The sequence below is a fragment of the Nicotiana tabacum genome, chromosome 10 (genome assembly GCF_000715075.1).
Source record: "Nicotiana tabacum cultivar K326 chromosome 10, ASM71507v2, whole genome shotgun sequence".
NCBI lineage: Eukaryota > Viridiplantae > Streptophyta > Magnoliopsida > Solanales > Solanaceae > Nicotiana > Nicotiana tabacum.
This window is the reverse complement of record NC_134089.1, coordinates 14,892,695-14,964,783: the sequence shown is the minus strand read 5'-3', so window position 1 is coordinate 14,964,783 and position 72,089 is coordinate 14,892,695. Positions and strand designations below refer to the sequence as shown.

General features: G+C 38.6%; 2 protein-coding genes across 2 annotated transcripts; one reads left to right on the top strand and one right to left on the bottom strand.

Moving 5' to 3' along the window:
* Positions 1–23,504: 23,504 nt before the first annotated feature.
* On the top strand, positions 23,505–26,777 carry LOC142165008 (uncharacterized). Its single transcript, XM_075223660.1, has 5 exons — positions 23,505–23,896; positions 24,331–24,881; positions 24,972–25,573; positions 26,116–26,220; positions 26,334–26,777. The coding sequence occupies exons 1-5, from the start codon at positions 23,505–23,507 to the stop codon at positions 26,775–26,777; spliced, it is 2,094 nt and encodes a 697-aa protein (XP_075079761.1).
* An 856-nt stretch (positions 26,778–27,633) lies between these two features.
* LOC142165007 (uncharacterized) lies at positions 27,634–59,265 on the bottom strand. Its single transcript, XM_075223659.1, has 12 exons — positions 58,954–59,265; positions 31,851–32,109; positions 31,467–31,747; positions 30,733–30,885; positions 30,509–30,574; positions 30,254–30,418; positions 29,590–29,875; positions 29,362–29,503; positions 29,150–29,282; positions 28,053–28,479; positions 27,950–27,977; positions 27,634–27,862 (listed from the first exon to the last, which is right to left on the bottom strand). The coding sequence occupies exons 1-12, from the start codon at positions 59,263–59,265 to the stop codon at positions 27,634–27,636; spliced, it is 2,481 nt and encodes an 826-aa protein (XP_075079760.1).
* Positions 59,266–72,089: the final 12,824 nt, after the last annotated feature.

The window sequence follows — 72,089 nt, the reverse complement described above, 5'->3', positions numbered from 1 at the left end:
CTCTGCTTCAAAGGTTTCCTACATATCCTTGGCTATAAAGGAATCAGGTCAATGTAGTTCGGGAAGTTTTGGGTAGCTGGGACTACCGTGGGACTGTGATGTTACTGCTGCTTCGTGCTGTTTTTACTGCCTGCTGACCTCCTTATTACACCTTACTTCCAAGGTAATACAAAAAGCTAAACTAGACTATGGTACATGAATTATAAAATCTTATCTAGATCATGCCCTTGCGTTTCTTGTTGTCTTGATATCTTGGTGACTCTTGGGCATTTGGCTTTTTTCGTTTTCCTTTTCATTGTGTCCCGTATTTTCTTCATCTGTTTGGGACTCTTGTTGTTTCTTGCTGGGGATTTTGTTGGACTCCTCTGCTTTATTGATTCTAAGTGTGCTCCTTTCTCATATGAGCAGGCTTTTGACTTCAATACTTCAATTGTATTCCCTTGTTCTCCAGGTGGGTGCCTGACTGCTTCTTTTCTTTCTTCATCCTCGTTCTCCAGGTGGACGCCTGACTTCTTTTTAACTTCTTCATCCTCATTCTCCAGGTGGATGCCTGACTTTTTTAATTCTTATCCTCGTTCTCCAGGTGGATGCCTGACTTCTTCAATTCTCTATCCTCATTCTCCAGGTGGACGCCTGATTTCTTCAATTCTTCATCCTCATTCTCCAGGTGGACGCCTGACTTCTTTAATTCTTATCCTCGTTCTCCAGGTGGACGCCTGACTTCTTTAATTCTTATCCTCGTTTTCCAGGTGGACGCTAGACTTCTTTAATTCTCATCCTCATTCTTCAGGTGGACGCCTGACTTCTTCTTTTCTCATCCTCATTCTCCAGGTGGACGCCTGACTTCTTTAATTCTCATCCTCATTCTCCAGGTGGACGCCTGACTTCTTCAATTCTTATCCTCATTCTCCAGGTGGACGCCTGACTTCTTTAATTCTCATCCTCATTCTCCAGGTGGACGCCTGACTTCTTCAATTCTTCATCCTCATTCTCCAGGTGGACGCCTGACTTCTTTAATTCTTATCCTCGTTCTCCAGGTGGACGCCTGACTTCTTCTTTTCTTCTTCATCCTCATTCTCCAGGTGGACGCCTGACTTCTTTAATTCTCATCCTCATTCTCCAGGTGGACGCCTGACTTCTTTAATTCTTATCCTCATTCTCTAGGTGGACGCCTGACTTCTTTAATTCTTTACCAGGTATTTCCTGACACAAATATTGTCTTTGCCCCTGTTTTAAATCAAAGAAAACTTCGTTAGTTTAAAGCGGGGTGGTTAACTGGGGTATTCTTGCCGATGGTGAGGCTTCTCTTCGTCTCTTTTTATTGCCTTGGAATGGTTGAAAAAGACCGTTTTGTCCTTGTAATTGATCCTTGACTATAGGATTTCCCTCTGTATGTTTTCCTTCAAACCCTTTTAGCCGTGATCATATGTCTTTCCTGACATTGTTGATCCACTTTTGATTTCACTTTTCTTTCTCCCATATCTTATTATTTTTATCTCCCGCCTTTCATGGCCTTATTTTGCATCATGTAACCTTGATTCTTGGTAGTATACCTTGACACTCCTTCTTATTTGTTTGGAATAAAACTTATCTCAAAGCTTTAGAAAAGTAAGATTATTAGTGACGAAACGCGCTGATTTCGACAATTATAGAATGAAAAGAAAAATCCAAATTTGGATGACTGTCGAAGAAGGAATAAAACTTATCTGATTGGAGTTACTGACGCCAATGATCAGGATATGCATTTCGGATTAATCAACCCGGTCTTTTAATCAATCTCCTTTCAATTGTCTTATTTTTGTTTTCCCCAAAATTTCCATAATCCAACTTCATTTTTCATTTCACAGACCTGTTGGACTTGCAATATCTCAAAGAGTTTTTACCGATAAACCTTCCTCATTTGTTCATTTCTCACTTCCTTTTCGCCTTATGGTGCCTACAAAGGTTTTCACCAATAAGACTCTCTCATTTTTACTTTTCTCTCAACTTCCGTCGCCTTATGGTGCCCGTGTGGGTTTTCACCTATAAGACTCTCTCATTTTTACTTTCTTTTCTTGTTTGTACCAGAGTGTTATGAACCATCTTCATTTGCTTGTCTCAGCATTTTTCTAAGATTGATCGAAAGGTCTTTTTGGTATGAGGTTAGAAATGGAAAAGGTATTAAAAGCTAAATAGCTTTGGTATGGGTTTAAAATTACAACTCTTGGAATCTTTTCTTATTTCCAATACAATTCCTGCCCCAGTTTCTTGATTGGGGTCTCTTAATGTTTCTTTTCGTGCACATCGTGTATGTTGTGCACCCTATGACCGAGCCGTGAGGCGCCTACGTATCCTTCTTTGAGGAATCAGGTCAAACGTAGTTCACTAAATAATAGTGATTTTCTCTTTTTATTATTATTATTATTATTATTATTATTATTATTATTATTATTATTATTATTATTGTTACTTCAATTTGATTTTCATCGATTCCAAGAGAGGGTAGGAACGAAACAAATATGGCTCAAAAGGGGAAGCAAAGGGTATAGTGTTTGGATAGCAGAATAAATTGCCTTTGTCATTCCAATCTTCGAAATAATGCTAAATACAAACATTCAAAAGTTATGCGTAATATCTCTTTACCGCGTCAGAATTGATCGCCATGTCCATGCATTTGCCTTCAATATCTGTTAAGCATAGTGTACCATTCGACAATACTCTGGTCACAATGAATGGTCCTTGCCAATTCGGGGCAAATTTGCCTTTCGCCTCAACCTGATGTGGAAGAACACGTTTCAGCACATGTTGACCCACTTCAAACTTCCGTGGACGCACCTTTTTGTTGTATGCTCTTTCTATTCTTCTTTGATATAATTGACCATGACATACTACGGCCAATCGTTTTTCATCAATCAAGTTTAACTGTTCCAGACGGGTTTTGACCCATTCATCATCATCAATCTTTGCTTCGGCGATGATCCGAAGGGAAGGAATCTCAACTTCTGTAGGAATTACTGCTTCAGTGCCATATACCAACAAATAAGGAGTTGCTCCTACTGAAGTGCGAACAGTAGTGCGATATCCCAATAATGCAAATGGTAATTTTTCATGCCATTGTTTTGAACCTTCTACCATTTTCCGAAGTATCTTCTTTATGTTTTTGTTGGCTGCCTCTACTGCTCCATTCGCCTTGGGCCGATATGGGGTAGAGTTGCGATGTGTAATCTTAAACTGTTGACATACTTCCTTCATTAAGTTGCTGTTAAGATTAGCACCGTTATCTGTGATGATCACCTTCGGGATTCCGAATCGACATATGATATTTGAGTGGACAAAATCGACCACAGCTTTCTTGGTCACTGATTTAAATGTTTTGGCCTCAACCCATTTGGTAAAATAATCAATGGCTACCAGAATGAACCTGTGCCCATTGGATGTTGCCGGCTCAATTGGTCCAATCACATCCATGCCCCAAGCAACGAAGGGCCATGGTGCCGACATTGTGTGCAATTCGGATGGTGGATAATGAATCAAATCTCCGTGTATTTGGCATTGATGACACTTGCGCACAAAACTAATACAATCTCGCTCCATGGTAAGCCAATAGTAACCAGCACGGAGGATCTTCTTTGCTAATACATATCCACTCATGTGGGGTCCGCAAACTCCCGAATGTATTTCAGACATGACAGCTGTAGCTTGTCTGGCATCTATGCATCTTAATAATCCAAGATCTGGTGTTCTTTTATACAAAACTCCTCCGCTTAAGAAGAATCCATTTGCCAATTGTCTAATGGTCCTCTTTTGATCTCCTGTGGCTTGTGCGGGATATGTCCCCATCCTGATATACTCCTTGATGTCGTGGAACCATGGTTCACCATCAAATTCTTTTTCGACCATATTGCAATAAGCGTGCTGATCGTGGACTTGAATATGTATCGGATCTACATAAATTTTATCCGGATGATGCAACATTGATGCCAGGGTAGCCAATGCATCGGCAACCTCATTATGGATTCTTGGAATATGTTGGAACTCCACTGATTGAAACCGCTGACAAAGATCATGTAGACATTATCGGTATGGTATGAGCTTCAAGTCTCGAGTTTCCCATTCTCCTTGAATTTGATGTACCAAAAGATCCGAATCTCCCATGACTAAGATTTCTCGGATACCCATGTCTGCGGCTAGCCTTAACCCCAAAATGCAAGCTTCATATTCAGCCATATTATTGGTGCAATAAAATCGCAATTGAGCCGTAACAGGATAGTGATGCCCTGTTTCAGAAATGATTACGGCTCCTATCCCGACTCATTTCATGTTAGAGGCTCCATCAAAGAAAAGTTTCCAGCCAGGTTTTTCAATTCGCTCCACCTCGTCGATATGCATTGTTTCTTCATCAGCAAAATAGGTTTTCAATGGCTCGTATTCCTCATCGACCGGGTTTTCGGCTAAATGATCGGCCAGTGCTTGAGCCTTCATTGTAGTTCGAGTCACATAGATGATGTCAAATTCTGTGAGCAATATCTGCCACTTTGCAAGTCTTCCCGTTGGCATAGGCTTTTGAAAAATGTATTTCAATGGATCCAACCGAGAAATGAGGTAAGTAGTGTAGAATGACAAATAGTGTTTCAATTTTTGAGCTACCCATGTTAGGGCGCAACATGTCTTTTCCAGATGAGTATACTTAACCTCATAAGCTGTGAACTTCTTGCTAAGGTAGTAGATGGCCTGTTCTTTTCTGCCAGTGAGGTCATGTTGCCCCAATATGCAACCAAATGAATTTTCCAAAACTGTTAAGTAAAGAATCAAAGGCCTTCCTGGCTCTGGCGGGACCAACACGGGTGGGTTCGACAAATACCCTTTTATTTTATCGAACGCTTCTTGACACTCATCGGTCCATTTGACCGCAGCATCCTTTTTCAACAATTTGAAAATTGGCTCACAAGTTGTTGTGAGCTGAGCAATAAACCTGCTGATATAATTTAACCTTCCCAACAAACTCATTACTTCAGTTTTGTTCCCTAGCAACTTTCCAGATGGAACTCCAAATGCGCATTTGGCAGGGTTAAGCTTGAGGTTGTACCTGCGAAGTCTTAAAAAGAACTTCCTCAAATCCCTAACGTGGTCGGCCTGATGTTTTGATTTTATGATCACATCGTCCACGTATACTTCAATCTCCTTGTGTATCATATCATGAAACACTGTGGTCATTGCTCTCATATAGGTTGCTCCGGCGTTCTTTAAACCGAATGGCATTACCCGGTAGCAATAAGTTCCCCATGGTGTGATGAATGCCGTCTTTTCTGCGTCTTCTTCATCCATTAGAATTTGATGATACCCGGCATAACAATCCACGAAAGATCCTATATCATGCTTGGCACAATTGTCGATCAAAATATGGATATTGGGTAATGGGAAATTATCCTTTGGACTTGCTTTGTTGAGATTGCGGTAGTCGACGCATACTCTAATTTTGCCATCTTTCTTTGGTACAAGGAACGATATTAGCCAACCAAACAGGATATCGAGTGACTCGAATGACCTTTGCTTCCAATTGTTTGGTGATTTCTTCCTTAATTCTCACACTCATGTCAGGCTTGAATTTTCTCAGCCTTTGCTTGACAGGAGGCACCGTTGGATCGGTGGGCAATTTGTGAACCACTAAATCAGTGCTCAGGCCCGGCATGTCGTCATACGACCATGCAAAAACATCTTTGAATTCTATGAGTGCTTTAATTAACTCCTCTCGGATTTTTGGTTCGAGATTGACACTTATTTTAGTTTCCCGGATATTACTCGTGTCCCCTATATTGATGTCCTCGGTATCACTCAAGTTAGGTTTGATTTTTTCCTCAAAGTGAATTAACTCTTTACTAATCTCTTCAAAAACCTCATCTTCATCATATTCTGATTCATAATCACAATATATTTCTTGAATTATTACTTCGGAACCAGATTGATTTTTAAGACTGGGCTGAGGATTCCTCATGCATGCCATATCACTAGAGCCAGCGTAAAAAGAACTGTACAGAAAAAAGAAAAAGAAAAGAAAACTATCAGGAATGACAATAAAAAGGAGACTGCTTTTTATTGGATGATGAAAGATAACAAGGTTTTGCACACTTCAAACAAACTGTAAGATAAGCTTTGGGATTACAACCCTGAAGCAACCCAAACAAACTTGAAAGAAAATCAAAATAAACTACCAAGACTCCTTTCGAATGGGGAGAGGAGTGGCTTTCCAATTATTAAGCTTTGTTTCTGGCCCAACGAATTGAACTTCCGCATTGCTACACCCTTCTCCGCTTTCCAACATATTCACATCATCAAACAACTTCTCGAATCTTTCAATCAACTCCTCCTCAGGATTGACCCGGGATTTAGGAATTGTTGTTATCGGGCGATTTCTAGCACCGGTCTTGACAAAAGATTTTGACAGATGTGGGGCTGGTTTTGGAAGATCCCATGCCTTATGTTTCAACTTTCTGGCCTTTATCATGTCATTTACGGTGGGTATGAACCCCAAACCGAACGTTCCCCAGTTCTTGGGGAGAGATACTGGTTGTATAATTCCTTGCAAAGATAAGCCCAGGCCTTTGCCGGGTATAAAACCATTCTTTAACATTTCATAAGCTATCATGACTGATGTAGAGGATATCTTTGGATTCGGAAGGTATTTCCCCTCTGGAATTTTCTCTACCGACACTGTGTCGGATACTTGGTATACCCATGGTCCCTGGTCATTTTCTGTTCCCTCGACCGGTACAATGGTACTGCTGCGAGCATTTAAACTTTCTTCCCCATGCACAACTATTTCTTGATGATCCCATTCAAACTTGACAACCTGATGTAGTGTTGACGGGACTGCTTTAGCAGCATGGATCCATGGTCGGCCCAACAACAAGTTGTAAGAGACAGTTATGTCCAACACTTGAAATTCCATTGTGAATTCAACTGGCCCTATTGTTAGTTCCAACACTATGTCGCCAAATGAATCTCTGCTTCCACCGTCAAACCCCCGTACGCAGATACTATTCTTCTGGATCCTCTCCTCTTTAATTTTTAATTTGCTTAAAGTGGAGAGAGGGCAGATATTTGCACTTGACCCATTGTCAACCAATACCCAGGTTACTACGGAGTTTTCACATTTCACGGTGAGGTAAAGAGCTCTGTTGTGCTCAGTACCTTCCACAGGTAATTCATCATCAGCAAATGCAATTCTGTTTGTCTCAAAGATTCTGTTGGCTATTCTTCCTAAATGATTTACGGAGATCTTTTTAGGAACATGAGCCTCATTCAGGATTTTCATCAAAGCCAGACGGTGCTTCTCTGAATGAATCAGTAATGACAACAATGAAATTTGAGCGGGCGTCTTCTTTAATTGATCCACAACAGAATAATCATGGAGTTTCATTTTTCTTAAAAAACTCTTCCGCCTCTTCTTCCGTCACAGCTCTCTTTATTGGAGTTGGATTGTTTTTAGTTTTTCTTAACTCTTCGGGCATAAAACATCTTCCCGAACGAGTCAAGCCTTGCACCTCACACACTTCTTTCTTGACTTCTTTTCCTTTGTACATTCCAGTCACCCGTTCATAGTTCCATGGGATGGCTTTGTTGTTGATGACTGGCAGCTGGATTACAGGTTCGATAATAACCCGATCTGTACGGGCTCCTTCCACGAATACAATGGGTTTGTTAGCAACCCTTGGTACTATCACTTTCGGCCTTTCTTGTTTTGCGGCAACTTTGCTCGATGATCCCTCCTCGATTATCATAGATGGTCCATCACCATTTCTGTTCTGCTTAGGTACCGGCTTCTCCTCTGTTAACTGCTTATCTGATTTGGCTTCATGAGACTTGATCATCATGACATTTTGTGACGACTTCTTTGTCTCCCCATCAGCTTGTATGATTTCTATCATATTAGCCTCTTGATGGGCTGGCATTGGATTTCTATTGATATTTGGGGCTTCGGGGGTTTGAACCTCGATTTTATTAGTATCAATCAGCTCTTGTATTGCATTTTTTAAATGCCAGCATTTCTCCGTATCATGGCCTGGTGCACCGGAGCAATATTCACAGCTAATGGTGTAATCCAGATTCTTTGGAGGAGGATTGGGTAGCTTGGATTGTATTGGTCTCAGCATGTCTAGCTGTCTCAGCCTGTGGAACAGACTAGTGTAAGACTCTCCCAATGGAGTGTAAGTTTTCTTTTTCTGTTCTCTTTCCCCCCTGAACGCTGGCCTCGGCCTGAAACCTGGTCCGGGATAGGCTCGTGGGTAAGTACTTGGTGTGGCAGGAGCACGCCAATTGGTGTGAACAGGTGGCTGATTGTATGCTTGAGCATGGTTAATGGAGAAATGAGGCTCCGAAGGGTGATAGTAGTGTTGGGATGAATCATGGTGGTAAGCTGATTGGCGAGGTCATTGTTGATTATAGTAAAGCGGTGAACCTCTGGGTCCCGACCAAATTCCTGAATCAACTACCGCTGCTTCCTCCCTCTTCTTTCTTCCGATTCCTCCTACCCCGCCTTGAATAGCTTGAGTAGTTGCCTTAATTGCTGAATAGCTCATAATTTTATTTGTTTTGAGACCTTCTTCCACCATACCTCCCATCTTCACCACTTCGTTGAATGATTTTCCAACCGCTGAAACCAGATGGGCATAGTAAGTTGGCTCCAAGGCTTGGAGGAAGTAGTCTACCATTTCGCTCTCCTTCATAGGAGGATCCACTCTTGCTGCCTGTTCTCTCCACCGAAAACCATACTCTCTGAAACTTTCATTGTGTTTCTTCTCAAATTTTGTCAAAGATAATCGATCTGGGATGATTTCCAGATTGTATTGGAAATGGTATGCGAATGCCTGTGCCAGGTCATCCCAGGTGTACCATCTCCCATGGTCCTGGCGTGTATACCACTCCAAAGCTGATCCGCTTAAACTTTGACTGAAGTAAGCCATCAATAATTCATCCTTTCCCCCAGCTCCTCGCATCTTGCTACAGAAACCCCTTAAGTGGGCTACTGGGTCGTCGTGCCCGTTGTATAGGTCAAATTTGGGCATCTTGAAGCCAACTGGTAATTGTACATTGAGGAATAAGCACAAATCTTTGTATGTTACACTGACTTGCCCACCTAATCCTCGCATGTCTCTGAACGATTGTTCTAAACTCTTGACCTTCCTGAACATCTCTTCTTGTTCAGCATTTTTGGCTGGCTTGTCAATTTCGGTTGGGAGATCAAAACGAGGAGCAGTTGAATTAATTTCGGAGGCTTTGAGGGTGGGCTCCGGGGGTAATATTGGTTGTCCTGGGCCTGGAATGTAGTCTCACTAGGAGATTTGTGAAATGTAGCAGGGGGAGGTGCTACGAAAACAGGAGTCATAGGTGGAGGAAAGTATGGAACTGGTTTCGGAGGTGGAGACTGTGGTGTCTGAGAGGTGGTGCCTCGGTAGTGCTGGTAAATGGGGAAATTTGGGGATAATTCAGTGGTAATATTATCCTGAGTGTGGGTCATTGATGGAGCAGGGTTATTTGGGTAAGATGGGGGTAACTGTCCTGTAGACCAGGCTTGGTACATCTCAGCCATTTGCTGCTTGAGTTTAAACATCTCTTCTTTCATTTTCCCGACATCCATCTCCTCTAGCTCCATACCTGTGTCAACATCTGGGACAGACATACTTTCGGGTATTGGTCCTTTTGATCTTGTGTGATAGTGATAATATGCCAGTATACTCTTTAGAGAAACTAACTGCTTGAATTCTGGAAATGAACAAACTTGTTAGTTTTGAGAGTTTAACACATATATAATCACACGTTGAGATGCAATGCTCCTAGACAAATAATCCCTTTCTATTATGCATTTGCTCGGCTGCTTGTGTCGTCCCAGCTTTCTTGAAATTTTTATTGTTATTCACTTCTATTTATTATATATATCTTTTATCGTGGTGGTCGAATCTTATAGAGATTGCCTACGTATCATGCCCTTACATGAATTAGACCTTGCGTAGTTCGGAATAAAGGCAATCACTTTTATTCATTATACAAAGATGGAATTACATTTGAAAACTTTAAGAAAATGTCTTGAAACACACACACTTAAATCAAAATAAAAGATACAATTCTTAACATCTCACAACGTGCCCCACTTTCCACTTGTGTTGTATATTATTAGACTATTTGCTCAATGTGCAGCTTGACCTGGATGACCTCCCAGCGTACGATACATCCTTTCCAACTCCATTGCTAGATGACGAGCAAAAGTGGGCGAATTCTCTGTAAACCGTTCATAATCCATTCCTTGGCAGTTTACATAACTTTGAGATGTGAAGACTGCCAGGTCGTGGATTTGTGCCCTGAAACCTTGGAGACGTTGGTCTTGGTCTTGCAATTGCTGCTGATGAGTGGTGGCTATATCTCTGACACGGTTTTCACGATCTAGAGCTGATTCTAACAGAGCTCGGAGTCTGGCCTGCTCTAATCTTGCTTGCGCTCTTTCTCTGTCGAGGTCTGCTTGTTGATGTTCTCTGTTGCATCTTCTTGCCTCTTCTAGTTGTGCACGAAGCTGGTTTTCTGATCGTATCCAATGGTCTTTTTCTTTCTTGAATTGTGCCCTGTCTTTTTCGGATTGCCTATCTTGGCGTTCCTTATTAGACATGGCTTCTTCGTTTAATCGTTGGATCCTTTCTTTTTCTTTGCTCAACGTCCTTTCGTTTTCTGCAAGAATAGAATCATAATCTTGCATTCTTTCAAAAAGATTGGCGATGGTTTTTTGATCCTTCCAGCTCCTCTTTGGTGTTTCAGAAACTCTTTTTATTTTTGGAATCGAGCATGAAGATTTTCATTCTCACAAGCTAGACTCTTCTTCTCGCCTTCGGCTTCTTGTGCTTGCAAATCTTTCTCCAAACTGAGGCTTCTCAGATTTTCTTTTAGGGCATGGATAGTTGCTTTGTACCCTTTTTCCTTTTCTCGCCAGATCAACCGCTCTTGGATTTTATCATTGAAGTTTTGAACATGGGGTCTTTTTGTTGGCCTTCTTAGCTCAGGCTCTGGTACATCATCCACGCGAGACCGTTTTTCAAACCACCTTGCATATCCAGGATTTATCTCACCCTTTGTAGTGTCTGGGACTTGAGTATCACTTTTTAAGTATCGACATCCATTCCACATCTGCTGAAGTAGAGCCTCGGGAATAGTGGCTTCTGGGTGTAATTCGATTACTTGCATACTCAAATCTTCATCATCAGGAACTACTTGATATCTCCCTAGTTGCCTTAAGACTCTTAGTGGCGCATACGGCTGAATGCTTCTCAATCCCAATAGTAGTAGATAACTATTTGAGATTGACATGTGTATTACTTCCCTCATCGGGAGCCATCCCAAAGTCCATTCAATCTGATTTGCCGTTAAAGCCTTTAGATGAGATACCCATGCTTCTATTCCCTCTGGAGCCTGATAATTTTTTGTTCTTTCCTCATAGCTCTCGATGCAATTATCGTTGTTTGACCCATACTGTATGATCTTGGGCTGTTGTTGGAGATGTTCCATCACCCACATTTGCAACAAAATTTTGCATCCTTCGAAGACCTTTGCTCCTGATTTACATAAAGTCAAAGCCCGATAAATGTCTGATAGAATGATGGGGACAAGGGTGTGATTTTCTTTGGTGGTGAGGATTTGCACAATTTTTGCGGTGCGAATATCAATTGTTCTCTCTTTGTTTGGGAAGATCACAATTCCTAGAAAAGCCACCATGAAGGCAAAGCGACGGTGAATCTACTAGATGTCTTTGTTTTGCTTGTTAGTAAGGCCTTTCTCATGAATTTCGAACCCATCTGACTTTCCGAACCTTGAATACAAAAAGTTGAAGGAACAACATCCATTGATGACATTGCTTTTCCTGATTTGACTGCTGATGTTCAGAAGGCCGAAGAATCGAAGTACAGAAGGAGCCTTTGTGAATATCAGGCTTTGATTTCTTAGACTTCCGTCAAAACCAGCATATCCAGCTATTTCCTCTAACGTAGGAGTAAGCTCGAAGTCAGAGAAACGAAAGACATTGTGAGCAGGGTCCCAAAAAGTTACTAATGCCGCAATCAGATCATCACGGGGTTTAACCTTCATAATATCCGTGAGGTTTCCCAAATGCTTGACGACCCATTTTTGACCGTCTTCGCCTAAATCATACCACCATATTTGAAGCTGAAAGAGAAATTCTTCTGTACTCGTGGATGAGGGGCTTTGTGTGGTGCTCATTTTGTATCTGAAGTTTAATTTAATAAAGTTAAGACTCATTTTGAAAATAAAAAAAAACTATTTTCAAAATTTTATATTTTTGAAAATTTACACTAAAAAAATCATTTTATTTATTAAATATCTTTATTTCAAGATTTAAAAAAAACAACTCATTTTATTCCTCTCTTCTCACCATGATTTCGTTTAAGCTGGTCAACAAGCATGTTCGAGGCAAATGAATGCACAAGTAGCAAGTAGGATGCATCAGGATGGTTTTTTTGTTTCGGGTTCACCTGTCCTAGACAGACCCAACCCCTGTGTTGAGTCTCCAAGGCCAAATGTATATGATGCAAATATCCGTTCCTACTAGGAATCCGGTACATGGCTGAGTTATTCTAAGTGTAAAACCTGATGTTGATTGTTCTAAACCTGGCTTACCCAAACGGACAGTTTGAGCCGAAGCGGGGGCAACGTACCGGGAGCATGAAAGTCTGCCCGGCCTAGTTACTTGTCCCAACTCCGTCTTATTTGGTATGACTTTAACAGAAAGGTGGGTCATGCGCACGTGTACACCATAAATTCAGAAGACTCAGAAAGAAGGGGGTTTCGTAGCAGTTGTATATATTCACAATTCAAATAATATTAAAGCGGTAAAAAGCAATATTTAGCTTATTAGCATATGAACAGTTGAAAATTATATAGTAAATAAAGCCAATTAACACAGATATTTTAAGCTCGAATTCTTTAAACCCTGAACCAATGGTTCTGGGTTACAGTTTACACTGTAAAATCCCCAGCAGAGTCGCCAGAGCTGTCGCACCTCTTTTTTACCGTGCCCGCGGGGCGCGTGGGGGAGTTTTCTCCAATTGAAGGACAGTCGAAACGGAATTTATTTAATTATTTCAGAGTCGCCACCTGGGAATTTTAAGGCGTCCCAAGTCACCAATTTTAATCCCTGAATCGAGGAGAATATGACTCTGTTTATTATTCTGCGAACCAGAAATCCTGAGTAAGGAATTTTGTTAATCCGGAATAAGGTGTTAGGCATTTCCGAATTTCGTGGTTCTAGCACGGTCGCTTAACTGTTTTTATTATTGGCTTAATTATCTTGATTTTACTAAATACGTTTTTATTGCATGATTTTACTACCGCTTTTTTACTTATTGTTTACAATTATATGGACGAATTACGTGTAAGTATATTCGTATTATATACTTTTTATAATTACAGGGGATCATGTCACGCGTACGTGTACACAATAAAATTGTCCATGTTATAGTTTTTATAAAAAATATATGTTCGAAATTTAAAATAAAATCAGGAACATCATCACCTTTTTTATTTAAATAATGAACTGCACACCTCGGGTTATATGAAATTATTTTAACATCCTTGGAAAAATCCTTTTCTTAAATATTCGCTCGAAATTGCGCGTACGCATAATACGAATTTGCTTTTTAAAAAATAATCAGGGTACGCAAACACATCCCTAATTGCGTAAAATTTTTGTAATAATATTATGGATTTTCCACAAAATTGTTTATTATATCTACACATTTTTTATATGAAATTCCTGTAAAATTCATATTTTAGGGGATGCCTTTAAATTCTTAAAAGAATTCACAATTTATTAAGTATTGCCCGTTGACTATAATTTCCGAGTATTAATTGTGTTCATCCCAAGACTATTCAAATTCAAAGTAAAATAAGAACATGATTAATACTATTCTTCACAAATACAACATATACATATACCAATGCCATATGAAACTCACAAAAATAATTGATGAAGGGAAGAAGTATTTTTGAACAATTTTTATTTATTTTAATTAGTGCAAATTCTACTTTTATTTACCATTGATATAAAGTGTTGTGATTTGTTCTTATACATATCACCTCATTCTCACATGCTTGTTTTTGATCCAGAATTATAATTGCTCAGTTTATTTATAACGATAAATAATCAAATTGATGAGAAAAGAGTTATTATTCAAATTGATTCAATTCGAATTGTATTACATACAACATAGTTGTACGCCTAAACATTCATAATATTCTTAACATCATGACGAGCTATACCAACTCACTTTACTCATATGATTATATCTGTCATCATACCATATAATAACTTATACCAATCTAAACAAAATCATATTTGTTACAAGATATACTACTAATGTAACTTCTTAATATTTCCATTCTACTTTACATTTAGCTAATGGTATTATGGGATGTAATCAATGGCCCATTTTTATGCCTTACTCCCTGTTTTGACAATTCACATATACCTATACCAATGAGATTTCGGAATGGCTAACATTATTACAAAGCTTTATATGAATTTCAAAAATAAGACAATTAACTCATAGCTATCAAATTGAATTCACTACTAGTTAACTAACATGAAACAAAAAAAAATGAAATTTAAACTAATGAACTTGGACAATTGGAAACAGAATTGCAATTCAAGCTTCATGGATTTGTCATGTTGAATCTCTTTTCAACATAAAATTCAAAAGATAAGTACCTGGAAATGAAGGTAGAAGAAGTAAATTTCAGCAGTAGCAGCAGTAACAAAATACTGGCAGAATATCAGTATTTCCACAGATTTGAGCAATAACAGTACCCGAGAAACCCAGATTCACAAGAGTAAAGCTTCTTAAAGAACTTCAGATTTTAAAACTAAATAGTATCAGTACACAGACCCGGACAGATTCCAAAAAGAACAACAAAGTTTCGGATTTTTTCTTTTCTTTTCTATTTTTTCTGTTTCAGCTTCACTGTGTGTGTGTGTGTGCGAATACTTTCTTTTCTATTTCTTTTTCTAAAAGAGCTCCTAAATCAGATTTCTTCTCCTTTCAAAATCAGATTTTTCTTCTTAAAATCTTTCTGTTTTAAAATCTGCCTCTATCAGATTTTTCTCTTTCAAAATGTGCCCTCAAATCTGATTTTTTTTTCTTTCAAAAAAATCTCTCTTATCAGATTTTTCTCTTTCAAAATCTGCCCTTAAATCAGTCCCAATCCCCCTCTATTTATACAGGGCTGTCCTGTACCCTTCTAGTGCTGCCTGGACCCTTTTCTCCTTTTAAAAATCAGAAAGTTTTCCATTAAAACTGCTTTTGAATACTTTAAATCTAAGTGCTCTTATCCTGATTTTTTAGCATCCCATTACCCTTTGTTTCCCATTAGTATCTTAAATTATAGCCAACCAACATTCCACTTTCAGTCCACTATTCTATCACATTACCCTCACTATTCTGTCCCAAAAAATGTCCCAGATTTCCTACTGTAATTACTGTTATTACTGCCTTAAATTCAGAATCTAACAATACAGATTTTAAAATCTATTTAAGCAGCTATAACCAATCCTAAAGTTTTAGACTGAATCCTAACTAAGAATGTAACCTTCTAACACAATTACATCTAATCAACATTTGTAAAATCACACTGAATTCAGAACTAACATCATAACAACATATTACTGAAATTATTATAACAATTCAGACTGGAACTTAACATTGAACCAAGATCAAACACACACAGGAGCATTGTCAATATACTGACAATGCCCTGTTCAGAAAACAATACATACACATCATACATTTGAATTTACTGATTTGTAAACAAACATGATTTAATTGACGAGTATTAATCAGTTGATTATTTACAACATTTGTCCATAATCAGTTTAAAACAATAGAAGCAGATTGTTTCAATCAGCATCATCATAAATGAGAATTCATAATATAACTAATCGACGAACTTAATCGAGTCGATTACTTACATTGTGAATAATCACAACCAACAGAAACAGTTTCATATTTTGATCATATAGACGGGCATGAGACAAAGATGACAGAATTAATCAAAACAAAAATATGAAAAATTAACAAGTTATTAAAACAAACGAAAATACATACAGAATACACAAACAGAAATAGAAAAGTACCTCTGAATTTTAATCAAACTCGAACTCAACTTGGCTTCGGATTTTGTTTGAAATCAAACAGACCTTAGTCGAAGTATTTTCCACTGAAAATACTTCGACTAAGGTCGATTAAACCTCAATCTTTATTCAATCTGGACAGAATCCAAAAGTCTGGTATTTTTAGGGTTCTTGAAAGTTCGATTTGGGACTTAACCATTTTTGGTCAGATTCGAGGAGAACCAAGTACGACACAAGGGTGAGGGAAGCCTAGGGGTCATTTGGTGTCACTTTGGAACAGGTATGGGTAAGTTCTTGTTTGGTCTGAATCTTCAAAAGAAGATTCGAAGAGTTCTGAGAGGATTCGAACCAAACAAACAATAGATCTATACTTAGGGTGGTTAGTGGAAGCTATGGTGTTATTTTGGAAGCCATTGGAAAGGTTGGAGTTTTCAGACCCACCTTCGATTTAGTATTCGAAGAGTTGGGGTCTGACTCGAAGGAAACTAAGGTCAGATCTGTGTAGAGGATGTTCAGGGGGTTCTAGGGTGTTATTTTGGTGACCGGCGGCGTTGTTGCCGCCGGGTTTCAGGCAGTGGGATCCTAGGGCGGCTAGAGTTAGGGGTGAGTTTCGGAAGGGACGATGAACAGGGAAGCAAGGGGGGTTTGGCTAGGGGGCCGAGGTAAGGTTTTGGGCCTTATATAGGGGTGGGGTGGATTGACATTGTCCGTTGGATTAGGAAGGATAGGCGGCTAAGATCTATTCACTTAACCAAACGATGTCGTTTGGTTTAAGTTAGGGGACGGGTTGAACCGGGTATTAGATCGGGTAAGGGTCTCGGGTTAGGGTGATGAGATCTCGGCCGTTGGATGGATTTAATCCAACGGCCCTTGATGAAGGATGATGAAACGTCGTCGTTTGACGTAGCTGAGTTGGACCGGACAGGCTTGTTTGGATTGGGCTGTGGAGGGTTTTAAATTGTTTGGGCCTGATTTTTTGTTTCAAGATTTTTGGCCCAGATACGTTTTACCCTCTTAATTTCCACTTCTTTTAATTTAATTATTAAAATCCTAATTAAGATTATAAAAACAAGAATTAACTTTACAATACTAATCAGTCTTTAACAATTATTAACACATAAAAAAAAATTAATCACATAGTGAAACATATTTAAAAATAGAACGAATGCATATATTTTTTTTTATTTAAGTTATCTTTCAAATGCATAATTAAATCCTATATGCATGCAACATGTATTTTATTTTAATTTTTATTTTATTATGACAAAGTAACATTTACGGACATAACACAAATATTTAACACCACACAAAAATTCAAAAATTACACAGTAAAAGAAATTTATTTTATTTTTTGATTTATTTTGGAGTAGTTTTCGTAAGGCAAAAATCACGTGCTCACAAGAATGAGGCCATGGGATGAGTTCAAAACTGCTTTTCGGACTCACCATGGACTATTGGAATTCAAAGTAATGCCCTTTGGGCTTACCAACACCTCTGCCACCTTCCAAGCCCTGATGCACGAAGTTTTGAGCCCTTACTTGCACAAATTTGTCCTATTTTTCTTCGACGACATCTTGATCTATAGTGCTAATCTGAATGATCATCTCCAACACCTAGAAGTGGGTTTTAAAGTGCTGAAAGCAAATCAGTTTTTCGCCAAAATATCCAAATGTAGTTTTGCCAAGGCCTAGGTCGAGTACTTAGGGCACATTATCTCAGGGCATGGAGTAAGTACTGATCCAACCAAAATTGAGGCAATTGTTAGTTGGCCCTATCCTGTCACCATTAAGGAGTTGCATGGGTTTCTGGGACTTACTAGATACTACATGAATTTCATCAAAGAATTTGCTATCATTAGCAAGCCACTGACTGAATTGTTAAAGAAAGGGGCATTTAATTGGAACGAAAAGGCTGTGGAGGCCTTTGATGAACTGAAAAATGCCATGGTCCGAGCTCCAGTACTAGCCTTACCTGACTTCTCAATACCATTCATCGTGGAGGTAGATGCAAATGGTATGGGAGTGGGGGCTGTTCTGATGCAAAATAGTAGGGCAATCGCCTTCATGAGTCAAGCCCTTAGTCCAAAGCATTTGGGCCTATCTACATATGAGAAAGAATTGATTGTCTTGTTGCTAGCAGTGGAAAAGTGGCGGCAGTATCTTCAACCTCATCATTTCATCATTCATACTGACCATTTTAGCCTCAAATTCTTGAGAGACCAAAGAATCACCACAGCTTTTCAACACAAGGGAATCACAAAAATAATGGGGCTGAGCTACAAAATATAGTATCGAAAAGGGGCAGATAATGTAATTGTTGATGCTTTGTCACGCAGGTTCGAGTCTACTGAAGAATGCAATGAACTCACAACTGTGCAACCAAAATGGGCTACTGAAATAATGGAAAGCTATGAAGGGGACCCTGAAGCTCAACATATTCTAACACAATTAGCAGTCGATAGCAATGCCCTACCCAACACTACCTTACAAAACGAATTGATTAGAATAGATGGCAAGATATTTGTGGGGAGTAAGGGTCAATTGCGAGAGAAGCTTATTGAACAAATGCATTCCACACCTTGGGGAGGACATTCAGGAATTTTGGGCACCCAACAGAGGTTAAGGGCCTTGTTCTTTTGGCTAGGACTATTGATTGAGGTGAAAGAGAAGGTCAAGAGTTGCGAGGTTTGTCAACGCAACAAGGCAGAACATGTTCTTTATCCTGGACTTTTACAACCTCTTCCAATCCCTTCAAGAGCTTGGGAACACCTAACTATGGATTTCATCGAAGGACTACTAAGGTCATTTGGAATGGATACTATTCTGGTAGTCATTGACAGGTACACCAAGTATGCTCACCTATTCACATTGACTCATCCTTACAACGCAACTCAAGTAGCTCAGTTATTTTTGGATCACATTTGCAAGCTTCATGGAGTCCCTAGCTCAATTCTGTCAGACCGTGATCCCATCTTCACAAGTTTGTTCTGGAAAGAGCTGTTTAAAGGTTTGCGCGTTGAGCAAAGACTCAGCACTGCGTATCATCCGCAGTCTGATGGGCAATCTGAGAGACTAAACCAATGTGTAGAGGCTTACCTGCGTTGTATGACTAGTCATAGAGCCAAAGAATGGAGCAAGTGGATTTCACTCGCTGAGTTTTGGTATAATACCAATTACCAGTCAGCTATTGGTATGACTCCGTTTAAAGCATTGCATGGCTATAAACCACCCTTGCCAACCTTTGAACTAATTTCCCAATCTAAGTTGGACTGAGTAGATCAACTATTAAGGGAGCGGCAAATAATTTACAAAAGCTTGAAAGAGAATTTGACCAAGGCTCAAAACCGTATGAAACAGTACGCAGATTCCAAAAGAAGTGAGAGTGAATTTATGGTAGCAGACATGGTCTTCTTAAAATTACAGCCATATCGTCACACTTCATTAGCAATGAGAAGGAATTTGAAATTGGCAGCCAAATTTTACGGTCCTTGTGAAGTAATTCGTAAGCTGGGCCAGGTAGCTTACGAGTTAAAATTATCCCAAGCTCGAAGATTCACCCAGTATTTCATGTATCTCAATTGAAGAAGAAGATTGGGGACAAAGTCATTCCTTCCCAAGAACCTCCATTTTGCTCTGATAATGGTCAAATCCTTGCTGATCCAGTTGCAATTCTGGACAGGAAAATGGTCAAAAAAAGGAAATAAAGCAGTGGTACATGTACTAGTCCAATGGGCAAACCTTTCGAAGGAAGAAGCGACATGGGAAGATTATGCATTCTTAAAGTCTCAGTTTCCTGAGTTTGATCCTTGATAGAAGAAGTGCTCTGTTCGAAAGGAGGATGGGATGTCACGAATACAATTGTGACATTGGGTCAGCTATTGCTTGAGCTGAGGATCAGCTTATGTTAAGGCCCAGTGTTATTTCTGCAGTATTGAGCCCATTAATTAATTACCTCTCTCTTATTAGCTTATATTCCCTCAAACGGCTATAAGCCCAATCAAGGACAAATGTCCAATTATAGTACTAGTTTGTTAGGAAGACAACTGTAGCTAACTGAATATCCCTATTTATATTGCTATGTATTTTGAGGAATCTATCAATGAAATTAAAATTTGCTTAATTTTCTTCCTTTATATTTTTTTTTCTTTCTCCCAACAATCCAAATTGGTAGCCCAGGTGCTACAGTATCCAAATGGCCGATGAATTGGTAGTATCCTCCGTGGTTGAGAATTTCGACTCCCAATTGAGAACTGTGATATACTGAAACCCAATAAACCAAGGCTCCTGATGAAGAACTTTATGAAAATTTTCTAAGTGTGTAAATCTAATAAGGTAGTAATCGTTGCCTAAATCTATAAGAGTGATTGGTTCAATGGATTGCCAAGGTGTCTGTAGCCCAATTTCCTTCCCAATGGTTTAACAATAACAGATAACTTTCAAGTGTTGTAAAGTCAGGCTCTTGTCATCTGTAGTGATGAGAATAAAGTGAGGATGGCTGGTAGGATTGTCATATTCATTAGAAAGACCAAAGGTTTGGAATGATTGATTTAGATCTTGGAAAGATAAATTAGTGAATGGAGTAGTATCATTTCTGGTGAGTCTATCACGGTAACTGGTGTTAGTGGGTGGAATATCTGATGTATTTTTACTTTGAAGCAAATCAGAGTCTTGGTCATGAATCCAATAGTTTATATACCAAGAACAACTCCAAGAATGAGGCTATGAAACTGAAAAGTGCAACTTACTTTGGGTTTATGAAAAAGAGACAGAAGTTTTCATTCTTTGATTATTTTGAGTATATTTTTATGGAAAAATTTTATTTTGTGTCTCATACAATTGATATTAGTTGTATGAGGTAACTTTTTTGTATCATAATTTTATGGACCCAAATTTAAATTTCTTGGACCCAAAGGTATAAGATTATGATCCACAAATTTACGAGGAGACACCAAATAAAACTTCTCATTTTTTGTGGGGTCTGATGGAAGAGTTAAGAGTGCGAGAATTGGGCGAAGAGTACTCGTAGAAAGACAGAGGAAGCATCACCAAAGTCTGAATCTGTCCCTTTTCGATGTTACCTAATTTTGGTGTAAAGACGTGGAACATGTGAAAAAATGAGCACACGCTTAAGATCCTGTTTGAACATAGATTTTTGTTATTTTTTCTCAAAAATTATTAAAAACATTATTTATTCTTGAAATTTGATCAGTTTTTGAAATATTTCTAATTTTTTTTAAGTTCCAAATATTGGTTTGGATCAGTTTTTGGGTGATTTTTTTTTCAATCATAAAACTTTAACTTTTTTCCAAGTAAATGCATATCCAGACACAATTACAATTTCCAAAAATTAGTTTACAATACAACTTCAAACTTTTTTTTTTTTTTAATTTTCAATCAAATTTATGTCCAAATGCTAGCTAGCTAAAAGTACCTTATTTTACTTCACCTATTTATAATTGGATGTATTACATTAAATTTTTCATGATAGTCAACTATTTTTATCATTGGATGCAATTCATAGACATCGTCTTCCTTATTAGACTTCATAAAAATGTGATTTGCGATCACAAATGTATTTAAATATTCCAAAACATAGACATTACCACTTTCAACTTACAGAATAAATTACAGATGCAACTTTTGCATCTAGACTACAGAGTATAGACTGACAAAGAAACAGAGTGAGAAGTAGAATCTTCAAGATATACCCTTATGTCAAAAAAGAAAAGGGATGAAGAAAAAGTTAACTACTATGCTAATTATTTCAACTTCAGTGAACTCAAGACTCTAGGGAACGATACAAAATTCCTTGTCCCACAAGAGAACTCATAAGAATCAGAGTCCTCGAAATCTTCTTCTTCAAATATAGTCTCTAATTGAGGAGAAATTGAAATCCTATAGGGTGCCATTAGAACTGCTGGAACAGCAACTTCCATCCAAGATTTTTGGTTCTCACTGAACTTGGCCATTTTTGCAATAAAAAAAAAAAAAAAAAAAGCAAGAATGAGGCTATGGAGGCAAATTCTAGAGAGGTGTTCACTGTTCAGTCTTGTAATAGTTTCTTGAAAGAACCCTTTAGCCAATAACAATAAAATGCAAGAATCAAACTATCAAACTGAAATTTGCAACTTATTTTTGGGTTTATAAACGAGAAATTGTGGACCAGAGAGGTATTCACTCTTCGATCTTGATTATGTTGATTGTTGAGTATATATTTTGTGAGGTTTGAGTAAAGAGTGCAAAGTGTGAGGGATTATATAAAGGTGAGGCGAAGCGAGGAAGTATAAAGAATTTGGGGTGAAGTGTCGGTAGAAAACAGTGGAAATATCAGCTGAATCTGAATTTGTCCTTTTCCATGATTGATGGGTTGTACCTAATTTTGGGGTCAAGACGTGCAACATGTGGGAATTGCGCACTCCTTATAGATTTTTGTTGAGAAATTTTATTTAAGTACTCGAGTTTAGAATTTAATTGTTATATGTAATTATAGTTTGCTTAATTACCATTCGTAATTACTATTCAATTATTACTAGCTTATATCATTTGTATTCGGCGACAAATACAATTATACAACCTATTTAATGGTATTCATTTGTATATAAAATAGAGAATTTTCATAAAGCACCATCTTTTAGGTCTAATTAGCAATTTATAAATACCCTTTGTTATATTACGTGTTATAGATATCTTTTATGTTTTTATACAATGTATTTCATGTATTTGAGATGTTGTATTCATTAATACAACCAAAAAAATAGGCGTAAAAACAGGAATTCCAACTAAATCTGATATGTATTTAACTGTATTTAAGCAGCTTTAACGTGAAATACAGTAACGTATCTGTGCAAAATCTGGAAGGTTAAACTTGTTAAAAACGGAAGGAAATCAAATCACATGATATTCTCCTAAATTAACTCAGCGAACTAAAACTAGTACACATTAATCTGTATTCTGCTCAAAGACAGCATCTCAGAAACGTGAATACAGCGAAAAAACAGAGCAACATCTGATCGAACTTCTTCCATTCTTTTCTCTTTTTTTCGATTGATACAAATTATATACAAAATAAGGTATTCATCCTCTATACATATGGCAAGTTTAATAGTTTTGTTGCGTCATTCTGGCAAGTGGAACGATGAGGGCAATTACATCGATTTTTCAGTTGAGGGAATACTGATAAAAGAGTATGCCTCCTTTAATGATCTGGTTGTTTCAATTTCAAATCAACTGGGTATCGATACTATGCCTCCTTTAATGATCTGGTTGTTTCAATTTCAAATCAACTGGGTATCGATTTGAGCTCCAAGACCATTAAAATACAATACAAAGTAGAAGGAAATTGCACACCAATGGAAATACACAATGATATGGGTTACAGAGTTTATGTAGAATTGAAAAAAGAGAACAGAGAATTTGGGATGTATCCTTTGTGCATAACAACTATCGAAAACGATCTTATATCCGGAGGTAGTTTAAATCAAGGCGACATTGTGCAAATAGACGAAGGAGTTCAAAGGTACGATTCCGATACAAATGATACACTGGCTCTAGATTTTGTCAATTCAGGAGAAGCGATTGGAGTGTTCGAACTCCACAAGGATTTGATAATTTCAAAAACTAATCAAAAGGAGGTTATGGCTGGACAAGTTTATGAGGATAAGGCTACATTGAAAGAGGTGATGGAGAATTATGCTATAGCTCAAAGGTTTCAATTCCGGGTTGATAGGTCTAATGCTGTCAGGTTTGCATGTATTTTAATTTTTTTTTCCATTGTATTTTAGATTATTTGTTTGAGCTGTAAGTTTAACGTCGTTGTATTTATGCGTATTTGTATATTTCATCTAGATGATCACAGATGAAGTAAACATATGTTTGTTTATGGTATTTAAATACATGTATTCATATGTATTTTACTGGTATAAATACACAACAGTGGCTCTAATTATTTTCTTATTATGTCTACTGTGGTATTAAGTGTATGCATATACAAACAAGTGTATTCAGTTGTATTCATTGTATTCAAACGCATATAACTATAATGGAATTCAGTAGTATAAAAACTTATATATATAGATGTCAGGATGTATCTATGTCAGATTATATTTGTCTGTATATGAGCTGCATTTTTTGTGAACACTTATGCTAATCAAATGTAAAATAATTAATTCTTTGCAGCTATGCATTATTATGCATTTCAGAAGATTGTGAATGGAGGTTTAAGGCTTCAAGTATTAACAAATCGGAACTATTCAAAGTGAGAGAATTCAATGATAACCATACATGTCCGCTGAAGGACAAGGTGTATGAGCAGCGGCAGGCTAGTAGCAGCCTTATAGGTGGTATGATAAGGCCTAAGCTTACAAACCATAAGAGGAAATACACTCCAAGGGATATTATTGATGATGTGAAATCAGATTTAGGTGTAGATGTTAGCTACATGTTGGCGTGGAGGGCTAAAGAAAAAGCAATGAATTTTCTGAGAGGTGAACTGGCTGATTCATACAAAAATTTACCAGGATATTTATATACAATGGATATGACATATCCAGGTTCCCACATAAGAATGGTAAAATCGCCAAAAAATGAATTCATGTACGTGTATATATCCTTGTATGCCTTTATAAGGGGGTTTAATCATTGTAGACCCATTATTGTTGTGGATGGAAGTCACCTAAAATCTTACTACACCGGGACATTCGTTTCGGCAAGCACGTTGGATGGTGCAGGTGAGTATCTGAATTATAATACAATCTGTTAATATTTTTAAATATTGAAATACATTTTTTAAAAATAATTATACTCAATTGTATTTATAGGTCATATATTGCCACTAGCATATGGTGTTATTGATTCAGAGAACGATGTTGCTTGGACGTGGTTCTTTGAGCAATTCAAGATAGCATACGATGAAAGGGAAAACATGTGCATCGTTTCAGATAGAAATGAGAGTATCATTAAATCTGTATCGAGAGTGTATCCAGATGTACCGCATTTTGCTTGTATATGGCATCTATGGAACAACGTATATAAGAAATTCAAAAAAAGCCATGCCAAGTTGAGCGAGATATACTTCTCTATGTCAAAAGCATACACACAAGCTGAATTTGACAATCTGATGGAGAAGGTAGATATTAGGGTGAAAGAATACTTAGAGTTAGCTGGTTACGAAAAATGGACTAGGTTGTATGCACCTGTTAACAGGGGATGGACAATGACGTCAAATATTGCTGAGTCAATCAATGTCGCACTAGTTTCAACAAGGGAATTGCCAATATACGACTTCCTCGAAGAAGTTAGGAAGATGTTTGGACATTGGAATTTTAGTAACCGCAAAGAAGCTACACAGACATACACGACGTTTGGAAAAAAATACCAAGAGATGCTGACTTTGAATGAGGAAATGTCTACATGTATGACTGTAAGTTATATTTTAACGTCATTGTTGTATATAGCTTAATTGTTACAGAATTAATGGCATGAATACAACTGAATACAATGATTTTTTAAGTAGAACTACCATTAATACATATGAATACAACTATATTCAAACTCATAAAAGATATATTTTTCCGTAGATCTGATATGAATAGAACTGAATATAACTAAAAGCATGCTGCAAAAACTATTGGAATACATCAGAATATAACTAACAAAGCTGTATTATATGTAATTTTAATATTTATTGTCAATACGTATGATTCTAATGCTTTTGTTAGCATCCTATTGCCTAAAGTACAGCAGATTAAAACAGTTGATTAATTGAATACAACTGAATACAACTGAATACATCTTGAATACAAATGCAGTTGAATATATCTGACTACAGCTGATTAAAACAGTTGAATTTAATTGAAATTAGCTGAATAGAACTGAATAAAGATGTTGAATAAAGTTGAATATAACAATTGAATACAACTAACTATAGCTGATTAATACAGTTCAATTCAAATGCTTCTAAAGTATGATTCTAATGCTTATGTTAGCATCCTGTTGCCTAAAGTACAACAGAATTCTGATAAGTTCTGCACTAATAGCAGTTGGTATTGTGCTGGTCTAAATATTGATGTATTCATCTATATGCAAAAATTTCAGTTGTATGTAACTTATTAATTCAGCATTATACATTTGGTAATTCAGATATATGTGGTCAAAACTTATATTTCTATTTTTAAACGTAGGTGGTACCATCAACTGAATACTTACATACGTTTAACGATGGTGGGAGGAATTACACAGTCTGCCTATTAGAGAGAAAATGTGTTTGTGAGAGGTTCCAAGTTGATGAATTGCCATGCCCACATGCTTGGGCTGTATTGAAGATCAAGTTTCTAATGCCAGAAGAATATTGCTCTAACTATTACAAACCAAATAAAATTGTAATGACATATGATTTGCTAGTGTACCCGCTACCGGACAGAAATGACTGGAATATACCAGAACATGTTGCAGAGGAGGTTGTACTACCCCCCAAATGGAAAAGACCTCCTGGAAGGCCAAAGAAGAAGCGCGATAAAACATTAAGTGAATTGTTGCAGCCAAAAAATCAACATTCATGTAGAATATGTGGGCAGAGAGGACATAACAAGCGAACGTGTAGAAATGCTCCACGTAATAATAGTTAACACTCTGACATGTATTAGTGCTTCAACGATTTGTCAATACTTATGTTAACATTGTCAAGTAATAAATTCTCATAGTCAAGTAATATATTCTGAAATGACTTTCGTGAATAGTTTCTGAATACATATAGTTGAAATATTTTTATACAGATAAATACATATGCACTATACAGTTGAGTATAACTCAGTATGGATGAATACTAAAAAATACAACTGGATACAGCTGAAGTATTTTTATGAATAATACAGTTGAGTAGCACTGAATGTAAATGAATACATCAAAATACAATTGAATACAGCTGAATAATACACTTAAATACAACTAACTACTGTTGAATAAAACAAGTTGAATACAACTGAGTACATCTGAATACAACTGATTACTTAAAACCTGTTTAATACATCTGAAATTGTGTTCTTTAATATGTGTTATCTGAACTTGGAAGATACATTTAAGTGGATGTTGCTGAATACAACTGAATACAACTGAACTTGACAGTTAAATACAACTGAATCCAGAAAAAAATACATCTGAATTCTTTTATATAACCTACCATCAGCATACATAATGTTTCTGACTTTGACATTAACATGTTCATTAACTAAAACGTGTTCAAGCAAAGTTGCTTGGTATTAACACATACGTGAATCCTGTAAGATAAATATGTATTCAGATTGAAGAATAAGCATGAATACCTATGAACAATTCAGTGAAACAATGATTGAAAAGTTGCAATTGTCATACACGAACACTGTTGATAAAGTGATAAGTTTTTCAAACTAAATACCATTTACACCAAAAACTACTCAAAATAGTATTCATCTTGAAACTACACTCCAAAACTACAATAACCTAAAGCTACTCTAACACTATCTGCATCCTTGAATCTGACTCCGTGATTTGCCTAGCAATCTTTGAAGGTGATTCATTCTCGCTTATGGCATCAGCGTCTATCTTCCGCATAGCATAGTCCCAGAGGAGAGCACCATATCTTTGACGAAGTAGAGAGGAATCAAATGTTATTTGTGGAATCTCTCCAAGAGTGCTCAGAAATTCTGCGTATGCTGCAACATGCACTCCACAATCCCTAAAAAATAATTGATTGAAACAATTAAAAATAATGCATACAATTAGATTTGTATATAACATGCAATAATGATGCTTGAATACTTACATGCTACCAACTTTCTGTTGAGGCAGATCTGAAATGAAAAAAACTTCAAAGGGATCATTATGTGACTTGTCAGTATATGCTGAGTAAGTAGATCAATCTATGCCTTGACTATCTCTGTAAAAGCCACTGATTGATAGATATAGAGGTACAAGCTTAGCTAGCTTATCAATCTCAGAAACTACATAAGCATCATGACCTGCAGATCTGTACGAGTCATACACTTTGATACATCTCTCCTTGAATGAGACAACAGCCAATACCCAGTGTAGTTTGTCCTTCAAGTTGACTGGTATCATGACATTATCCACAGTATGCCAAGGTACATTTGCATGCAATCTGTAGCCTCTTATATACTCACATACCACATCCTTTTCTTTGGCTACATTATCATTACTATCTGTATTAGCATACCTGTCGAATATTTCAGCAATTCTTGTCTTGAATATACAATCAACAGTTGTATACTTGAAGTTTCTTGTTTGATTGTACTTTCCCTTCTTTCTCAAATAGTAGAATATGACGTCAATATGCTATACACAAAGTTAAGTACATGGTGTGAGTCCAATTAATCAAACTATTAAAGAATATAGCTGAATACAGAGAAATACATATGAAAAATACAGTTGAATACAACAGATTGTATGTGAATAAAACTGTTGACTACAACTGACTATAGCTTACTACATCTGATTAAAATAATTGAAAACAACTGAATATAGCTGAATAATACTGAATAATACAATTGACTACTTATGATTTAAAGACTTCAATATGACTGTCTACAGTTGAATACTGCTGAATACAGAGAAATGCAGTTGAATACATCTGATTAAAACAGTTGAATTTAATTGAAATTAGCTGAATAAAGATGTTGAATAAAGCTGAATATAACAATTGAATATAACTAACTATAGCTAATTAATACAGTTCAATTCAACTAACTATAACTAAATACATCTGAATACACCCAAACACAGCTGAATACAACTAAATGCAAAAGTAGAATAAAGGTGAATATAGCAATTGAATTCAGCTGACTATAGCTGATTAATACAGTTCAATTAAACTGACTATAGCTTGAATACAGTTGAATACAGCTTAATACAACTTAATGCAAATGAATAATACAGCTGAATATAGCTGAATAAAACAGCATGTTGTTATTCAAAAAAAATTAGTCAGTTAGGGGAAAAAACTTACGTTGTCATCCCATAGCTTCCCGTCAAACGATAGAAGGTAAAACCAATTTTTTGAATTAACTTGATCAACTCCGAAATCCAATGGTATATGAAGTGTTGACTTGTTCTTCTTGTAATGATCTTCCAAATTACTTCTAAAAGTATGGTATAAAAAATGTTATATACATTTTTAAAAATATAAAAACTTAATACACATACCGGGGGAAAACTCACCTCTGATCATGTCTAGCGAGAAGACCATCACGAACCCATTTGTCATATTCCTGAATGATTAATGTAGGATGTGGCCTCGTTATTGAATCATCCTCAAAGGGGTGTCTTTTTTCAAAAATGGGGGTCAACTTTACTGAGGTACCTGTTGTTCATTGAATTCGTGATTAGAGACTTTTAAATTTAAAAACCTTGAGGAAAGCTGAATCTTTACTTTACAAAAATACTAACCTGCAGAGTCGAAGTTAGATTCATAAGGCGAAGAGTACCATCTACTTGGTCGCCGATTCCTATGAGATGGTATTGGGGTTGATTCAGTTTTTTTTGCATTGTTGTGAATCACAATTCTAGTTTCTGGAATTTGACTGGGAAGAAACTTGTCGTCCAGCTCAAATTGAGATACATAGAATTCTGTAGATACACCCTGTTGACCAGTAGATGGTATGTTGGACGGCACCTCTGATGTAGTTTTCCCCTCTCCTCTATACTCCAAACATTGATCATTAAGCACTTGTTTCTGTTAGTTGTATGTATCATTGTTAGTGTATTAACTTAATGTTACAATACAGTTAAATACATATAAGTGTAGTAAGAAAATAGATTTTGGTAATGGAAATGGGAGTTTGAAATACATCACACATATTCAAGAAATACAAATCAGAATACATCAAAATATAGTTGAATATGTTTAAATACAGTAGTTAATTCCATTTACATATTAAGGTTAACACATATATGAATACAGCTAAATACATGTGTTGGCCGATGCATTTATCAGTTTAGTGAGGCAGTTAAAGGCTAGTCGAATACATACAACATTTATAAATACAATTATTTAATTATAACAACAAGCAGGAGATATAAACAAATGCTCAATATGTTAAGAATGGTATACCTCAACATTATCTCTGACATCTGTGTCAATGTCATCATCACGTCTCCCTATGGATTCCTTTCTTTGGTGTAAACTTTCAGTTTGCTGATTTTGTTGAAGATGGTCAGAAAGATTCTTGAAGTTATCATTGATCAGTATTCTTAGAGACTTGAACTCTCCCACAACCTTAACAATACAAAAATAATTATAAGATTGCGCCAAAAATATATGAATGCTATTCATTAAAATGTAATGTTTAATTTGTTAAATACTCACGTATTCTTTGAATGAATTTAGGTCTTTCCTCAAAGAAGATACTTCGTCATTTTGGGAATCTTGCAGCTGATTGTCATGCAAAACTTTATGTCCAAATTCGGATACACAAACAGGAGGAATCTTGGGTTGATATTCTGTTTCGTTAGGATGCCTTTCGTGTTCCTTGCGCTTTTTATGGGGCGGTGATGAAGATGGACCAACACTTGCAACATGTTTCTTCTTACATTGAAGCTCGGGGTAGGAGAAAAGTCATCTGAATCATCTCCCGATTTGTCTGAATGAGCAGGGGAAGGTCTCTTCTCAACATCGACGCCTATAGGAGGATTCTGAATAATGGCAAGCTCTATATCGCTTGGACTGATGTCCTTGTAAACAATCTGAAAAACGAAATATAATCAAAGCCTTACTAGAAACATGCAAATGCAGATCTGGAATACAAACTGAAATTTGTATTGAATATAAAATGCAATTGTATACAAATGCAGATCTGGCAGCACTAATGATTTGGAAATAATATGCAATTGTATGAAGAATTAATAATGTAGGCTACAACAGCTATATATTGCCGTATGCATATGAATGCATTTCTATGCATTAGATGTATTCAAATGTATACAGTTTTTGTATGCATTTGTATACAAGTGTATGCAGCTGTTTATTAGTCCTTATGCATTTGTATACATGTATCTTGACTTTGTATGCAAGTATTTATATATGTAAGCATATGTATACAAATGTATATTACTGTATGCATCCCCTGAAAATGAATGCAGTCTCTTGTATGCAAATGTATGAGTAGTCTGGATGCAACATATTTGTGAGAATATGACAGCTGCCTGCAGCAGGTATTACATCACCAAAAATATATATGAATGCAACTGCATACTTCTATATGCAAATGTATGCCTATTAATTATTACTAAAATATAAACTATCAATGATACAATTTGTATATTACCATGTTCCCGGTGTCATTGAACATGCCGTTCATCAGATAAGCAAAGGTTGGCTGATATCCGGTGGTTCTCCAATTGAGTATTCTGGGGACCACGTCATCAACTCGAAGTGCAATTTTGGAATCAACAACTGAACAACACTCATAAAACCACACTTGCATAGCCAGTGGCATCCCAGCTATCCTGTAATACTTCTTCTCAGCATCCATCTTCATGCTAATCGATTTTGTTAGCATTTCAAATGCTTTTAAACCCCAATGATATTCAGAATAGCGCCCACTCTCTACCAGGTCAAAATGTAGCCTTGGTATAGTTGTACTATTCTTCTCGGATGAAAAAAATGAAGGTGTGTATGAAATACAACAAAGATATCTTCAAGGCATCACCATCATTGTCGGGACCCCAGTTCTTGTCAGCAAAGCATTTCATCAATTGTTCCTTCTTGACAAGATTAACACCTCCAAAGTAAGTCTCAATAAGCCGGTTAGGAAACTTTTCACTAAACTCAAAATTTTCATCATTACCAACACATTTGAGGCTAGTCACAATCGCAAGCTCCCTTAATGTGAAATGTAATGAAGTACCATTGACGTGTAATGCAAATACATTGTTAGGAGTGCCTTCTAACTGAGAGCCATGAAGCATCTGAAGAGTTGATGTTGAACTTCACAACGCTTCATTTGAAGAAATGAGCCAAAGCAAGTATTGTCAAGTTGTTGGTACTGATCAGGAGTAAGGTTCTCTTTTAGCTGGGAGACTATATCAGTATTGTGAGCACGTAATTTTTGCTTCACGAGACAATCGCTCCAAAAGAAATAAAAAATAACAACAATTGATCCCGTTGTACAATTTTGGGATTTTTACATGGCACTTCGTTAATTGTTTATGACTTTGGCCCATTTTTACTTTATTAAAACAAAATACAAAAAAATGTACGTGTTATGCATAATCTGAACCGTAACATGGTTGTTAAATAGAAAAGCATAGACAGGCATCTTTGCCCGTGATTTTGTTTTATTTGATTTTTACCTGTTTTGAATTATTTTAATGTGTGTGCAAATAATTGTATTAGGTGTTTATTTTAATTTGATTTTACTTAGTTTTGTATTTTTATAATAAAAGAAAAAAAAAGAAAAAAAGGCCCTTCCTTTTCCGGACTTGGGCCAATTTGTTAAAATTGGCCCAAACAAACAATGCACAAAACCAGGCCTGCCCGGTCCAGTCCAACCTGATACCCAGGGTGTCCAAACGACGCCGTTTTAATCCAGTTTGATCTGGGCCGTTGATCTCAGATTGATCAACGGCCAAGATCACATTTCCCATACCCACGAACAGAACCCGACCCGTTTCCACCCGGACCAACCCAAACCCTTTACCCTTGAAACGACGCCGTTTCCTTCGAGCTGAAGGATCCTGGCCCTTCATCGCATCTCATCCAACGGCCAGGATCCACCCACCCACTAACTATATAACCTTCTAACCTTACCCTACCCCCCCATCTGACACCCCAGCTTCCGTCTTCACCATCTTCCCCATCAAACCCTAGAGCCACCCTTGTATCCTTCACCATGAAAACCGGCGGCACGGACGCCGGTGACCTCGCCCTTAACACCATAGAACCCCCGTGCCGTCCTGAACCCAAATCTACCAACCACACACCTCGAATCCTATCCCACCTTCTCAAATCTTCATTTGAAGATTCGAGTCGGAACCTAATCTACACCGATCTGCTTTAAATTCATACCAGACACTCCCCAGACCCCCCTCGTGACTAAACCATACTTGGTTTGGTCCGAATCTGATCAGGGAAGCATGAATCCTAGATCTGAGTTTTGGAACTTTGTGATTCTTCGTCACTGGTCCATATCCGTTCAACCGAAGAGATTAAGGTCTAATGGACTTTAATCAAAGTGTTTCTCATCTAAGAAACACTTCGATTAAAGTCCGTTCAGCCTTAAGAAAGGCCTGACCAAGTCCGAGTTAAGGTTTTGATGTTTCGGGATTTGAGGTGAGTTCTGTTCTGTTCTCTTTGTTCTTTAGTCCATGTTTGTTCGAAAGGCTGTTATTGTTGTTGTGTAATGTTTGTGTCCTTGACTTTTATCAACTGTGCCTTGACCACTTTGCCTGAACCTCTGTTGTTTGATTGAGTCTTTCCATTTGTTCTGATAATGTGTATGTGAGTGTTGTGCAATTAGCTGATTTTCAAAATTTGGACGGACTAATTGACTCTTCGAGTGCAATTCTGCTTAGTCAATATAGTGCGAACCTTGTGTGATACTGTTAAATGTCTGATTTTTGGCTACAATTGTATGTGTTGTAACTAGTATAGTCGAATCGACATGTGTCGTCAATTAATTTCAACTGCCTGAACAATAACAAATCGATTTGCTTCTGGACACATTTGTTGAATCAATTAGGAACTGAGTTGGTTTACTTATAGTTGTTAATTTGAATCGGAAATGTAAAAGGAATGTTTTGTTTAAGTTCTGAATTGGAGGGCATGTGTACTCGTGCACCTCATGTGCATTGTGCACAACTTGTGGCCTGCATAAAGGTTTTTGTTAAGTTTTAAATAATTTGACAGCATATGCTGTCAGATACATTCTGCTGCCCATACTCTACTTTAACCTCAAAAATAACAAACATTACTTAAAGTGAGTCTGTCAGGGAATATCATGGGTTTTGTTCATACTTAATTAGCCAATTGGAATCTGAAAATGGAAGGCACATGGGAGGGTGTTGTGATATTCTAAACAGGCTGTTAAAAGGGGTAATGAAAGGCTTATAAAAGCAGGATGGAGAGATAGATAGAGGGGGATCGGATAGGAGATAGAGAGAGGAAAAAAGAGGACCTGGGGATAAAGGAAGGAGGGTTGAAATACATACAGATACATACAGACATAGAGAGACACATAGAAAAAAAAGAGGGAGAGAGGGGATACACACTGAGGAGTATACACACACAGACATACATAGACAGAGATATACACAGAAGATAGGAGGAAAGAAAAGAAGAGGTCTGATAGATACACATAGATACAGAAATAGAAAGAGAGCAAGAAAGAGATAAAACATACTAGGAAATCAGAAACTTGGTCTTGTTTGTCTGAAGTTCATCTGTTGTCAATGTGTTAGGCAGTGTTGCTTCTTCTAAGTTTCAATCGAGATTATTGTTAGTGTTTTGTTGCATTTGGTATATCTCGGAATTGGATTGTCTGGAGTTTTGTTTCCATCACACTGGGTGCTGCTTCATTTGGCTGTTTTTCTCTTCAACTATAGCTTCACTTCTTGCAATAGAATCTGTTCTGCTGTGTTTTTTCGATTGCTGCTGTTATTGCTGCTGCACCTGTTGCCATTGTTACTCTGCTGATTTCCCTCTTCTTCGAATTGTCAAATATTTCCAGGTACACAACTCCTGAAACCATGTGTTGTTGAAAGTTTGAAGTTGAGGCAGAAATAAAGAAATGAACATCTGTTTATGTTATAATACTGGTGTTCAAAAATAGGTTGAATGCTAGTTTAGCCTGTATTTGTTTAACTGCAAACTGCAAACATTCTGTATAAACTAACATACATTCTGTTTGAGATGAACTATTCGATAGCATTGTTTAATAGTAATGACAGTATGACTTAGACAGTATGTTTGATTCAGTATACATTCAGTTCAGTATAACATTCTGTTTGATTTAGTTATGACAGTATAACATAGAACCATGGCAAGCACCTGTATGTGTTTTGCCTAGATCACTGAATTGACAAATCTGTGGTACTTGGTCTGGGATAAATGTATCCCAAACAAACTCTCATGCAGTCACATTAAGAGTCTGGCTATGAATACCAGCTCTCTTGTCAGATTATTTGTTCCGATATAGGTTCGATATCGGGTCTCGGTATAGATTCCTTGTTTTCGAAATAATGCGACGACTGTTGAGAAAAACTAACAGGCGTTTTTGAGTTCAATTAGTAGTAATTTTTCTAATAAACAGCCAATTTCATTTATCAAGTTCAAATAGGTCCAATTTCATTTATCAAGTTCAAATAGGTTAGCGTTTAAAAATAAAACTTGGAGGTCGTTAAATATAACTCAGTATATGTTGTTAGTTTGCTTGCAATCTCACTTAGCAAATTAATAAGCGTATTCACTCAATGAAGACAAAGCATGAGGTAATTCTCACCTCATAAACAATCAATCAGGTAATCAAACAAATTTAGGTTCGGCAAATATAACAAAGATTCAGTCTGTATTTGTTCAAACAAGTAAGTTTCGGTATCATCTTTCTTTTTTTTTTAGAGACAAATGCATTAGAAATGTAGCCACTTCAGGATATCCTTTCTAAAATAGAGACGAGCCTCGCCAAATAAAAATGCAAATTGCGGGGCCCTCAATAATTAACCATAATAAATATTTAGAATTCGGGATAGGCCGTTTTAGCGAATTTCATGGCTTCCTACAAAAATAATAATGCGCTAGACTCTCTAGGCGCGACTTAATTAAATTACATTCTTAAACCCGGGTGCACATTGATGTGACCCGATTCCAAATCTCAACGGAGTCGAAGTGTGTTTAACAATTACGGGTGCATTGATTGCAACGTAGTTCGAGATACATTTTCACGACGTTGCAATTCTATAAAAATAAATGGTAATAATCAAAGCGGTTTAAACTTAATAAGAGCACATAAGTCATAACATGTATTTAAATCAGACATTTAGCCACTATAACAATTTAAGCGACCGTGCTAGAACCACGGGATTCGAGGGTGCCTAACACCTTCCCTCGGGTCAACAGAATTCCTTACTTAGAATTTCTGGTTCGCAGACTTCATTTGGAAAAGTCGAAAATTTCCTCGATTTGGGATTCAAGATAAACCGGTGACTTGGGACACCAAAAGCCAAACCTTTCCCAAGTGGCGACTCTGAATTAAATAAATAATCCCATTTCGAATATTGTCACTTAAATTGGAAAAACTCCCCTCGCGCATTTACCCTTCGGGGTCGGGCGCGCAAAAAGGAGGTGTGACAGCTCTGGCGACTCCGCTGGGGATGGCGAACCCAGAACCACTGGTTCAGGGTTCAAGAATTCGAGCTTAGAATAATTGTTATATTTGGCTTTATTATCTGATCTTTATTACATGTTTTTGCATAACGTGCTAAATGTTGTCTTTTACCGCTTTGATATTATCTGAACTGTATATAAACTGTGCCGAAACCCTTCTCTTCTTACCTCCGGGGAGAAGCTCGCTGGTGTAGACTCCCTATTCTGTTAGTGTCTATACCTGAAATAAGAAAGAGGTCGGACAAGTTACAAAGCCGGACGATCTCGCGGGTCCCTGGTACGTAGCCCCCTCCTCGACTCGAGTTGTCCGCTCGGGTACACAGTCTAGAACAAATACCCAGGGTATAAACCTAGTATAACGAAGCTTCATGCCGGATCCCTAGTAGGAACGTTTATTTGCATCATGTTGCATTTGACTTAGGGGGCTTAACACAGGGGTTGGGCCCGTCTAGGACAGACAACCTGAAATGAAAAGACCCTCCTGCTGCATCCTATTTGTTTCGTGCATTTATTTGCTTCGGTTCCGCATGTCGACCGGTTCCTAAAAAGAAAAATAGCAGTGTAGGGGAGATAATTACTTATTTTGGAAAATAAATGTCCAAGTATTGTCAAAACCTCGCCGGAATTTTTCTAAAAAAAAAAAGAATAAAAAACAAAATTTGTCTTCTTAGTTTGAATTATCAAAAAAAAAATACAAAAATTTTCTTTTTTTATCATTTCCAAAATCAAAAAAAAAAAGAAAAAAAAAGAAGGTATTTATTTAAAAGTAAAAAAAAAACGGAAAATTCATAATTCAAAAAATGTTGTTTCTTTCATATTACCCCTTTTATAAATTCAGACTAATAGTCCAAATATTGCCTAAAAAATAATAAATATTTTCTTTAGTCTTTATCTTTTTTTTCAAAAATAATAATAAAAAATACTTATTCTTGATTTCTAGGTTTATTTGATTTTCTCTATTCCTGATATGCCCGAACTACGCCGGTTTGATTCTCACCGGATGTGAGATACGTAGGCAACCCTCGTCGGGTTCAACCCCCATTTTTACTAAAATAGCCAAAATCAATAAATAAATAAAAAATGCGTTTCAAACTTAAAAAAAAAAGAGTCGTAAATAAATCGGGTGACGCTGTCTTGTCATAAATAGCCGAATGTTCCCGAAAGGGACGCCGGAAGGCTGACTTTGCATATATAGCCACCTTTGGGTCTTGTTTAGCATTTTTATCCAGTAGACCCACACAGCCTTAAAATCTTCGTCCCCGAAGTGTTTAAAGGCCATGTTCAAAACTTGATCCCCCTGTAAAAAAATTTTGAGTCAGTTCGTTTTGTTAAAATCACCTTAATAAATGTGCAGGATGAGCACGATGCAAAATGAACATTTTTCAATAATGACCAAAATCCCTGTCAAGTTACGGCTATGGTGGAATGATCTAGGTGTTGAAGGACAAAATGAGGTTAAGAAATATCTGAAAGGTCTTGTGGGTTTATTAGAAATCCAGCCTCGGGGAGATATCATAAGAGCTTTGGTTACCTATTGGGACTCGGCGCACAATTTTCCATTTCTCTGATTTTGAACTCACCCCGACTTTGGAAGAAATGGCCGGATACATCGGGAATACTGAACTTCCTTTGAAGGAAAAATACTTGGTCGCCCCAAGAGTCGTCACGGTACATCGGTTCCTAGATTCATTGAAGATACCTAGAACAGTCCACAACACGGATTTGGCAGCCGGATTTTGTACTCCATGCTTCATATATGATAGGTACGGTCATGAGGGGGGATTCAATAATCCAATCAACAAACTGTGCAGCAAAGGAGTTCGTCAGAAGTGGGACAAGCACAGACGGGTAGCTTTCATGGTGATGTTCCTAGGCCTTCTGGTATTTCCAAGGAAAGACGGAAACATTGATCTGAAGATATCCGGGGTCGTCAGCACTTTACTCACGCAAAGTGACAGTACTCTCGCACCTATGGTGGTATCTGACATCTTTCGAGCTCTTACAGTTTGTAAAGCTGGGGGAAATTTCTTCGAAGGTTGTAACTTGCTCCTACAAATATGGATGACCGAGCACCTCTGCCATCATTCCGAGATTTTGAGCCATGGTTCCCCGGAAAAGACCCGCATAGAAGAATCTTACACGAGAACCAAAGAGATCATTTTGCCCAAAGGAGTCCTGGCATGGACCTCGTTCTTTCAAGCTCTTACTGCCAGCCAAATACAATGGACGTTGGGATGGTTTCCTGTTGATGGGATCTTATATATGTCGGCAGCTAAAACTCATTTCTTGCTGATGGGGCTTAAGAGCATTCAACCTTACGCACCCTGCCGAGTTTTAAGACAGTTTGGAAGATGCCAGACAGTACCTCATGAGGAAGATCTTAGCGCTCAAGCAGTTGAGATAAGTCCTAACGGACAATTCCCAGAAGCAAAGATTCGCCAAATCTGGAGTGAGTGTCAATATTTGAAATCAGATACTCGTGTACGGGATCGAGCCAAAGGAGAGATGGCACCAGGTTACCTTGCATGGTATAGAAGGGAATTCGAGCATGAAAGGCCGGCTAAGAGACCCCACATCTGGAATTTTACCGAATCATCACAAAGGCAGTGGGATTGGTTAGCAAAGGAAAGAGGCTATTGCGCCGAAATCAGCAGGTTAAAGCAACAAGTGGAAAGCTTGAAATAGGAACACAACGTGCAAGTTGCTACCGATCTAGGAAAGCGGAATAGGTTACTTCAAGAAAATGAAATGCTCAGAGCCCAGATCAAACAGATAAGGGTGGATGCGGATAAACAACCAAGGCGTCGATCAGACGAGCAGCTGATAAAAAGGCTAAAAGGTGAAATCAGGGAATGGCAAGATGGTTTGGAGGAATCTGAAAACATCATAGCAGAGCTCAGGGCACAGTGGGATGCAAGAGCAGATGAGCATCGCCGGTACCTGAATCAATTGGAAGGCAACCACGAGAAGACTGTGGCTAAAGTAAAGAGAGAGATGGCTGCACTTGAGATCAAAGCAGCTAGTCAGGCCGAGGACTTCCAAATGGAGAGCAGATACTGGTACGACTCAATAGCCCAGATGAAGTTGGAAGTACGGCGACTGAAGCATCAGCATATACAAGATGCTCAAGTATTTAAGACATGCAGCGATCAGATAAAACGCCTACTCGTGGAGAAGAAGCAAACCAGAGATAGGATCAAGGCCATTGCCCATGCTATCACCAGACGATGTCTACGATGTGAGAACATGTCCAGCGTTACCGTCCTCTCAGCAGTAATGGGTTATGTCAAGCAGACTATGCACGAGCTGGAGCAACTTGAGAGGGATCTCACGCCTAGGACCGCGGCAAGGCCGAACGATGCCCCGCGGACACCAATTTTCAAAACCATAATGCATTCATAGGTCAAATCTGTATCTTAGCATCTTCCGCTTGTTTTTCCCATCCGGGTGATTTTTAGTCTATTTTTGAATCTAGGTTTATTTTCAAAGTTCGTTTTTCTTTTGCAAATGTAGTTTGTAATAGAACATTTTCAACAATAAAGAGGTTGTTTCCTTTACGATCATTTGTGTTTTTCGAACTACGTAATGATCTGATTCACGTAGGCATCGTGATACGTAGGCAATCCTCATCGGATCCGGTCGCATTTCTTTTACTGCAAAATAAAAAAATAATAGAATAAAAAAAAGAGAAAAAAAGGGGAAAACTAATAAGAGGAAAAATGCCGGAATGACGCATGCTCTCGTAGCAAACATATAGTAATCCACTTAACTGTATAGGTGCATCATGCCCAACGTGAGATTAACTATCTGTTTATTTGCTACAAATTAACCGTGCGTTTGTCATTGAGTATTTCCAGGGTTTTTTGAAAAGACGGTTGGTTTGGTGAAAGTCTGGCCTCGCACTCATATTTCACGAGGTCAAGGAGAAGCGTTCAACTACCTGTTGTTAAGGCCAGAAGCGGTACTCACACTTACTTCACCAGGTCAAAAGGAAGTGTGGAAATGTCTTCAGAAATTCCATTGCAAACGATCCCTGTTTCTGAGGAGAGCTCGATCTCAGCCGTCCTCACACCTGAATCCGCAACTGCAGAGGAAAATAGAATCCTACGGCTCCGCATGTTGGAAATGCTGGACGATTGGAATAATGGGAAAGAGCCGCCAAGTGTCGTCCCCGGATTCCCTGAATTATTCTCCAGGTCAAGTGGGACGTCTAATGTCCCCATAAATTATCCTGCTACCCCATTCGGGTACCCAGCCACCTCAGCTTTCTCTGCTTGATCGCCTTCTGAGCCTCATCCCCGAATGTCAGCCACCGATGCAAGCATGAACATCTTTACTGCATCGCCTTGCCCGATTACGGCACAGCCTACCACATACAAGCCAAGCTTTGACTCATCCTCCTTTACATTCCAAGCACCATCGTTCTCAATGGAACCAACCAGGTTCGCTACCAGCACTAATCCTCTACCGCCTCAGTGCGAGCTTGCACCGGGACAGGATCAGAACCCTAGAATTGCAGAACAAAATGAGATTGCCAAGAGAATGAGAAGCCTTGAACAAAGTTTGAAGAATATGCAAGGATTGAGCGGACAAAAGAGCGTCTCTTACGCCGACCTGTGCATGTTCCCTCACGTGCACCTGCCAACGGGTTTCAAGACCCCCAAGTTCGAGAAATACGATGGGCACGGTGACCCCATTGCACATCTTAAGAAATACTGCAACCAATTGCTGGGAGCCGGCGGAAAAGAAGAACTGCTAATGGCATATTTTGGGGAAAGTCTAGTAGGGATAGCTTTGGAATGGTATATGGATCAGGAAATGTCCCAATGGCATATATGGGATGATCTCGCCAGAGATTTTGTAAAACAATTCCAGTATAACATCGACATTGCGCCAGACCAAAACTCTCTGTCGAATTTAAAGAAGAAGCCTTCGGAAAGCTTCAGAGAGTATGCTATTAAGTGGCGTGAACAGGCGTCGAGAGTGAAACCTCCCATGGATGAAGTGGAAATGGTCACTACCTTTCTCCAGGCTCAAGAGTCTGACTATTTCCAAAACATGATGTCAGCCATGGGTAAGCCATTCGCGGAAGCGATCAAGATTGGAGAGATGGTGGAAAATGGTTTGAAAACAGGTAGGATTCTGAGTCAAGCAGCCATAAGGGCGACCTCCCAGGCCGTCCAAAGCGGGTCCGGAGGAACGACAAGGGGGAAGAAGAAGGAAGAAACGACTATGGCAGCCTCTGAAGCAAGGGAGTATCGTCATCACAGGCCCCATTTTCCGGAAAGAGCCCCACAACACTACTACCCCCACTCAAATTTGGCATATGCTCATCAACCTTATATGGTCATGAATGCCCAACCTTATAACCATCCACCACAACAAGCCAACCGAGGCCCAGCTCCACCTCCCAGAAATCAGCCTCCTTACCGCAACCACTATAACCCACAACCCCTGCAGAATAACTTTCGCCCTCAGGAGCCACCTCGAAGGCGAACTTTCATGCCCATCGGTGAACAATACTCTACTTTGTTCCCGAAGCTAGTCCAGTTGGGTTTCTTACAACCAATCCCTCAAACGAGGCAAAACCCAACATCACCTTCTTACAAAGCCGGAGTCAGATGCGCCTATCATTCAGGGGCCGAGGGACATGATACAAATGACTGCTGGTCATTGAAAAGAGTGGTCGAAAATTTGATAGAGCAAGGGAAAATAGTGCTAAGGGACGAGGAAATCCCGAACGTAACTAACAATCCATTACCTGCTCACAATAATGGGCCGCTGATCGGAATGATTTGTGAAGACAAAGAATTCGATTCTGCTTTGAAAGCTATAATTGCCATTGTCGACACGGGGAAGAGGCCCAAAATGGACCAGAAACCAGAAAAGGGGGAAGAGGTCAAGGCTATAAAGAACAAGCCTGAAAAGAAGGTAGAGAAGAAAGTGGTACCTATAAAAAATGAAGTTCTTTACATACCACGAGGTCGATCTGAGAAGGCGCAGAACTTCGGGATCAAAAAGACAAAACCTATGTACGTGCCAAAAGGGGCCTATGTGGTCCGGGGGACGATTCAACCACTTCGGCTGAATGAGCTAGTGGTTATCGGACGCGTGCCACAAAAGCCAATGACCAACCCGTCCACAGTGCCGTGGAATTATCAAAAGACTTTGGTAATGTACAAAGGTAAAGAGGTCATGGGAGAACTTCCAGAAAATACTTTTATCAGAAGGTATTCAAATACCCAAGAACTGAACAACGCCATACAAAGGCGCTTCCCGCCAAAGAAGCCCGTGAGTGTTGAAGAAGCGGAAGTGTTCTTCCAACAAATGAAAATGCCGGATTACGAAGTGATAGATCAGCTGCGCAAGTACCCTGAACAAGTATCCATGCTGTCATTATTGATGAGGTCGACCGAGCATCAAAAGATCCTATTGAAAACCCTGAATGAAGCATATGTACCAACTGAAACCTCGGTGGAACAACTAGAGCGAATGACAGAATGATTCTTCGCCGTCAACCAAATCTCTTTCAGCAAGAACGATTTACCCCCGGAAGGAGCGGCACACAACAAGGCTTTGCATTTAACAGTTAAATGCGAGGACTACTATGTCAAGCGGGTAATGTTGGATGGGGGATCAGGTGTTGACATTTGCCCGCTCTCCACGCTACAAAGGATGGAAATTGGGACCGGAAGAATCCGACCCAACAATGTCTGCGTAAGAGCTTTCGACGGCATCAAGAGAGATACCATGGGAGAAATAGACCTGTTGTTGGTCATAGGACCGGTCGAATTTCGAGTAACCTTTCAGGTGATCGACATGGACACATCCTACAATTTTCTCCTTGGCAGACCTTGGATCCATGCGGCAGGAGCCGTGCCTTCCACTCTTCACCAGATGGTGAAGTTCGAGTACGAAGACCAGGAGATCGTGGTCCATGAGGAAGATGAGCATGCCATTTATCGGGACCCATCCATCCCGTACCTTGAACCGAGAGAAGGGAGCGAACATACGGTCTATCAAGCTTTTGAGATTGTACGGGCGGAGCGGCGCGAAGAGAGAATACCCTGCCCCCAGCCTTTCTTGTCTAACGCCTCGGTCATGGTGGCCAAAGAGATGATCCGGCATGGATTTAGGCCAGGAAAGGGACTTGGACGAACCCTTCAGGGAATAACAGAACCCATTACTTTGCCAGTCATCAAGAAACCTTTTGGACTAGGTTTCAAACCTACTCCAGCAGACGAAGAGTGGGCAAATAAAAGGAGAAATGAGGGTTGGAAGTTACCTCAACCACTGCCGGATTTATATGCAACTTTCATCAGGCCAAGGTACGTTGAAGAAGATGATGAGGTCTTCACAGCTGAGGAAATCGAGGAGATATGTGGGGCAATGAGGGAAATGCTCTACGAGGTCCACATGGTTCAACCAGGTGAAGGCACAAGCACTGCTGAGATGATGTACATGGGGCCAAACGCCAAACTCCAAAACTGGGAGGCCACGCCATTCCCGACTAGACGGAAGTCCGGGTAGACCTGTCCTGCCACCTTTCCTGTGTCACAAGTTATCTCCAGGACATAACTTGAACGTTTTCTTCTTTTTGTTGTATTGAATCCCTAGTTGTAAACATTGTTGTCTTCCAACTTTCCAAAGAAAATAAAAAAAAAATCATCATTGCTTTCCCATTCTTTCTTTTGTTCTAATTTTTGTTATTTTGCCTTTTATCTTTCTTTTCAGTCCTAATAATGCGGCTTTAAATATGACATGCTTGCGGACTTCACGCCCAGATCACAATGAGCTATTTAACATCGAATTAATGAACCCAGAACCAGAATATGATGCGGAAGAGGCTTTTAGGGAAATAAACCGAGAGTTGGAATATTCCGAGAATAAACCTAAGCCAAATCTGAATGACACTGAACTGGTAAATTTGGGAACCCCGGAAGAAATCCGGGAGACCAAAATAAGCATTCACACGGACAAGAAAACGTGAGAGGCGATAATTCAACTTCTTTTTGAATTTAAAGACGTGTTTGCTTGGTCATATGATGACATGCCAGGTCTAGGTGTTGATCTAGTGGTTCATAAATTGCCGATTCATCCTGATTGTCCTCCAGTTCAACAAAAGCAAGGAAAGTTCAAAACTGAGGTCAGTGACAAGATTAAAGAGGAGATCACCAAACAATTGAAAACGGGAGTGATTCGGGTAGTCCAGTATACAACTTGGTTGGCAAATGTGGTTCCAGTACCGAAAAAGGACGGGAAAACTCGGGTATGTGTAGATTACCGAGATCTGAACAGAGCAAGTCCTAAAGATAATTTCCCACTGCCCAACATCCACATCCTCGTTGATAATTGCGCCAAACACGAGATACAGTCTTTTGTAGATTGTTATGTTGGGTATCATCAGGTATTGATGGATGAAGAGGACGCCGAGAAAACTGCCTTCACCACGCCTTGGGGCACCTACTGTTACCGGGTCATGCCATTTGGTTTGAAGAATGCTGGGGCTACTTACATGAGGGCCATGACTGCCATTTTCCATGACATGATGCATCAGGAAATAGAGGTGTACGTGGATGACGTGATAGTCAAGTCCAGGACGCAGGATAATCACATCCAAGACTTGAGGAAATTCTTCGAGAGGCTAAGGAAGTATGACTTGAAGCTAAACCCAGCCAAATGTGCTTTCGGAGTTCCGTCGGGCAAACTTTTGGGCTTCATCGTAAGCAGGAGAGGTATCGAGCTAGATCCAACTAAGATAAAATCCATCAGAGATCTGCCTCCCCGAGAACAAAGAAAGACGTGATGAGTCTTTTGGGCAGGTTGAACTACATCAGTCGGTTTATTGCCCAGCTGACAAGCACATGTGAGCCCATATTCAAGCTGTTAAGGAAAGATGCGGCGATTAAATGGACAACTGAGTGTCAAGAAGCCTTTGATAAAGTCAAAGAATACCTTTCGAATCCCCCGGTCTTGGTCCCTCCAGAATCGGGAAGGCCACTTTTCTTGTATCTAACAGTCTTGGAGAACTCTTTCGGCTGCGTCCTCGGGCAACACGACGTAACCGGAAAGAAGGAGCAAGCAATCTACTACTTGAGCAAGAAATTCACCGGCTACGAGGCCAAATACACACTGTTGGAAAGGACATGTTGCGCTCTCACATGGGTTGCTCAAAAGCTGAGACATTATCTCCAAGCCCACACTACGTTCCTCATAAGCAGGTTGGATCCTTTGAAGTATATATTTCAGAAACCAATGCCTACTGGGAGACTGGCTAAATGGCAAATCTTGCTTACGAAATTCGACATAGTCTATGTCACTCGCACGGCAATGAAAGCCCAGGCGTTAGCAGATCATTTGGCCGAAAATACGGTCGATGAGAAATACCAGCCATTGGATACCTACTTTCCAGATGAAGAAGTAAACACCGCAGAAGTGGTCTCGGAGGAAGCTCATGTTTGGAAGATGTTCTTTGATGGAGCCGTGAACGCAAAGGGTGTAGGGATTGGGGCAATTTTGATCTCGCCTTCTGGTCAACATTATCCCGCCACAGCTAGACTGCGTTTCTTTTGCACAAATAATACAGCTGAGTATGAAGCCTGCATTATGGGCATGCATATGGCAATAGATCAGGATGTCGAAGACTTACTGATTATGGGAGATTCTGACCTGATTATCCGACAAGCTCAAGGTGAATGGGAAACTCGGGATGTCAAACTTATCCCTTACCGACAGCATGTGGAGGACCTCAACAAGCGCTTTACGTCAATAGAGTTCAGGTATATTCCGAGGTGCCACAATGAACTGGCAGATGCACTTGCTACTTTAGCTTCAATGCTACCCTACCCGGGCAACGCCCGCGTCGATCCTTTGGAAATCCAAATCAAGGAAAGACACGGTTACTGCAGTGTAATCGAGGCGGGATCAAATACGCAGCCTTGGTACCATGACATCAAGAAATTCCTGAAGACACAAGAGTACCCCGAGCACGCTACTGGAAATCAGAAGAGGACCATTAGGCGACATGCAAGTGGTTTCTTTCTAAGCGGTGAGTTGTTATATAAAAGGACCCCGGACCTCAATCTCCTAAGATGTGTCGATATCGAGGAATCGAGAAAGATCATGCACGAAGTGCACGCAGGTGTGTGTGGACCTCACATGAACGGGTATGTCTTAGCGAAGAAAATCCTTCGAGCAGGTTATTACTGGATGACCATGGAAAAAGATTGCTTTAGCTTTGTTCGGAAGTGTCATCAGTGTCAGGTGCACGGTGATTTGATTCATGCACCTCCCACGGAGTTGCATCCCATGTCTGCACCTTGGCCATTTGTCGCATGGGGCATGAACGTCATTGGACCAATCGAACCGAAGGCTTCGAATGGACACAGGTTTATACTGGTTGCCATCGATTACTTCACCAAATGGGTAGAAGCTGTCACTCTCAAGTCGGTCACTAAGAAAGTTGTGGTGGATTTTGTACACTCAAATCTTATCTGTCGCTTCGGTATTCCTGCGACTATCATTACAGATAATGCAGCAAACTTGAACAGTCACTTGATGGGAGATGTATGCGAGCAATTCAAGATAACGCATAGGAATTCCACTCCTTATCGGCCAAAAGCCAATGGTGCTGTGGAAGCGGCAAACAAAAACATCAAGAAGATTTTGAGGAAAACGATCCAAAGTTCCCGACAGTGGCATGAGCAGTTACCTTTTGCATTATTGGGGTACCGCACTACGGTACACACATCGGTGGGAGCGACTCCTTATCTTTTGGTTTATGGGACCGAGGCTGTAATACCGGCAGAGTTAGAAATTCCTTCGCTTCGAATCATTGTCAAAGCAGAAATCGAAGACAGCGAGTGGGTCAAGGCTCGACTGGAGCAATTGACGTTGATTGATGAAAAGCGAATGGCCGCAGTTTGTCACGGACAGTTATACCAACGAAGGATGGCCCGTGCTTACAACAAGAAAGTCCGACCCCGGAATTTCGAAGTAGGTCAGCTGGTACTGTGGCGTATTCTGCCGCATCATGAAGAAGCAAAAGGAAAGTTTGCCCCAAATTGGAAAGGCCCATACATTGTAAGGAAGATATTGCCGAGAGGAGCATTGTATTTAGGTGATATCGAAGGAAATGACCCCGACACAGCAGTAAATGCAGATGCAGTCAAGAGATACTACGTCTAGATCATACTCCAAGTAGTCCTGACACATTTGAAAATGGCGAAGGTTTTATCCCCCACCACTCCCAAACACTACCCAATCCTCTCTACAAAAAAAAAAAAAACAAAACATTGATTGAGGCCTGAACTACGTTTGACTTGATTCCGAAAGGATACGTAGGCAGCCTCTCCCTGAGGTTCAGTCACGCCAACAATAAAATCCCATTCGCCCTGAAATTGAAACCGGGGCACGTCGAGCAGTTGAGAAGTTAGTGTCGTCTACCTCTCTTTACCAAGCACAAGCTTTCAAATCAGTTACCAAATATGGTGGGAAACCAATAAGCGTCGCAAATGGAGACCAGCACACTCTGAATCGAGAAAGATAAAATGAGAGAGTCTCGTCGGTGAAAACCTTCGGGCACCACGAGGCGACGGGAGTAGAGAAACCAAAATGAGAGAGCTTGTTTTAGTAAAAAACTCACAAAGAGTGCTATCAAGCGATGACAGGAAGAGAAATGAGAGAGGTCAGCCAGCGAAAACCCGCAAAAGGGCGCTGTTGGCCGAAAAAAGAATGACTCTACCCCAAGTCTCGGCAAAGTTCCACCGGTTTGGAATCACAGATCCGTTCTGGTTCAGGGAAACGCAAGTTTATGGAAGGTCAGGCGTCCAGTCCAAAGAGCATGTCATGTCATCTAAAGCCAGCGTTGTCTTCCTCAGATAAGTCTTTCTCGTCCCGAAAAGGACACTCCCTTCCTGAAATTTGTTTTCTCCTTTCTTTGTTTCTTTTCGAATCTCTTTTATGTTTTAACCCCAAGTTCAGGATACACCGGAAAGGGCAGGTGGCAGGTTTGTTTTCACGGAGTTCCGTTTCATGAAGGAAAACACCCCGTTTCGTTGGTACGTCTGTCCAAACTTGATGAATCATGATGTTTGATGGCGTTCGAAGTAAAGAGGAAAAAGAGAAATTTCCCCCAGCAAGTCCGCCTTCGGACGAATCCCCACAGAGTCTCCCCTTGTACAATCCCCCACAGAGTCTCCCCAATATATATATAAAAAAATCCCCGTTGGAATTTCCCCAGCACATCCCCAGCGAGTCCCTTTGTAAAAATTCCCCAACAAGCTTACCCCAACAAATCCTAGAAAGCCCGCTTCGAAACAAATCCCCAGCATGCCCCATTGTACAAAAATCCACACAAAGAATCCACTTTGTAAATATTCCCCCATAGGGCTTCCTTTTGTACAAATCCCCGCAGAATACCTCCAATAAAATCCCCGTTGAGAACCTCCAAGCAAAACGGGACAAAAAAAAAAGAAAAAAGGGGAAAAGAAAAAAAGGGGAGAGCCTTACGAAGCAAGTCATCACAGAATCTGGAAATACAAGCCTGAGCAGTCTAAAGGTTTTCGCCATTCGAATCAAATCAATGGCGGGACTTCGCAACAGAAATAGAGACGCAACAAAGCAATTGGGAACGATCAAGGTCACCGAACAGACCGTCATTTCCGAACTAACAATTGTTCTTTGTCTGAAAAGTTGAAACAGGTATAATCCAAGACAACCGAGCAAGAAGCAGGTGTCTCCCAAAGAGGAAGGTACACGGGTACAAGAAACACTTTGGCAATGTTGAATTCACTCGAAAGGTAAGTTTCCACGAAACACCCTTTTATCTTCTACTAAAACAAGAAAATTCAAAAAAAAAGAAAAAAAAAGGTCAGCGGTTGTTCTCGATTTTTGTCCCCAAGCCATCAGCATTAGGGTTTTAAACCCTAAACTGAATTTTTTCTTTTAGTCAGCATTAGGGTTTTAAACCCTAAACTGAACTTTGTCCATTCATCCAGCACTAGGGTTTTAAACCTTAAACTGAGCTTTTCCATGTAATCAGCATTAGGGTTTTAAACCCTAAACTGAACTTTTTCCTTTAGTCAGCATTAGGGTTTTAAACCCTAAACTAAACTTTTTCCATTCAGCCAGCATTAGGGTTTTAAACCCTAAACTGAGCTTTTCCATGTATTCAGCATTAGGGTTTTAAACCCTAAACTGAACTTTTTCCTTTAGTCAGCATTAGGGTTTTAAACCCTAAACTGAACTTTTTCCATTCAGCCAGCATTAGGGTTTTAAACCCTAAACTGAGCTTTTCCATGTATTCAGCATTAGGGTTTTAAACCCTAAACTGAATTTTCCTTTTAGTCAGCATTAGGGTTTTAAACCCTAAACTGAACTTTTTCCATTCAGCCAGCATTAGGGTTTTAAACCCTAAACTGAGCTTTTCCATGTAATCAGCATTAGGGTTTTAAACCCTAAACTAAATTTTCCTTTTAGTCAGCATTAGGGTTTTAAACCCTAAACTGAACTTTTTCCATTCAGCCAGCATTAGGGTTTTAAACCCTAAACTGAGCTTTTCCATGCAATCAGCATTAGGGTTTTAAACCCTAAACTGAATTTTCCTTTTAGTCAGCATTAGAGTTTTAAACCCTAAACTGAACTTTTTCCATTCAGCCAGCATTAGGGTTTTAAACCCTAAACTGACCTTTTTCATGCAGTCAGCATTAGGGTTTTAAACCCTAAACTAAATTTTTCCTTTTAGTCAGCATTAGGATTTTAAACCCTAAACTGAACTTTTTCCATTCAGCCGGCATTAGGGTTTTAAACCCTAAACTGAGCTTTTCCATGTATTCAGCATTAGGGTTTTAAACCCTAAACTGAATTTTCCTTTTAGTCAGCATTAGGGTTTTAAACCCTAAACTGAACTTTTTCCATTCAGCCAGCATTAGGGTTTTAAACCCTAAACTGAGCTTTTCCATGCAATCAGCATTAGGGTTTTAAACCATAAACTGAATTTTCCTTTTAGTCAGCATTAGGGTTTTAAACCCTAAACTGAACTTTTTCCATTCAGCCAGCATTAGGGTTTTAAACCCTAAACTGAGCTTTTTCATGCAGTCAGCATTAGGGTTTTAAACCCTAAACTGAATTTTTCCTTTTAGTCAGCATTAGGATTTTTAACCCTAAACTGAACTTTTTCCATTCAGCCGGCATTAGGGTTTTAAACCCTAAACTGAGCTTTTCCATGTATTCAGCATTAGGGTTTTAAACCCTAAACTGAATTTTCCTTTTAGTCAGCATTAGAGTTTTAAAACCTAAACTAAACTTTTTCCATTCAGCCAGCATTAGGGTTTTAAACCCTAAACTGAGTTTTTCCATGCAATCAGCATTAGGGTTTTAAACCCTAAACTGAATTTTCCTTTTAGTCAGCATTAGGGTTTTAAACCCTAAACTGAACTTTTTCCATTCAGCCAGCATTAGGGTTTTAAACCCTAAACTGAGCTTTTCCATGCAATCAGCATTAGGGTTTTAAACCCTAAACTGAATTTTTCCTTTAGTCAGCATTAGGGTTTTAAACCCTAAACTAAACTTTTTCCTTTAGTCAGCATTAGGGTTTTAAACCCTAAACTGAACTTTTTCCATTCAGCCAGTATTAGGGTTTTAAACCCTAAACTGACCTTTTCCATGTATTCAGCATTAGGGTTTTAAACCCTAAACTGAATTTTCCTTTTAGTCAGCATTAGGGTTTTAAACCCTAAACTGAACTTTTTCCATTCAGCCAGCATTAGGGTTTTAAACCCTAAATTGAGCTTTTCCATGCAATCAGCATTAGGGTTTTAAACCCTAAACTGAGCTTTTTCTTTAGTCAGCATTAGGGTTTTAAACCCTAAACTGAACTTTTTCCTAGTCAGCATTAGGGTTTTAAACCCTAAACTGAACTTTTTCCATTCAGCCAGCATTATGGTTTTAAACCCTAAACTGAGCTTTTTCATGCAGTCGGCATTAGGGTTTTAAACCCTAAACTGAATTTTTCCTTTTAGTCAGCATTAGGATTTTAAACCCTAAACTGAACTTTTTCCATTCAGCCGGCATTAGGGTTTTAAACCCTAAACTGAGCTTTTCCATGTATTCAGCATTAGGGTTTTAAACCCTAAACTGAATTTTCCTTTTAGTCAGCATTAGGGTTTTAAACCCTAAACTGAACTTTTTCCATTCAGCCAGCATTAGGGTTTTAAACCCTAAACTGAGCTTTTCCATGCAATCAGCATTAGGGTTTTAAACCCTAAACTGAATTTTCCTTTTAGTCAGCATTAGGGTTTTAAACCCTAAACTGAACTTTTTCCATTCAGCCAGCATTAGGGTTTTAAACCCTAAACTGAGCTTTTTCATGCAGTCAGCATTAGGGTTTTAAACCCTAAACTGAATTTTTCCTTTTAGTCAGCATTAGGATTTTAAACCCTAAACTGAACTTTTTCCATTCAGCCGGCATTAGGGTTTTAAACCCTAAACTGAGCTTTTCCATGTATTCAGCATTAGGGTTTTAAACCCTAAACTGAATTTTCCTTTTAGTCAGCATTAGGGTTTTAAACCCTAAACTGAACTTTTTCCATTTAGCCAGCATTAGGGTTTTAAACCCTAAACTGAGCTTTTCCATGCAATCAGCATTAGGGTTTTAAACCCTAAACTGAATTTTCCTTTTAATCAGCATTAGGGTTTTAAACCCTAAACTGAACTTTTTCCATTCAGCCAGCATTAGGGTTTTAAACCCTAAACTGAGCTTTTCCATGCAATCAACATTAGGGTTTTAAACCCTAAACTGAATTTTCCTTTTAGTCAGCATTAGGGTTTTAAACCCTAAACTGAACTTTTTCCATTCAGCCAGCATTAGGGTTTTAAACCCTAAACTGAGCTTTTCCATGCAGTAGGGTTTTAAACCCTAAACTGAATTTTTCCTTTAGTCAGCATTAGGGTTTTAAACCCTAAACTGAACTTTTTCCTTTAGTCAGCATTAGGGTTTTAAACCCTAAACTGAACTTTTTCCATTCAGCCAGCATTAGGGTTTTAAACCCTAAACTGACCTTTTCCAATGCAATCAGCATTAGGGTTTTAAACCCTAAACTGAATTTTCCTTTTAGTCAGCATTAGGGTTTTAAACCCTAAACTGAACTTTTTCCATTCAGCCAGCATTAGGGTTTTAAACGCTAAACTGAGCTTTTCCATGCAATCAGCATTAGGGTTTTAAACCCTAAACTGAACTTTTTCCTTTCAGCCAGCATTAAGGTTTTAAACCCTAAACTGAATTTTTTCTTTTAGTCAGCATTAGGGTTTTAAACCCTAAACTGAACTTTTTCCATTCAGCCAGCATTAGGGTTTTAAACCCTAAACTGAGCTTTTCCATGTAATCAGCATTAGGGTTTTAAACCCTAAACTGAATTTTCCTTTTAGTCAGCATTAGGGTTTTAAACCCTAAACTGAACTTTTTCCATTCAGCCAGCATTAGGGTTTTAAACCCTAAACTGAGCTTTTTCATGCAATCAGCATTAGGGTTTTAAACCCTAAACTGAATTTTCCTTTTAGTCAGCATTAGGGTTTTAAACCCTAAACTGAACCTTTTCCATTCAGCCAGCATTAGGGTTTTAAACCCTAAACTGAGCTTTTCCATGCAATCAGCATTAGGGTTTTAAACCCTAAACTGAATTTTCCTTTTAGTCAGCATTAGGGTTTTAAACCCTAAACTGAACTTTTCCTTTCAGCCAGTATTAGGGTTTTAAAACCCTAAACTGAGCTTTTCCATGTAATCAGCATTAGGGTTTTAAACCCTAAACTGAATTTTCCTTTTAGTCAGCATTAGGATTTTAAACCCTAAACTGAATTATTAACGAAATTTTCCTAGTGAAACTGGGGCAGAAAATTTCATTCGTTTGTTTGTTTTCTCCCGCAGGTCTAACCTCGAGCCACATGGATCGAAATGACCCATGAGATGAGTCCTGGTTCGGAATCAACGAAGAAAAAGAAGAAAAAGAGAGAAGATGTCCCGAGATATCAGAGTAAACGGAAGGCAGATTGACTCCAACATTTGATTAAGGTCCTGAACCCTGCCAATCACGTCTCACTCAGTATCCCAGAGATTAAACAAGTCGCCGCAACTCGCAAGCATCAAGATTCAGATCGGAGTCTACAAGCAGAATCAGCTAAGACCCAAGATCAAGTCGTAAAAGAATCATAGATAGGAATCTTGTAACTAGCAGTTGACATGCATATAAGTAGTTAGTTCAGTTTCCAATTTTCGTTTGGTTGTAATAAGGCGGTCAGTGACGCAGCAGTGACAACAGCAACAGCAGTAGCAGCAAGCATTGCAATCCCATGGTAGTCCCAGCTACCAAAACTTCCCGAACTACATTGACCTGATTCCTGTTTAGCCCAGGATATGTAGGAAATCTTTGAAGCAAGATTCAGTCAGATCTTTCAAAAAATGTGTTTCACACGGAGTAGTCCATAGGCAAAAATCGCTCATACACGCTCACTTTATCTTTGCACGGAAACTCTTCGTGTTTCCGAACAAAGAGGGGCAGCTGTGAGCACGTGATTTTTGCTTCACGAGACAATCGCTCCAAAAGAAATAAAAAATAACAACAATTGATCCCGTTGTACAATTTTGGGATTTTTACATGGCACTTCGTTAATTGTTTATGACTTTGGCCCATTTTTACTTTATTAAAACAAAATACAAAAAATGTACGTGTCATGCATAATCTGAACCATAACATGGTTGTTAAATAGAAAAGCATAGACATGCATCTTTGCCCGTGATTTTGTTTTGTTTGATTTTTACCTGTTTTGAATTATTTTAATGTGTGTGCAAATAATTGTATTAGGTGTTTATTTTAATTTGATTTTACTTAGTTTTGTATTTTTATAATAAAAGAAAAAAAGAAAGAAAAAAGGCCCTTCCTTTTCCGGACAAATTGGCCCAAATAAACAATGCACAAAACCAGGCCTGCCCGGTCCAGTCCAACCTGATACCCAGGGTGTCCAAACGACGCCATTTTAATCCAGTTTGATCTGGGCCGTTGATCTCAGATTGATCAACGGCCAAGATCACATTTCCCATACCCACGAACAGAACCCGACCCGTTTCCACCCGGACCAACCCAAACCCTTTACCCTTGAAACGACACCGTTTCCTTCGAGCTGAAGGATCCTGGCCCTTCATCGCATCTCATCCAACGGCCAGGATCCACCCACCCACTAACTATATAACCTTCTAACCTTACCCTACCCCCCATCTGACACCCCAGCTCCCGTCTTCACCATCTTCCCCATCAAACCCTAGAGCCGCCCCTGTATCCTTCACCATGAAAACCGGTGGCACGAACGCCGGTGACCTCGCCCTTAACACCATAGAACCCCCGTGCCGTCCTGAACCCAAATCTACCAACCACACACCTCGAATCCTATCCCACCTTCTCAAATCTTCATTTGAAGATTCGAGTCGGAACCTAATCTACACCGATCTGCTTTAAATTTATACCAGACACTCCCCAGACCCCCCTCGTGACCAAACCATACTTGGTTTGGTCCGAATCTGATCAGGGAAGCATGAATCCCAAATCTGAGTTTTGGAACTTTGTGATTCTTCGTCACTGGTCCATATCCGTTCAACCGAAGAGATTAAGGTCTAATGGACTTTAATCAAAGTGTTTCTCATCTGAGAAACACTTCGATTAAAGTCCGTTCAGCCTTAAGAAAGGCCTGACCAAGTCCGAGTTAAGGTTTTGATGTTTCGGGATTTAAGGTGAGTTCTGTTCTCTTCTCTTTGTTCTTTAGTCCATGTTTGTTCGAAAGGCTGTTATTGTTGTTGTGTAATGTTTGTGTCCTTGACTTTTATCAACTGTGCCTTGACCACTTTGCCTGAACCTCTGTTGTTTGATTGAGTCTTTCCATTTGTTCTGATAATGTGTATGTGAGTGTTGTGCAATTAGCTGATTTTCAAAATTTGGACTGACTAATTGACTCTTCGAGTGCAATTCTGCTTAGTCAATATAGTGCGAACCTTGTGTGATACTGTTAAATGTCTGATTTTTGGCTACAATTGTATGTGTTGTAACTAGTATAGTCGAATCGACATGTGTCGTCAATTAATTTCAACTGCCTGAACAATAACAAATCGATTTGCTTCTGGACACATTTGTTGAATCAATTAGGAACTGAGTTGGTTTACTTATAGTTGTTAATTTGAATCGGAAATGTAAAAGGAATGTTTTGTTTAAGTTCTGAATCGGAGGGCATGTGTACTCGTGCACCTCATGTGCATTGTGCACAACCTGTGGCCTGCATAAAGGTTTTTGTTAAGTTTTAAATAATTTGACAGCATATGCTGTCAGATACATTCTGCTGCCCATACTCTACTTTAACCTCAAAAATAACAAACATTACTTAAAGTGAGTCTGTCAGGGAATATCATGGGTTTTGTTCATACTTAATTAGCCAATTGGAATCTGAAAATGGAAGGCACATGGGAGGGGTGTTGTGATATTCTAAACAGGCTGTTAAAAGGGGTAATAAAAGGCTTATAAAAGCAGGATGGAAAGATAGATAGAGGGGGATCGGATAGGAGATAGAGAGAGGAAAAAAGAGGACCTGGGGATAAAGGAAGGAGGGTTGAAATACATACAGATACATACAGACATAGAGAGACACATAGAAAAAAAAGAGGGAGAGAGGGGATACACACTGAGGAGTATACACACACAGACATACATAGACAGAGATATACACAGAAGATAGGAGGAAAGAAAAGAAGAGGTCTGATAGATACACATAGATACAGAAATAGAAAGAGAGCAAGAAAGAGATAAAACAGACTAGGAAATCAGAAACTTGGTCTTGTTTGTCTGAAGTTCATCTGTTGTCAATGTGTTAGGCAGTGTTGCTTCTTCTAAGTTTCAATCGAGATTATTGTTAGTGTTTTGTTGCATTTGGTATATCTCGGAATTGGATTGTCTGGAGTTTTGTTTCCATCACACTGGGTGCTGCTTCATTTGGCTGTTTTTCTCTTCAACTATAGCTTCACTTCTTGCAATAGAATCTGTTCTGTTGTGTTGTTTCGATTGCTGCTGTTATTGTTGCTGCACCTGTTGCCATTGTTACTCTGCTGATTTCCCTCTTCTTCGAATTGTCAAATATTTCCAGGTACACAACTCCTGAAACCATGTGTTGTTGAAAGTTTGAAGTTGAGGCAGAAATAAAGAAATGAACATCTGTTTATGTTATAATACTGGTGTTCAAAAAATAGGTTGAATGCTAGTTTAGCCTGTATTTGTTTAACTGCAAACTGCAAACATTCTGTATAAACTAACATACATTCTGTTTGAGATGAACTATTCGATAGCATTGTTTAATAGTAATGACAGTATGACTTAGACAGTATGTTTGATTCAGTATACATTCAGTTCAGTATAACATTCTGTTTGATTTAGTTATGACAGTATAACATAGAACCATGGCAAGCACCTGTATGTGTTTTGCCTAGATCACTGAATTGACAAATCTGTGGTACTTGGTCTGGGATAAATGTATCCCAAACAAACTCTCATGCAGTCACATTAAGAGTCTGGCTATGAATACCAGCTCTCTTGTCAGATTATTTGTTCCGATATAGGTTCGATATCGGGTCTCGGTATAGATTCCTTGTTTTCGAAATAATGCGACGACTGTTGAGAAAAACTAACAGGCGTTTTTGAGTTCAATTAGTAGTAATTTTTCTAATAAACAGCCAATTTCATTTATCAAGTTCAAATAGGTCCAATTTCATTTATCAAGTTCAAATAGGTTAGCGTTTAAAAATAAAACTTGGAGGTCGTTAAATATAACTCAGTATATGTTGTTAGTTTGCTTGCAATCTCACTTAGCAAATTAATAAGCGTATTCACTCAATGAAGACAAAGCATGAGGTAATTCTCACCTCATAAACAATCAATCAGGTAATCAAACAAATTTAGGTTCGGCAAATATAACAAAGATTCAGTCTGTATTTGTTCAAACAAGTAAGTTCGGTATCATCTTTCTTTTTTTTTTAGAGACAAATGCATTAGAAATGTAGCCACTTCAGGATATCCTTTCTAAAATAGAGACGAGCCTCGCCAAATAAAAATGCAAATTGCGGGGCCCTCAATAATTAACCATAATAAATATTTAGAATTCGGGATAGGCCGTTTTAGCGAATTTCATGGCTTCCTACAAAAATAATAATGCGCTAGACTCTCTAGGCGCGACTTAATTAAATTACATTCTTAAACCCGGGTGCACATTGATGTGACCCGATTCCAAATCTCAACGGAGTCGAAGTGTGTTTAACAATTACGGGTGCATTGATTGCAACGTAGTTCGAGATACATTTTCACGACGTTGCAATTCTATAAAAATAAATGGTAATAATCAAAGCGGTTTAAACTTAATAAGAGCACATAAGTCATAACATGTATTTAAATCAGACATTTAGCCACTATAACAATTTAAGCGACCGTGCTAGAACCACGGGATTCGAGGGTGCCTAACACCTTCCCTCGGGTCAACAGAATTCCTTACTTAGAATTTCTGGTTCGCAGACTTCATTTGGAAAAGTCGAAAATTTCCTCGATTTGGGATTCAAGATAAACCGGTGACTTGGGACACCAAAAGCCAAACCTTTCCCAAGTGGCGACTCTGAATTAAATAAATAATCCCATTTCGAATATTGTCACTTAAATTGGAAAAACTCCCTCGCGCATTTACCCTTCGGGGCGGGCGCGCAAAAAGGAGGTGTGACAGTAGTCATACAATCAATGAATCATGGATAATAAATTCACATAATCTAACACAAAAAAATTAATTCCCTGCATTTAACAAGAATAAATACATGTAAATACAATTGAATACAAAGCATATTTCAGGGTAAATCTTACATGAATATATATGAATACAACTATATACACTTAGAAGTATAGATATAACTGAATACACAGAATATATTACAGTACATCTGACATGAATACATACGAATACAACTAAATACATTGACAAGGCTAAATACATATTAAAAAACTAGCTACAACACACATGACATAAAAAATAAGTAAGCAGAATACATATGAATACAATTAAAAACTTACTGGAAAGTTGAACAATTGCAAACAAAAAATAACTAAGATGAATACATATGAATACAATTAAAAACATACTGAAAAATTGAACAGTTGCAAACTATCAAAATACATAAGAATACATATACATACTTATAAATACAACTGAATACAGTAATACCAAATAGTACAAAAATGTGAAATTGAATAAAACTAAATATATTTAAATACAACCAGATACATACGAATACAACATTGTACATGTAAAATAACTTGAATAATTATAAATACATATAAGTTTCTTTGAATGCATATTGATACAATAGCAATTACCTTTTGGTGTCGTGTATCTGATATTTTTTTTGCAGCGACTTCCTTTACATTGACACATGAAGAATCATTCATAGGTTTTTTCATCTTTGAAACAACTGGATTTTTTGTTTCTTTTGAAGATTTCTCAACTTGGACTTCTTTCGACTTGTCATTGTGTAATTTAGTTCTTCTCTGTGAAACTGTAGTTGCTGACTTACCTGCAAAATCCGACTCCCCTTGAGTTATTTGCAACGAGAAAGAGGGCCCATCAAAATTGAGAATTTTGGTGGGTATACCTCTGCTTATCATCTTGTGTGACATTGAATCCGCCATTGAAGAGAAAAAACAAAGCTTCCTGGTGAGCAAACAATACCAATGGTTATTGTTTCAGAAATTTATGAAAAATCTGTATAAAAATTAGAGAACCAAATTAATGATATCAAAGTTCGAAGAAGTAAACTTACCAGGAGAAAACTTACCAAATTTTAAGATATATTTTGAATGTGGGATTGATAATGGCGGAGAAATAGAGAATTTGTGTGGGAGAAGAGTTATGAAACGTGGGTTTGTGGGAGAAGAGAGTAAAGTGTATGCAAAAAGAGAGAGAGAACGGTTTAGAGCAGATATACGGTAATTATGTGAGAGAAAATACTAAAAAGGAGAGAGAAAATATTATTTAGCATATATGGTGCCTTAAATATAGGATGTAACTATAATTAGATATTTTGCTATAAAGGATAAAAGGTATTTATAGGATGTAATATTTTAAAATGGTATTTATTTAAAATAAATAGGGTACTAAGGTTTTCTATAGGGTGTAAAATTTCCTTTATCATTTATGAGCAAGCATGGCATGTATTTGTTACCAAGGCGAAATACAAAAATACAGAAAAATAAAATGCTTGTGTTGCAAGTCGAACTCAAGACGTTTGCATACTACGTAGATGCTCTAACCAACCAAGCTACGAGAGCTTGTTGCTCTCTTATTTTAGTCAAAGGCGGAGCTAGAATTTCAACCTGATAAGTGCTAAATTTCGACACCATGACTTCAAGTGATAATGAGTGGGTTCTAGATTTAATATTTATACAGATTTTATGAACTCAAATAATCAAATACATTGTTTGAGCAAAAGAGCCCGTAGTTCGGCTTGTGCCTCCGCCCCTGATTTCACTTCAAACATTTTGTCTTGTTTCAATAGTATAAGTGGATTTGCTATAAAATTCAAACATCACTACAAACAGTAATTTTTTGAAATATAGCTACGAATGATAAATACAATGTATATATTTGTTGTGTCGCATAACTTTTTCATTTTTGTTTACTTCCCTAAGCCCGTTATTTATTTATTGTTTATTTACTTTCCCAGTATAACACCCTCGCGATCCCAATTGTTTATTTTCTTTTGTTTTTCTTTCGGCAGCTTGGTTATGATGGACTGATTTTCTTCTACAAGAGTCGCTTCTTTTGTTGATTTTCTTTAGGTTACTACTTACCACATACCTAAAGGGAAATTTTGATTTTTTAGTACCAAATTGAAGGCTATTCTCTTAAGTTGGTAGAGATTTACATTAAACTTTTGAAAATTCAAGAGCCCTTACTACCTGAAATATTAAACTTTGGTCCACTGTAGTAATTATTTTTGCCAAACTTGTGACTATTTCAAAGCGAGTTAGCGCCTTCTTGTGTTAGCTAATTGAAAGTGGCGATAAACGTCAAGTATCTCAAAATAATTTTATGTACAATTAGTTATATACCTGGAAATAAGTATTAAACTAATAATAGTTAATGTGTTTGATAAAAAAAAAAAAAAGAAGAAGAAGATGTTAATAAGTGTTGGGATTAAAGATTGGTGAATGGGAAATGGAAAATTTTATTTTGTGTCTCATACAACTGACACTAGTTGTATGAGGCAACTTTTTTGTCTCACAATTTTGTGGACCAAGATTTCTGTGGACTCAGAAGTGTAAGATTGGGGCCCACAAATTTGTGAGACAAAAATGAGCCTCATACAACTAGTGTAAGTTATATAAGACACAAAATAAAACTTCTCACGGGAAATGGAGGAAAGAAAGTGGAGGAAAAATGAGCTCCCTTTTGCTTTGGAAAGAGCAAAGTGTCCCTCATTGGTGGTGGAAAGAAAAGTGAATGTGCTTATATTGAGAAAACACTTCTCTTGATGTTAAATGGGTTGGAAAGAAAGTAAGCCTCGCGCCATCGTCTGCGGCTTCGGCTTTTTTCAATTATTTAATTAATAATTAATTAATTAAAATTGACGAAAATTCAACCTGGAATAACTCAAGACCAGCGACATGACCCAGTCTGGTCCGTTTTCTTTCCCGGATTATTTTAAATCCGCTTTTTCGCAATATTTCAAACAAAAATATTCCCACCTGTTCCAACAACCATGGTTGTTTCTGAAAGGTTGCAAACCTTTTCAAAAACAGTGCCAGAAAGTCTATATATATATGCTTTGAATCCCAGAATCTTCCCTTACGATATTTTCTGATCTTCTTCTTCTTCTTCTTCTTCTCCTGCACAAAATTTTCAGTGTGTTTTACAGCCTTTGAGTGGTTCGCTATTTCACCGGTATTTTTGGTACCGAGTGGTTCGCTATTTCACCGGTATTTTTGGTACCAACACTCCGGTAAGTTAAATCGTTCTATCCTGGGAGGATAATATTCCAGCACCACGGGTACTTGAGAGGAATAATTTCCTTAAGGATACACTATGCATTCAGTAGGCTCGATTTATTCCAAAATTATTTTTTTCAGAAATTATTTTGACATTCTATTGTTGCTAACTTTCTGTTTCTGTTTTTCCTATTTCAGAAAGTTTAGCATTACATTATTTATTACTTTAATACATATTGCATAACAATCTTAAGAAAATTATTTTATTTCTTATCTGTATTATGTTTCTGGAGATTAAAACCTGCGTGATTTTCTACTCCTTGTGAATTTTTCTATTCTGATTTGAAGATATAAAAACTTCATCAGGGTATTAAAATTCAGAAACGATTTGAAGAACATAAAAATTTCATCATTTTTTGTGAAACAATATATAAAAACTTCGGTTTTTATTTATTAAACATACTGTTTATCGTTAATTATAGTATTGTTTACTGTTCTGTTTTTTATCATTAATTGAACTCTTCTGTTATTGACAGTGAGAAATGGCAATTGATAATGAAAATCCTTCTACGATTGTTGCGGCAACGACGATAGCCTCGTCAAGTCGAACTGCTATTCCACCAGCCGAGAAACCGGGAAAATTTTCTTGAGTCAACTTCAAAGGATGGCAACAAAGGGTGTTTTTCTGGCTTACCAAACTTGGTATGCAGAAGTTCACTAGTGAAGACCCTACATGCCGGACATTGAGAAGTTTATGATTGTTGAGGCGTGGAAACATGCAGACTTTCTTTCCAAAGGCTACATCCTAAGTGCTTTGGAGGATGACTTATACAATATCTACAGTGCTGTGGAAACTATGAAAGAATTATGGGACCACTAAGAAGAAGTACAAGACTGAAGATGCATGCTTGAAGAAGTTTGTGGTTGCCAAGTTTCTAGATTATTAAATGATAGACAACAAAACTGTTGGAACTCAAGTTCAAGAACTTCAACTTATTTTTCACAACCTTATTGCTGAAGGTATGGTCATGAATGAAGCATTTTAAGTGACTGCAATGATTGAAAAATTGCCTCATTCGTGGAGAGATTTTAAAAACTATCTTAAGCACAAGCGCAAAGAAATGAAGTTAGAAGATCTTGTGATATGTCTCAAGATTGAGGAAGACAACCAAACAGCCGAGAAGAAAATCTTGAGACAACCAAACAGCCGAGAAGAAGTCTTGTGGAAATTCAACGATCATAAGAGCTAATATCGTTGAGGAGTCTACTCCAAAAAGTAAGAAGACGAAGAGGTCTTCTGGACAGACTAAGGAGCAGAACAAAAAGAAACTCAAGGGCAATGACTACAATTGTGAAAAAGCTGGTCACAAAGCCCCTGATTGTCGTCTCCCAAAAAAGGAAAAGAAGAAAGGACAAGCCAACATAATGGAGAAAATTGATGACATTGATGATCTATGTGCAATGCTTTCGGAATGCAACCTAGTTAGAAATCCGAAGAAGTGGTGGATTGACTCTAGAGCCACTCGACATGTTTGTTCTATCAAAGAAGCATTTGCGACTTACTCTACTGCTAGTTCCGGAGAAGTGCTCTCCATGAGAAATAGTGCAACAACCAAGATTGAAGGTTATGGGAAGATATTCCTAAAGATGACTTCCGGCAAGGTGTTAATGCTCAACAACTTTCTTCATATTCCTACTATTATGAAGAATTTAGTTTCTACTTCTTTACTTGTTAAGAATGGATTCAAATGTGTATTTGTTTCTGACAAAATTGTTGTAAGCAAGAATGAAATGTATATTAGAAAGGGTTACCTCACATAGGGCCTTTTCACACTCAATGTAATGGTTGTTAACGGTATGAATAAAATTTCAGCTTCTTCTTCTTTATTGGAGTCAAATAATTTATGGCATATTCGTTTAGGACATGTCAATTATAAAACCTTGCAGAAGTTAATTAAAGTATTGCCTAAATTCGAGTGTAATAAATCAAAATGTCAAATATGTGTTGTAGCTAAGTTTGTAAAACATTCTTATAAATCTATTGAAAGGAATTCAAATCCTTTAGACTTAATTCATACTGACATTTGTGATATGAAGTCGACACCATCTCGAGGTGGGAAAAAGTATTTTGTAACTTTTATTGACGATTGCACTCGATATTGTTATGTTTATTTGCTTAATAGTAAGGATGAAGCAATTGAAGCATTTAAGAAATACAAGAATGAAGTGGAGAATCAATTGAATAAAAAGATCAAAATGATTAGAAGTGATAGGGGTGGAGAATATGAATCTCCATTTGCAGAAATATGCTCGGAATATGAAGCTATCCATCAAACTACTGGCCCCTACACACCTCAATCCAATGGAATTGCGGAAAGAAAAAATCGGACATTAAAGGAAATAACGAATTCTTTATTAATAAGTTCTGGATTATCGCGGAGTTTGTGGGGGAATCTATCCTTACAGCTAACCTAATACTTAATAGAGTACCCCACATCAAAATGCAATCTATTCCATATGAAAAATAGAAAGGAAAAAAACTCAACTTGAAATATTTCAAAGTGTGGGGGTGTCTCTTTTACCCAAAAAGGGTTAAAATTGGATCAAAAACTGTAGATTGCATTTTTATTGGATATGCTACAAACAGTAAAGCATGTCGGTTTTTGGTTCATAAATATGATAATCCTAAAATTCATGTTAATATGGTAATTGAATTAGATAATGCTAAATTTTTTAAAAATATCTATCTGAATTTAACTGAATGCGAGTCTTTAAGTGAAAGATATAAACGACAACGGGAAGAACCAAAAGATAATACTCCAAGTGAAGAAGATCCAAGGCGCATCAAACGTCAAAGAACATCTACTTCCTTTGGACCAAATTTTGTGACATTCTAGCTTGAAAATGAGCCTCAAACTTTCAAAGCAACTATGTCATCTTCTGATTCAACATTTTAGAAAGAGGCAGTCAATAGTGAGATTCAATCAATTTTAGATAACCATACATGTGAATTGGTTGATCTACCTCCAAGAAATAAGCCTTTAGGTTTGAAATGGATCTTTAAACGGAAAATGAAAGTTGATGGCACTATTGGCAAATATAAGGCAAGACTTGTTGTCAAAGGTTATATACAAAAGGAAGGACTTGATTACTTTGACACTTACTCGCCAGTAACGAGGATACCATCTACTAGGGTGTTAATGGCACTGGCGGCCTTCAAATTCATCAAATGAATGTTAAAACAGCTTTCTTAAATGGAGAATTAGAGAAAAAGGTTTACATGGAACAACTTGAGGGTTTTGTGGTTCCAGGTTAAGAAAAGAAAGTGTGCAAACTTGTTAAGTCGCTTTATGGACTTAAACAAGAACCCAAACAATGGAATGCCAAATTTGACCAAACAATATTGGCAAGTGGGTTTATAATCAGTGAGTGTGACAAATGTGTTTACAATAAAAACACTCCAAGACATGAAGTCATTATGTCACGACCCGGATTTCCCACCCTCGAGAGTCGTGATGGCGCCTACTCGTAGAATCTAGGCAAGCCGCGACATATAGAAATTCTAACTCTTCCATTTTAATCCTTTTTATGATTTTGAATTAACAGGCAATCAACATTTAAATATTAACAATAAACAGAACAAGCGAAAGACTTAAACAGCTAAAAATAACCAAGCCAGTACTATAATGCCCATATACTCCTCTACCCAAAATCTGGTGTCACAATATTCACGGACGGTCTATGAGTACTACATACAAATGTCTGAAAGAAATACAATTTGTCTCGAAATCTAATGAAAACTGAGTACATAACAAGGTAGAAGAGAACGCTGGGCCTGCGGACGCCTGCATGACTACCTCGGGATCTCTGGCTGGACTGAAGGTAGGCTCCCCAAGTGCTATTGTCCAAAAGTTGCTCCAGAATCTACACATAGTGCATAGTGTAGCATCAGCACAATCGACCCTATGTGCTGGTAAGTGCCTGGCCTAACCTCGGCGAGGTAGTGACGAGGTTAGGACCAGACTCCAGATAAACCTGTGCAGTTATATAATATACAGCAGAAGATAAACAAGAATAAACAATTAACATGGGAGGGGTACATGCTACGGGGGAAATATCGAATCTAGTAGAAACTTAAGAAAAATATGAGAGAACAATTCAAGATTTACAACAAAAACCATAATAACACTGTTGCGGCGCACAACCCGATTCCTATCATTTAACACTGTTGCGGCATGCAACCCGATCCATTTATATCACTATTGCAGCGTGCAACCCGATCCAATATAACAGTATTGCGGCGTGCAACCCGATCCAATATAACATTGCTGCGGCGTGCAACCCGATCCAGCTATAGTATTGTTGCGGCATGCAACCCGATCCATATAATTATATACTTTTAACAACAACCATACCAAGAGTCCCGGCAAGGGATCAACAATAAACTACACTATCCTGGCAAGGGATTCGACAGTAAAAGTAAATACGTCCCGGCAAGGGAGAAACAACTATAACCAATCTTAACCCAACTTCTACTCATCTCAGCTAACACCAATACCCAATCATAAGTAATTTCCACGAAAACAAACTTAATCCTTGCTCAATATCGAGAATCATCAATTAAAGCATCCGTAGTACTATTTAAGAACACAAAATAAATTGCTTAAGACCCATGGTCATGATCGACACTAACGTATTGATACTCATCACAAAGCCTATACGTCATACTCAACAAGAAGTAAATAGCAAATAGGACACAACCCCTAATCCCTCAAGCTAAGGTTAGACCAAACACTTACCTCGAACTTCCACGGACAACTCAAGCCTCAAACACCGCCTTTCCTTTCGAATTCGGATACAAATCAATTGTATGTAGACATAATCGACTTAATAAAATCAATAAACGCTAAATAATCCAATTTCAATGCTTAATTATAGCTTTCTCATTATTCTTCCCAAAAGTTAAAAATCGACCCCGGGCCCGCTGGGTCAAAACACGAGGTTCGGACTAAAACCCGATCACACATTCACCCACAAGCCCGAATATATAATTTGTTTTGAAATCCAACCTCAAAACAAGGTCAAATTCCCAATTAATCAAAAAGCCCTAACTCTACCCAAATTCCTAATTTTCTACCCTTAATCACATGATTTAGGCCTAGAAATCTAATGGGTGTTAATAAAAATTGAAAAACAATGAGTCTAAGATTACATACCTATGAATTGGTGGTGAAATACCCTTTCAAAAATTGCCCAATTTGGAGTTGAAGAGAAGAAGTTATGAAATTTTGGCTAAATCCCGTTTTTGGTTCTGTTTTAAAATCACTGGACAGGACTTCATCGCGTTCACGATAGGCCTGTCGCGTTCGCGATGAAGCCAACTTATGTGACCTTCGCATTCGCGTCTAGGTGGTCGCATTCACGTAGGGTATAGTACCCCTCCCCCTGCCCAGACTATAAGCCTTTGCGTTCGCGATACCAGGTCCGCGTTCGCGAAGAGAAGACCCCCCAATGCTTTGCATTCGCGACCTGGTTCTCGCGTTCGTGTAGAAGGAATTTTCCTTTAGCATGAATAGCTCATCGCGTTCTCGAGGTTCCTCCCGCGAACGTGAAGAAGAAAATATCAGCACACCAGAACTGAAAAACCTGCAACTTTTTGAGTTCCAAAAACCTTCCGAAACACATCTGAAACTCATCCGAGCCCTCAGGGCTCCAAACCAAACATACGTACTAACTCAAAAACATCATATGAACTTATTCGTGCGGTCAAATCGCCAAAATAACATTATTAACAATGAATTAAATCTCAAAATCAATGAGATATTTCAAAACTTCTTAAAACATCAAATTTGCATTTAAGGTCCGAATCACGTTAAATGGATTCCGTTTCTTACCAAACTTCACAGAATTATCTTAAATCTCATATAAGACGTGTAGGGCACCAGAACCAAAATACAATCCCGATACCAATATGTTGTAATCAAAATTCATTTCTAAATCCTTTAAACAATTTCGGAAAACAATTTTCTTTAAAAAATTCATTTTTCGGGCTTGGGACCTCGGAATTCGATTCCGGGCATACGCCCAAGTCCCATATTTTCCTACGGACTCTCAGGGACTGTTAAATCATGGGTCCGGGTCCGTTTACCCAAAACGTTGACCGAAGTCAAATTAATTTATTTTATAGTCAAAATTTATCATTTTTCACAGATATTCACATATAAGCTTTCCGGCTACGCGCCCGGACTGCGCACACAAATTGAGGTGATGCTAAAAGAGGTTTTTAAAGCCTCAGAACGTAAAATTCACTTTAAAAACAAGTGATGACTTCTTGGGTCATCACATTCTCCACCTCTAAAATAATCGGTCGTCCTCGAACAGACATAAGAAGGAAGTACCTGAGTCAAGGAAAAGATGGGGATAACGGCTCCGCATATTGGACTTGGACTCCCAGGTCGATGCCTCAGTAGGCTGACCTCTCCACTGAACACGTACAGAAGGAAAACTCTTCGATCTCAACTGACGAACCTGCCAGTCTAGAATAGCTACTGGCTCCTCCTCATAAGACAAGTCCTTGTCCAACTGGACAGTGCTGAAATATAACACGTGGGATGGATCACCGTAATACTTCCGAAGCATGGACACATGAAACACTGGATGCACGATTGATAAGCTCGGCGGCAATGCGAGTCTATAAGGGATAAATAAGGGATTTTGATATATTTTATACTCCTTCTTGCTTTAGTTTTGATTAGAAATTTATACAAAATAGTCCCAAAAGGCTCACAAGTTATGCTTGATTGCAGGTTTGATCAACAAAGTGACAAGATGTCAAAGATCAGCTCAAAAAGGAGTGAAACTTGCACAAGTACCAAGACAAGACAAAGCTCAAGCAAAACAGGCTCAATGCGGCCGCACACCATTCTGTGCGGTCCGCATGAGTGAGGTTCAGAGAGCATGACATTCAGGCAAATAGGAAATGCGGCCGCACTAGATTTTGTGCGGTCTAAACTGGGATCAACGCGGCCGCACTCAATTTAGTGCGGTCCACAATAAGAAAGATCAGAGAGCTGCCAATTCCAAGTTTTAAGCCAATGCGGTCCGCGCTCCATTTCATGCAGACCGTACCAGAAGCCTCCACGGCCGCACTCCATTATGTGCGGTCCGCATTGCCAGAGTTCAGACACATGACTTTTCAAGTTGAGAGCCTTAGTGCGGCTACACACCATTTTGTGTGGTTCGCACTAGCCCCGCAGGGGTATTTTTGTCCAGATTTTTCAGCTTAGTATAAATAGCTTCTTTTCCTATTTTTAGGTCCTCAAATAGTTTTAGAAAAGAGCTACACTCGTGGGTTCGATACTTTTATCTATTTTGGGCAATTGTATCTACATTTCAACATTGAATCTTATTGTTTATCTTAGTAATTAGTTAATATGAGTTGTTCTTCATCTATTTCTTGCTTTTCTTCTTTAATTATGAATATCTAGACCCATAAACTAGGGTTGTGGCTCAACCCTAGTATGGGTAATTGATGGGTCTTGTATTTTAGGGTTAGATTGACAATGGGTGTATTGATATTTTGGCCAATTTCATGTTTTATGGCTGAATTATTGGTTGCAAATACTAGTTTGTGTTTAGTTGCTTGAGTTCTTCTTGAGAAAGAGAGCCTAAGTTTCCGAAATAGGTCCAACAAGGAATTGGGGTGTACTAAAGAGATTGACAGCACCAATTAAAGGGTTAACCTTGAGAGAGTGATACCTTACTTGAACCTTGATTGCTTTTGCAAATTTGCATACCCAATTGGTCTTGAGAAAGTCAATTCGGGCAAAATCACTTGAACCACCGAGAGGTGTAGAGTGGGTAAAATTGTGCAACGGTTATATCATATTCCCCAAACATGTCAATCATGCCTTAGACTCAAGTATCTGTCAATTGACCACCTAGGAGAAAGTCACTACCCTAGTGCCTTGTAAACCATTTGAACAACCCGTTTTAGTTTAGTCTAGTTTCGTTTACCATTGTAGTTTGATAAAAGTAGAAGTAAAACAAAAACCCCAAAAATGTATAGAAGTGTAATTTGGAACACATACGCAACTCTAAACTAGATAGTTACCCGACTCCAAATTCTAGCTCTCTGTGGAAATTGATCCCGACCCAAAATCGGGTAAAAGCTCTTCGACCCTCTCTCGCTGCTTAATAGTAGTGCAGAGTAGGCCTCGATCACCTTTTGGCGCCGTTGCCGGGGAGCTAACGGTTTTGGCTATCTATTTAGCTAGTTTTGTGTATTGTTCTTCTTTCCTTCTTTGTTAATAATTCGTTTGTGTCACAACTCAGGTACCAAATGGTAGCGAATAACGCAAATGACCCTCTTGGAAATGTGATTGCGGGGGAGGAGGTAGATGATGTCGGAGATGATGTGGTGCCTCTTGTACCTCAAGGACAACGTAGAGGCCGCCAAGCTAATGCTAATGTTAATGACAATATTCCAGACCCTCCTCCTCAACCTCCAAGAGTGGCTCCTAGAGTGCTTCCGAACCAAGTCTATGCAAGTGCTATTGTCCCACTCCGAATCCGGGCGGGCAATTTTCAAATAACCAATATGATATTGACCTTACTAGAGAAATGCGGATACTTCACGGGTGCTGCAAATCAAAATACTTACAAACATCTCAAGGGGTTTGTGGATACATGTTAGGGAAGCAAGTAGACTACTGTGTCCGAGGATGCTCCTAGGTTGAGACTCTTCCCATTATCACTTAGAGCGAAGGCATTGGATTGGCTCGAGCGACTTCCCAACCATTCCATCACTACTTGGGATGAGTTGGCAGACAAGTTCATTGCAAAATTCTTCTCACCGGGGCATATGTCGGCACTGCGAGAAGAGATATTAGCTTTCAAGAAAGAGCCCACGAAACCTTTGCATGAGATTTGGGAGCGTTATAGAACAATGGTGAAGGAATGCCCCGACAATGATCTGACTGAGGCGATGATCCAACAAACCTTCTACTGGGGAATTAATAAAACAAACCAATACATAGTGAACCAACTTGTTGTGGGCAACTTCATGAAGCTGTCATATGATGAGGCTTGTGACATTCTTGATGAGATGGTTGACACTTCTTCCGCTTGGAAAAGTAGAGCCAATGTGGCCTAGGGTGATCCCACAGTTATTCATTTGCACAAGGAGTTACATGATCATGGGCAGGCTATAGATAAGTTGACAACCACGATGAACCAACTCGCAAAGGCACAGTTGCAACAAGTTCAAAATCCTCGCCAAGTGAATGCCATAGAGGGTGTCAACATGCTTGTCAACAAAAGAAGACAAAGAGGACAACAGAATCAAGGGAATTCTGAGTAATTTGACAATGATTGTGATGGATTTCAAAATGATGGTTATAATGAACATAGTGAAGAGGTGCAATACGTGAATAATTATCAAGGCCAAAGAGGCAATTATTCCAACCAACAACAATAGAGACTCCAAGGCAATTGGGGCAATCAACAACAAGGCAATGGTAATTGGGGGAACAACAACCAAAACAACAACTGGGGAAATCAGAACAACAATCAAAATAACCAAGGAAATTGGAATGATAATAACAACAATTGGGGTAGTAATAACAATCAAAGTGGATGGAACAATGGAAACCAAGGAAACCGGGGGCAAGGCTTTTAAAGGCCCCCAATGTACCAACAATTGAACAATCCACCTCCATTTCCATCTCAAGGTCCTAATTATTCTAGCAATAATATGGGTAGAATTGAAATGATGTTCGAACAGATGATGAAGAAGAATTCGAATTCTGATGCGCAGTTGGCTTCCCACAATACCTCAATCAGAAACTTGGAGGTGTAATTAGGCCAAATCTCAAAGTCTTTATATACTTTCCCTAAGGGTGCTCTACCAAGTGATACGGTAGTGAACCCGAAGGGTGGGAACAATCATGTTATGGCGGTAACAACAAGAAGTGGGAGAGGTGGTGATGTGCATGCCTCCAACCAAAAGCAAATTGTGGATGATGATGTTAAGTTGCAAGAAGATGAAGTTCCTTTGGTGGTTGAAAATGTGATTGATGAAAATGTGAATAAAGAAGTGGGGATTGATATTCAAGATGTTGAGGTGGAAACTCAAAATGATGTGAACCCATCTAGGGATCACATAATAGACATGCCAGAGCCAGTTGTGCCTAAAGCCAAGGCTCCTTTGCCAAGGCCACCTTCGCCTTATCCTCAAAGGCTCGCGAAGCAGAAAAATGAAAATAAGTTTAAAAAGTTCATTGACATGATGAAGAGCTTATCCATCAATGTGCCTTTGGGGGAGGCTCTTGAACAAATGTAATCCTATGCTAAATTCATGAAGGACTTGGTAACAAAGAAGCGGTCTATGGATTGTGAAACTATAAAGATGACTCACCAAGTTAGTGCAATAGTGCATTCAATGTCCCCGAAGCTTGAAGATCCCGGTGCTTTCACCATTCCTTGCACCATTGGGAGTGCGGATTTTGCTAAAGCTCTATGTGATT

What these genes read in the sequence shown, in the direction of transcription:
- LOC142165008 (XM_075223660.1), top strand. Translation starts at nt 23,505, where the DNA reads ATGGAAATACACAATGATATGGGTTACAGAGTTTATGTAGAATTGAAA. An exon ending in GATAGGTCTAATGCTGTCAG is followed by an intron (nt 23,897 to 24,330) that starts GTTTGCATGTAT and finishes AATTCTTTGCAG; the next exon opens with CTATGCATTATTATGCATTT. An exon ending in AAATGTCTACATGTATGACT is followed by an intron (nt 25,574 to 26,115) that starts GTAAGTTATATT and finishes ATGCTTCTAAAG; the next exon opens with TATGATTCTAATGCTTATGT.
- LOC142165007 (XM_075223659.1), bottom strand. Translation starts at nt 59,265, where the DNA reads ATGGCGGATTCAATGTCACACAAGATGATAAGCAGAGGTATACCCACC. An exon ending in ATCTAACTTCGACTCTGCAG is followed by an intron (nt 29,504 to 29,589) that starts GTTAGTATTTTT and finishes AATGAACAACAG; the next exon opens with GTACCTCAGTAAAGTTGACC. An exon ending in GGAAGCTATGGGATGACAAC is followed by an intron (nt 28,480 to 29,149) that starts GTAAGTTTTTTC and finishes CTTTGTGTATAG; the next exon opens with CATATTGACGTCATATTCTA.